At 39.5% G+C, this 69,199-nt stretch overlaps 1 protein-coding gene across 1 annotated transcript; it reads right to left on the bottom strand.

Moving 5' to 3' along the window:
* Positions 1–8,952: 8,952 nt before the first annotated feature.
* On the bottom strand, positions 8,953–51,982 carry Casd1 (CAS1 domain containing 1). The gene is made up of 18 exons (XM_059257345.1): positions 51,754–51,982; positions 45,065–45,161; positions 44,407–44,527; positions 40,316–40,360; positions 38,799–38,861; positions 35,542–35,586; positions 34,992–35,115; positions 33,646–33,860; positions 29,838–30,260; positions 28,751–28,840; positions 23,141–23,260; positions 22,015–22,171; positions 20,641–20,720; positions 18,261–18,362; positions 16,478–16,618; positions 15,894–15,971; positions 11,304–11,396; positions 8,953–10,425 (listed from the first exon to the last, which is right to left on the bottom strand). The coding sequence occupies exons 1-18, from the start codon at positions 51,884–51,886 to the stop codon at positions 10,159–10,161; spliced, it is 2,394 nt and encodes a 797-aa protein (XP_059113328.1). The 5' UTR covers positions 51,887–51,982; the 3' UTR covers positions 8,953–10,158.
* Between the last annotated feature and the right edge of the window lie 17,217 nt (positions 51,983–69,199).

The raw sequence follows: 69,199 nt of genomic DNA, 5'->3' as shown, positions 1-69,199 counted from the left end.
CACTGAGCAGCCATTCAGCACCCCTCGCTCTCTACTCACTCCCATCTTTGTGTTGTTACTCTCTGCCCACTTTGTCATAGTGACACATGACACATTCACTGACTCAAGCCCCTCTAAGGGTAAGAATGTTGGTTCACCAAAAGAAGAGGGTATTCCTTCCGAGACCAGTATGTCCTGTGTTTCTGGAGGGGCAAGAAAACTAAGCCACAAGGAAGAGAATTTTCCTGAACTTTCAGGATGCACTGACATACAGGAGCAAGAAGAGAGCAGGCAGTGGTATGAAGATTGTCAGAGAAAAAAGCAAGTAAGCACACAAGAGGGCCCTGTGCTGCTGTGAGGGTAAGGATGTGCCACCATCTTGAGGCTGTGGCTTGGCATCTGGTCTTGAGGACCACAATCTCCATAAGGGAATAGTATTGAAGGTTTGGAAGGAAAACAGGCTGAAATACTACTAGACCTTATGGTAACTTCAAGAGAAAAAGAAAGAAAAGTAAGATTGATTGAGAAAGAGAGCACCACACAATGAAGAGCTAAGGAGAACTCCAGTGTTGTTGTTAAGAGAGTGAAGAAGGAAGCCATGAAGACTTGCTACAGAGGCGTGGTATGAGAGCTTGCTCCAAGCATGGCCATTAAGGCCAAGAGTGCATGTGACTGTGCTCCGTTGCTCATTCTGATTGCTGTTTTCTACAGAAACTCCCAAACCATAAGACTGCCTTGTTTCCAGAAAGGATGAGGGCAAGGCAAAACGACATCCTCTGAAATGGACAAGAAAGAACAAGTGGCCAAGACTGAAGGAGATATGAATATTAAACACCAAAGTTCTCTGTTCTTTGGGACAGACAGCTTTCCTTCTAGTTCTTATTAGTAAAACTTGAAAGCCAAGACACGATGTCCACAGATGTTAGCAAAGAAACTAGAGTAAGTGCTCCAATGTGGCTAGAGTGGAGCAGTTGAACGTTCACGAGAAGAGCTCACTGAGACATAACTGGGGTTCTGAGCGATACAATGGTGATTCCCATGGAGCTGTTTTGCAAGATGAACTATAATGCAGATCATTGGTTTCAAAGTCAAGAGAGATCCAGGTGCTTGGTTAATTTAATTCCAATGCACTGTACGGGTGAATTTTGTCAATTTGACTGGATTGAGAAATGCCTAGGGCATTAGTGAAGTGCCCCTTTGAGTATTATCTGTAAGGGATGTGCTGAGAGATTACCTGAGTGGAGAAGACCATCCATTGCTTTTTGTTTGTTTGTTTGTTTGTTTGTTTGTTTGTTTTGTTTTGTTTGTTTTGAGATAGGGTCAAATTATGCACTGAGTGGCCTTGAACTCACTTTGTAGAACAGTTGGGCCTCAGACTCACAGAGTTCTTCCTGTCTCTGCCTCCTTAGTGCTGGTATTAAAGTTATATACCACCACACTCTGCAAAACCCCTCATTTGAATGCGGAAGGCACTTTCCTTGGGCAGGGGGTGAGGGGTGGGTGAAGCCAGCTGTGTGTCTGTGAGCTTCCTGGTCCACTGAATTGTGAGCAAGCAGGCATCTCCATCCTGCTGACAGGGAACTCTTGCGGCTAGTCCTTCCCCATCATAATGAGCTGCACCTCAAAGGTGAGTCAGCTGAGTCTTTTCCCCTTTAAGCTGCTTCGTGTCGGATGTTTGATCACAGGGACAAGGAAAGGAAGCAACACAGACAGATACATTTTAAAGGATGGGAAGAAGTAACAAAATGCATATTCTTAATATCCCATTACAAAGCATGTGCTACATCTCAACCCATAAACAATTTGTATTACTAGGTGGGATTCACTGGTCTTTAGCAGAAGCTCACCTACCCCAGGGTACCAGAGAAAAGCATCTAATAAGATATTGGGCAGGAGCGACATCTTTTGGGGAAACTTTAAGTTTAATACTCTTGGGGTAGGCCAAGATTCTCCCTAGGAAGAAAAATAATATTGAATCTGTGTTCTCACACAGACAGATGGGCCATTTAGTTTCCAAATTTCTGCTAAATATAATCTAGTCTTAATTAATTTTAGTTTGGAAAAGGTTGAAGGAAGCATGAGAAAACACAGCACTATTAAGAAAAATGGCCCCTTCTCGCCAGTTCCCAGAAGGATCCATAGAAAGACTGTATTTAGTATGCTGGTTTCCTGATGTTCTTCCAAGTTAAATTATTTGTGCAATATACATTAAGGCATGTGAATGAAGTGGCCTTCTGTGCAGAATTAGCAACCAACTGGAATCTAGAGACAGTTTGGTATTTCTACACCAACAGAGCCCTCTATATGCTCTGGGCATTAAATTTCTGTCAAATAGTCATGTTCTGCAAATTTACAGGTTGTATTTTTTTCTATTTATGTCTTTTGGCATATTTAAGTTTTAAGTTTTCATGTAATGGAATTTAGAATTAAGTTTAAAATTTTCATGTACTGGAACGTAGTAATTCTGATTTCAATTTTTTATTTCCCTTCATGGGTCATTTTTCATTTAGAGACAAGATACTCATACTCACACTTGTGTGTGTGTGTGTGTGTGTGTGTGTGTGTGTGTGTGTGTGTATGTTCAATCCATCAGTCAGTTTATATTTGAGCTTGTATAGGAATAGCAATTTAGCACTTTTATCCTCAAAGTTAAACAATTGTTCCAGGACTATACATAGACTCTATCTGTCTTTCCTCAATAATAGGAAATGATACCCGAGAAGGTTAATCTTCATTACCAACTGGACTGGCTTTGGAATCACCTTGAAAATACATCTCTGCGTGTATCTATGAGAGTGTTCTCAGAAAGGCTTGATGGAGGTGGGGCAACCCATGCTAATGTAGGTGGCACCATCCCATGGGCTGGGGTCTTCAACAGAATGAAAACGAGAAAGTGAACTGAGCCCCAGCATTCATCTGTTTCCTGACAGCAGATTCGCTGTAACCAGCTGCACATGCTCCTGCCACCATGCCTTGTCTGCTACGGACTACTAAACTCTCCAACCATGAGTCAGGATAAATACTTTCTTTCTTTAGAAAGCAGCCATTGTCAAGTATTTCATCTTCGCAGTGAGAAGACCACCTAACGTAAACTCATTACTGTATTTGAATGTCCTTTTAATACAGTCACCTTTACATTGATCTTCATATTTTTTCATTTCTTCACACTGACATAATTGCAATTTAATAATATGATTAAATATCCAATTATGTAAGTCTTATCCTTTCTCATTATTCTATTTAAAGACATTTATTGACCATTTTGGTCCAGGTACATACAACCTCTTTATGATTTCAATTTTAAATGGTGCCCTCTGAAGGAGTCCTCCTGCCCCAGGTCTCATACATAGATGGGCTATTTGCAACTGCTGGACCATGATTTCAACTCAACATTTCTCCATGGCTGTTTCTCTGCAAATGAGTAGGACTTAAGATGAGAGGAGAGGGAAGGAGGCAAAAAGAAGTGGTGGGTGCTTAGTTCTAGTTCACTGCACCAAGAACATCCCTCGTGACTTTCTCCTGAATTATTCCCTTGAACAACAGAGAAGGATCAAATCGTATTACCAGTAAACCACCAAACTAAAATGGACTTAAGTTTTATGTCTTTGCATGTCATCATTCATTTCAATTTCACTTCACAAGTCCACACACTCTATAATCATACCGACTAGTTAGTAACTGTTAATATTCACCTATATGAAACATTTAAGATTCTATTAACCCAGCTCATTAATAAGCGATTGCCTTCTAAGGAGCCAGATACTAGAAGGATTTTGAACCACTTGATCACATGAGAACGCCCACTGAAAACGAGTAGATAAGATGAACCAGCTCACATTGTTGATGTCTGCACTTGGATGAACTACCAAAGAAAATGGCACAAATTATATCCTTCACAAAGCTTTCCTTGTAAGGTTTCATTCCATCTTACTATGTTGAGGGATATAACAGTGTTTTCTGTTAACTTTATGTTTTCAAAAGCTCATTTTTGGCATGTAATTTTTGTTATAATTAATGTGTAAAATGTTTTGATGTTGTCTTTCACTTGTTATATATGTAGTATGGATTTCACAATGTTAACTATATGTTTTAAAATTTTTTTTATCTAAAATTGAGACTTATTTTCAGGCATTTTTTTTATACAGTTCATTGGTCTATTTACCTTGCATTTGCATAGGCATTTCCAGGTTTTGGCCCTGTCTTTAGTTTGTTTGTTTATTTATTTATTTTTTGATTTTTCAAGGCAGGGTTTGTCTGTGTAACCCTGACTGTCCTGGAACTCACTCTGTAGACCAGGCTGGCCTCAAACTCAGAGATCCACCTGCCTCTGCCTCCCAAGTGCTGGGAATAAAGGCGTGCGCCACCACCGCACAGCCATAGTGGTCTTTAAAATAGTATTCCTTGACAGTCATTTTTCTGATTGAACATTGGAGAATATTTTTGGTTTTCATAAAAATTCAATTTTAATTTTTTTTTTACTTCTGATGGATATTTAAGTTCATAGAAATGATTTCCTCCTGTACGAAGCAACAATAAAAGGCCATGACAAAATAGGGAATGGTAGTAAGCACAGGGGAAGGAAGCTGTCCACTGCGGGGAAGCCCGTGCTCAGCTCTTGCTGCAGTTTGCCATTGGGAAGACAAAGGATCCCAAGTTAATGCAAACTCCTTACCAGTTCAAAATGTTAGAGCACTGTAATTAACACCATAGAAGCCAACTAAAGCATCACTTCAGCCCACCGTCTCTGTCCCTAAGAGAAACATTTTCTGAACTGCCTCATGATTTAGTCTGCTTGCTTCCCTCAAAAGTAGGGTGAGTACTTGGTGTGATTTTGCAGTATTGACTGAGCCATGACCTCAGCAACCCACGTGCTAAGAGAAGCAACGGTACAGCAGCTGGACACAGCAGGGAATGGAAAGGAAATGGGCTGTCTTCAGAAACATACGCTCTAAGGGAGTCAGCGAGACAATTCAAATCCAGGAGCCACACTGCAAAGCTCAGGTGGAGGTGCCTGCCCATAACCCTCCAACAGGCGAGGTGGAGACAGGCTAGTGTAGCCTCATCGGTGAACTCCAGACCAGTGAGAAGTTTTGAGTTTCTCTCAAAACAAAGGACAAAAGGCTCTTGAGGAATAGACCAGAGGACACTTGTGCATACACATGCACAGACCCACCCCATCCCACAACAAGAAACCTAAAACAGAACAGAACAAACAAAACTAAACAAGCTATCGACAGACAGTAGTCCAGGAGAGACCTGACTCTATTTTGCAACAGTGGTCATCCTGAAGGTGATGACAAGTAGCTGAACTATGGATGTATTTTTAGAGGAGGCTGACAAGTTTTCACGACTGTAAGACATGGTGTGTATGAGTAAGGGCATCAGAGAAGAATACCCATTTTTGTTGTTCGGGAGGGAGGCGGTTACCATTTGCCAAGGTGGGGAATGCCTGGGAGGTGTGATTGATGTGGCCAATAATAGGGAAGCTTTGCATGTTGTTTTTAATGGTTAGATGTCTTTTAAAACAGTTGAACAGAGAAAGCAAATGTACATGTGAGTTCTAGTTCAGGTAGAATATAAACTTCATAGTCCTCAGCATACAGATGGTATGTCGAGTCATGTGATTGGGTAAGGGGCACTGAGGAGTGGGAATAGAGGTCAGAACTGGGTTTTGGGAAATGCAGTTTAGATGTTGAAGGTGTGAAGATGACCCATAAAACAAGACTGGAGGAATGGCTCCTCAGACAGGAAGGAAACAAACCCAGAAATGGCAGAGGCATTATGAAGGCAGGTACGTGGGGGTCAAGGAGGATGAGGACAGCAACGATGGAGGGATTTAGCAGGGTGGAGGTTCTTGCTTATCTGGACAAGAGTAGGTTGGGCTGTAAGAGAAATGAGAACCCAGCTTTGGGTGTACAAGACAAAAAGAAGAATCTTGTTTTAAGATGGGAGAATAACCCCCAAATTTTTTAGCTGACAGTCGTGGCTTTCTCTTATCTACTGCACCCCAAGTTTAAAAGAGCACCCCATGTTCACAGGAGATGAAACCTTGACTCTGGAGTTACAACTTTTACTGAAGTAATGGGGTCTCATAAGATAATGGGATTAGGTGGTTGATGTGTAAAGAAAAGAAAGTATTTGGTCTCACAAGAGATGTTTAAATTTGACTTTTTAAAAGAATTAGAGGTAGGCAATCGAGAAGAATGAGAACAAAGCAGCAGGGGGAGAAAGAACAGACATAGCCTTTCAGGTGCTGGACTTCATTTTTATTTTTTTTATTATTATTATTATTATTATTTTTTTTTTTTTGGTTTTTCGAGACAGGGTTTCTCTGTGTAGCTTTGCGCCTGTCCTGAACTCACTTGGTAGCCCAGGCTGGCCTCGAACTCACAGAGATCCGCCTGGCTCTGCCTCCCGAGTGCTGGGATTGAAGGCGTGCGCCACCACCGCCCGGCTAGACTTCATATTTTAGAGACCGTGATAATGTGGGGATTTGACCATCAGCTAAACAGAAAAGGCTCAATTTGTCCGCGGGAAGTTAAGATATTAATGCATCTGTAACAGTTCTAGAATTAAAAAAAAATTTGTGTATTTTGAGCAGTATTTTTTATGAGATAAAACTTTTAAACCATTTTCATTATTAGGAAATTCTCTAAAATACAAGTACCACTAGACCTTAGTAATTGAAATTGATGAATTTGAAAAATAATTAGCTTTAAAGATTTTGACTGAAATGATATACTTCTAACTAATCACAAAATTAATTCTATTTTTCTTTTAATTATCCTGTTTAGTGTCTGTGCACCTGCATGCCCCTCCCACCCACCCCCACACCTACTTTGGCACATACAGAGAGGTCAGAGGAAAACTTGTGGAAGTTCTATCCTACTGTGTGGGTCTCAGGGATCCTACTCAGGTTCTTAGGGATGGCAGCAAGCATCTTACCACTGACCCATCTTACCAATTCCAAGCTTCCTTTTAAAATGTTGATTTATCTCCTTTTTATTCTCCAAGATTTAGGTAGGTTACTTCTAATTAATCTGTTGGGGACTTTATAATAAATAGCCTCAATTCTTTTGAAAAATAGCTTTCTGCCTATACTGTTTCATAGATATTCCTATCACTCACAATCCTAGAATAAATTTTATTGAATATAAATATTTACCAGTGCTTTAAAAAAATAATGTCTAAAGTTTCCATCAATCCTTATAAAACTAAGCCAAATACAACCAAACTTAGTATTTATAACTTTTGGAATAATTATCAATATAAAATCTTCAGGTAACTAGCAACCCATCAAGAGCCTAAAAACAAACAATCAAAAAACAAAGGTGTTAAGTTGGGCAATAGGAAATGGTTATTTCTGTACGTCAAAAACATTAGGGCTTGGCAATTTAATATTGTGCAACACAAAAATGCCAATTTGGTTCTTCTAACATTTGCTTTATTGACAAAAATACTAACTTTCAGAAATGGGGTTCTCTCTGAGGAATCACAAACACTTGTGATAATATTAACTCTCATTTAGGGTCTATTACATGAAGTGCTGTCCTAGGTTCTGTGGAATCTATGTTTCTATGTATCTATGCATCTAGGTATCTACCTACCTACCTACCTACCTACCTACCTACCAACCATCACCATCCATCATCTACCTCTAAAATATCTGTAAAAACATGCCTATTATTAAAGTTAACTTTATCAAGTTTAAAAGCTTCCTAGCCTTGAGAAAATAAAGGATTTGTGGAGGAAAAAATGTATCCATTAAAGACATTGTAGTGTTATGCTATGATGGAATAGTGGCATATCAATATCATTTACTACCATCTCAAAAACAAACAACATGGCCTAACACAGGGAGATAAGTAATGGGCTTGGACACAGCCTGAAATTTCAATGAGTCTTTCTCAAGAGACACAAGGGGAAGGTTTGCCACAGAAGCAGGGAGGGCCATGGGAAAATTGAGTAGCAAAGTAGCTTGGAGGCAGAGGATGGCTTTCTGAATGTGATTCTGACCAGAGACAATCTGAGTTTGGGAATTGTGTTCTCTATTCATTAGCATCAGAAGCAGCTTTATGGAGACGTGGCCAGCAACAGTCAGCATCTACACCACAGCAGAAAGAACAATCCGTTTATCAGACACAGATGCCATCCTCGTGGTAACTTCTGCAATACCCTCTTCTCTAGAGGACATGCTAAACCAAGTTAAAGAGGACAGATTTCAAATATAAATATAAAAAAACCCACTATGTTTTAATTATATTCTTATGTATAATGCTATCTAAAAAAGTCTTGCAACTTCAATAAAGCATGACATGAAGAAAGTGCTTTTTACTTAAGTTTTAGGCTTCAGTGCAAATAGAAGAGAAAAACTTATGCATTCTCTTGGGCATCATTACTGAAAGACATAGTTGCCTCCAAATCACAGAGAGAACTGGTCATCTTTCTCTTTCAATTGCTTCATCAGCAAGAGTCTTCTTCAGGTGATAAAACGTACAAGCTAAATTAAAATGCACTCTGCTCATTGGCGAGCTACATGAGCAAGAATAATGTGAGCACAGTGCGTGGAAGTTTGTGATTTATAACTATACGATTCTCTGCTTACAAGGCTGCTGTCTAGGAGGCAGAGCAATGATTCATTACAACTGTCTATCTGGGAAACGTCAGAAGATTAAGGAAGGGCAGAAGAACAGAGAAACAGAGAAAAGCACATTTCTGTCAAATAAATATTGCTCAGTTAATGGAAATGTTTCAGCAGCATATAAAGTTTGAGAATTAAAAAACTTTTAAATAAAACTACAAATAAACCATAATTCTTGAATTTCCTGGTTGGAAGACTGATTACCATCACAGGCCCTAATAACTAAATTATTCATTCTCAGCTAGAACTTGGTGATTTACCCCTACATATTAAGTGTTTGATAAAGAGGACAAATAAAAAAATGAATTAAAACACACACACACACACAAGGCTTGATATTTTGCCAATACAAAAATAAGCATCCACTGAAGGTTTATTTACTGTTTAAATTACTCCTTATTGTTACACACTGTGAACAGAAAATACATCTTACCACACACGGAATAAAAGCAAATAAGTGCAATCTTTCATACCTTAAAAATCATAATCAGATCTGTACAACAGATAAATAAATGTATACCTTTAACAGTTAGCTTATACAAAAACCAACCAAACAAGTCATTTATTATCCAAGGTCACCAGTTTACTTAAAATTCTACTATCGTCATACATTTCAATCAAAGGACTTGAAACTTCACTATGCTGTACAGGTTCAGATCGATAAATATTAAAAAAAAAAAAAAAGGAGGGAATAATAGGCAATACCAAAATGGCTATAAAGGACTTTCCAAACATTGGAAATAATATACAATACGTAATTAGTGGCCAGCAAATATTAGTGGACCCACAGGGTAGTTTTATTATCCTGTTATAACTTAGGGAAACAAGGAGACTGTTTGGATTGGAAGGAAACTTTGGCCTTTTTAAGAATAATGGTGACACCCACAATGACAAAACCTTGTCACAGAGCTTTAGAACAACTCTGTGAGGGGCAAAATGTACAAAGATTTAGGCATACACACCTGAATCCACAGCGAGGAAGGAAGTCCCACTGGGGAACACACAGCGGATATGAACACATGTGAGTTAATGACATACTGTTTCCACCCCACATCATTGCACATATGACAGACAAGAACACTGCAAGTCACTTCAGCACTAAGTTCTCAGTGAAGTGGGAAGCTCTGTGAGTACAGATGCAGATGGGGCAATCTCTACAAATTGAGGGAATATCAAAACACTCAGTGGCATCACTAAGCTAATCAAATTACTTACATATGTTTACCGGAAAATCAATCATTTCCCTGCCTTCATATGTTAACTATAATCACTTATGTAAGGAGACACAGATCCAGTAGGAAAGTCTTTCTTACATGCATTCCTATATGATGCATCCTGGTTCACTGTTTTTATGCATTTCACATTGGATATATACAGTGCTGATATACACAGTCACACGAGTTTAACGGACACCATAAAACTGTCCCCTTGACAAATGTTTATATTTACACAGTCATTAATATCTCCAGACAGACGATTTTCCCCTCCAGGCAGATGCAAAGTAAGCCCAGAGAGTCTGTTTTTAAGATTTTAGGAGCCTAGAGTCTTGATTGATCTTGAATGGAGGATAAGATGAGTAGCCCACAAAAGAATGCAACTGTACAGGCCAGCCTTCTGAAGAGAGACGGGTTATCTTTAGGAATAAGGATCTGTGCCAGGTCAGTGGTGATTTGAGAGATTTCATGCGCCACACAAACGAAGATAAAAGTGCTGACGATGATGTTGAGGGTAGGGTTTCCAGGAATGAGGACCAAAACACCCCTCGTGTCTGCTGCCAGCCAGATGTGGTACTGACAGATGAACAGCTAGGAAAAAACAAACAACAAAACATTTAAGGTGCAGTGTGCACAGAGCATTAATGACCAAGTCACAAATTCTTCCTAATTTAAATATGTGATAATGCTTTACTCTGGGAGGCTTTTCCAACCCACCTGGTTCTCATGCTGGTCCCGAAGCCCACTGTGTTGTCCCTACAGATCCCCTCTTCTAACCAAGACAACAGAAAATGACAAAAGCTTGACCAGGGAACTTGGGGAAATATACCTGCCCTATTTAAGAAGGTAACTCCATAGATCTCATACTCTAAAACTTATCCATTACAACTGCAATATGAATTATATGAAAGCATTTTATTTCAAATAACAAAGAATCTCAGAATCTGCAGAGTGTGCTTCAAACCCCATGGCTAAATTGATTTTGTAGATAATTGTATCTTTCATAGCTCCAACTGTAATGAATTTGACTATCTTCCCACAGTGTCCAGGCATAGAAAAGTTACATTTACTACAATAAACGTAAGAGGTCTGAATTCCAGCAGTATGTAATTATAGAGAAGAACAAAAAGTCAAAATCTCCCTGGTGTGACTTCATTTCTATCTGGTTACTACTGTTCTTCTTACTCAAGCATCTTAGTTGAACTGAAAAGCTTAAAGTAATGTGAAGCTGCTCCGACAGTTACTGACATCCAGCTATTGGTAAATAAGGTTTATAAGCGTCCCAAATGCTTTATGATTGTTCAAAGTTATAATTCTACATAGAACATAACTCTGATCTAAAAGGAGTATGTCAGATGTGCACATTCACACACACACATACACACACACACACACACACACACACACATACATGTACATGCACACGTACTTGGCTGTTTGTGGTAAAGCAAAATATTAAGAGTACCGACCTCTAGTGAAATTTTTCCAAACCAAGCAAAAAATGAACTGTAAACCGAACGGGCATATCCAGGGATGTTCCTTATCAGGATGAAGGCTACAATCTATAAGAGAAACCCAAAAAAGTAAATATATTTAACATATTTATTTAAAAGAATTTGAAGTCTAAGTGGTAACTTCATTGCTTATATTCTTGAATTTGATATACATTCTTTGAATTGATAAATATTGTCAGGGTATTTTGGCTAGAGTGCATCCAAGCTGGATTTCTCAACACATGAGCTGTATGTATACTGAAGAGTAATGTGGATTTGAGGTAATGTAAGACAGATGTTTTACTTTATGTATAACAGAGAACATATTAACTCTTTGCTCCCCGAAGGACTCTGTGTAAAGTTGATGTACTTTGGCTCCATTCATAAAGTATCTGCCCGGTCCATGGCCACTCTTTCTCTTTACATATTTCAAATTCCTTGTTGTGGTTTGGATATGAAGAGTCCCTAAAATGGACTGACCCACTGATCAGTCCATGGCTGGATGGGATAATACTTGGTCGGGCCTGGATGGAGGAAGGAAGTCAATGAGGACATGACTTTAAAGAGTATACCCTGTCCCTGGATCTTCCTCTCTAGTTCTGCTTCTTGGCCACCCTGGTGAGCAGCTTTGACCGACCACATTCATGTCAAGGTGCCCCGCCATACCACTGCCCAGAAGCATCAGCGCCCACACACTCCACTGAAACCATTGAGCCATGAATCAAAGCACGTCTTGCCTCCTTGAAGTTGCTTTTCTTGAGTATTTTGTCACAGTGACAGAAATCCAATGAACACAATCCTTCCTGCACAGGCAGGCATGTGTGTATGGGAGCAGCAGGGCCAGGAATATCATCAGGTTGCCTCTGCGAAGCCTGCTAGGTGACATCTCATACAGCATTCATATGCAGTAGTTTTCTCTCTGGATTGTTACTCTACAACAGTCTCTAGTCTGGGCTTCTAGCTGTCAGCCCTCTCCTGTGTCCTTTTGTACAAGGGAGATAGCCTTGCACTTTTAAAACTTCCAACTCATAGTCTCATACCCAATAACCAGTTTATTAAGTCCTGTCCTTAGAATTCATCTTCCTTTCAAAGGAGCAGGGCATTATACATTTTCAAAAAGAGAGAGAATGCACTTTCATCATTATCTTTGGGACATCCACTTAAATCTCTGAACAGAACTCAGATTGAGTGCTCTTTAATCACTCAGATTTAGTGTTCACCCTAAGCCTCTGTCAAAGGATGCAGGGGTAAGGAAGCAAAAGAAGGTGTGTGACAATCTGGCCAGAAGAAACGCTCCGGGAGGATTTAGCTGAGGGCATGTGGGGCAATGGCATCCGAGAGCTGTCGGCCTGGCCTGTCTGTGCCAGCTCTGGGGCTTGAGCAAAGGAACTCAGCTGCACCTGCTTCATCATCAACACGGATGGGGAGGAGCTCGACTTTAAAGAGTGGATCTGAACATTGATAGGAAAACATGTAGGTGTTTACTGAGGCACACACTGGAGAGCTTTAAAGAAACAGACATAGGTAACAGCATAAGCACTACACATTTAGAGGTGAAGATCAAAAAGGGGAGAGCCGTGGCTATTTAATGTGTTATTATAATGAACAATGTAACATAGCTGTAACATAAAATGCTAGAAATATGGATGCATACGCATGCAATCTCTTAGGCTGAGCAACCAGATATCCAGGAAGAGCACCAAACAAACCACTTCCTCTATTTCTGTCTAGGATCTACCATTCCCCAATTGTACTACATCTCTTTGTCATATTGAAGCCTTGTACTTTATCATGTATTTAATAAATAAGGGAAATAGAAAAGTCAAAGAAATAATAACCAAATAATAACCACAGTTGAAGTCTGGAAAGTCATTATTAACTTCAAGTGAATATAATGATGTTTAAAATTGGGTTAGCATTAAAACTTCCTGGGTACTATTATAATAATTTTCTATACATTCTTTATTGTTAATTACCTGTTCTATAGCTAGTCACAGCTGGAAATTCCTATCAGATCTGACAGGCAAAACTACAAAGACTGGCACAGGCGGGGGTATACTCAATGGTAATGCGCTTGTCTAGTGCCTGCCAGACCTTGGGTTTGATGCCTAGGCTCCCCCCACACCCGCTCCCCGTGTGTGTGTATGTGTGTGTGTGTGTGTGTGTGTGTGTGTCTGTGTGTCTGTGTGTCTGTGTGTCTATCTATCTACCATTTATATCTATCTATCTGTCTATCTATCTATCTATCTATCTAAAATATGAGAAGGAAGAGAGAGAGAAAGACAGAGAGACACGGATAGAGAGAGAGACAGAGAAGGAGAGAGAACAGTGGAAGAGAGAGAGAGAAATGAGGAAAGAAAAACTTCTCAGGAATTAGGCTGGGAAATATTTTCAAATGAAGCACCAGGAATTGTTTATATGGTTAAAATCTTACAGAAATTCCCTCAGATATGTGTGCACTCTAATTATATCTATTTATCTGTCTGTCTGTCACTCTTTCAATTTCTCATGAGACACACACACACACACACACACACACACACACACACACACATCCTCTGTTCACATCTAAGAACAAGCATGCAGTATGGTCAGAAGGATACTGCTATAGCATATGAATTTCTTAGATGCTGATGACATTTATGAGGTGGAACAAATATCCTTAAAAAGAAGCAAACAGTCAATAAAACTAATGTTTGCTTTAATTTATATTCCTCATCCACTCTTTACTCTTCAAGAGAGAAACTACGGTTCTTACAACAAAAGTAACTTTGGATAAGCGAGCATGTGGAGGTGGATAAGTAGAAAAGAGTTGGTATTATTCTCGTGCCGCCACTCTCTTCGATTGCTCTCCCTAAATTGTTCTGCCTGGTATATTATGAGTGCTAATGTTCCCTCTCATCCTGTGAGTCACAGCAATGACATTTTATAAGCTGTACAAAGAGCTATTGGTAAGTAGTGCTGTTGTCTACAGAAGCAATAGAAATGCCATTCAAAGACAGCCTTGGAAACTTGATTACCAATCATGTCTAGAGAATCTCTCACCTGTTTGGTGCTAGTACACAGACGCTGAGACTAAATCCCACAGTCCCTCCACTGAAGAACACTCAGGATCTAGGAGAGGACACTCCAAACACTCTCCATGCCCTTCTGTGCTAGACTACTCATCCTTTAGATTTCAAGATACAATTTCCTTCCTCGCTTTTACAGCAACAAAGGTTAGGAAGAACGCCCCCACTTTCAAAGCAGTCTGTACCTACTGTCCCCACACTGATGATCACGCCCTATGATCTTTTGCTTTGTAGTTCCAATCTGAGTCTTCACTAGACTCTGCTCCCTTTCCAGGCACTATCCCTCACTTCTCTACATCTTGGCTTTCTGAGTTCCTTCAATGTGCCATGTTCCCTTTCATCATAGGGCCTGCCCAGTTGTTCCTTCCCTCTTTTCTCAGGGAAATGATCCATGATCCCTGACCCCATTCCTCTCTGTCTTCCAGGTAGGTCATATACCACCCTTTATTATATTCTCATAAAGTATGAGATACTTCTATTCATAGTTATGTGGTAATTATAATAATTTGTAACACAGTATTGTCCCCTCTGTAAGAGTAGAAAATTTGCTGGATCTGGTCATCACTGGACTGTCTAAGGTGCAGAATCAATAGATTATTAAATGAATACAAAACATTGCTAAATAAATGAATCAATGTATACTGACCCACATCTCCATTAAACCATAAATTTCTTGAGGACAGGTGTCATCTTGTTTAATACTGAGCCTTTTATTATTAAGATGGTACTTAGCACAGTAGGTAATTAATAATATTAAATAAATTAAAGTAAATATTAAAAAAGAAAATATGAGCAGAGAATTTAAATGTTTTATGTATGGGGTGTGTGTGTGTGTGTGTGTGTGTGTGTGTGTGTGTGTGTGTGTGTGTATAGGATAGATGTTGAAATTGGGTGTGTTGCTCAATTGCTCTTCATTTTCTTTTTATGAGAGATGTCTCTCACTGAGCATGGAGCTTACCAATTTGACTAGACAGGCTGGCCAGAAAGCCCCAGGGACCCTCTAGTCTCTGCTGCCCCAGAGTTGGGACTTTAGGCACATCTGCTACCCATGGCCTTTTACATGATGTGGGAATCATCTTCATGTTTTATACAGCAAACATTTTACCTGAGCCATCGGCCTAGTCCTGGAATTAACATTTTCCAAGTTACAAATGCTTGGCTGTATAATTTTCAAACATGAAATATAATAAGCCTTTGAGAGAGACTTTAATATCTCTATTACTATGAAGAAAGACAGGCTTAGAGATTAGGTAACTTCCCAGCGTTTTCTGGGGTTTGAACTTTCTGTCATCTCTTTACTTCTGAAGACTGTATTCTTATAAAAACTTTGAAGTGAAAAGTTCTCGAAATCAAGGTAATTCTTGGGAGCTGAGTGTGATGGTGAACGCCATGATGTTATGGCCTGGGAGCCTGAGGCAAGAGGATCATAAGTTTGAGGCCAGCACAGGCTACACAGCATGACTCTGTCTAGAGAAAAATCGAGATAGAGAATTACCTGTACCACAGAAACAGATGGGTGGAGCTCATTACACTCGGCTTTGTTTTTACAACTGCTGGCCCAGATGGAATAGGTCTAAAATGAGAATGTACAGGTCAGATTACAGCACAGCCAACCCTTCACCAGACATGAAACAAGGTTTGGTTATCTTCGTCACAACATGGCAGCTCGCTATGCCAGAAGGAGCATCCTTAGACACTTTCTGTAGCCTTATTCACTTGTTCAGAGGATCAGCTGTCTAAGCATGAGAAAGGAAAAGGGAGGACAGAGGTTTGGACACAGCTGGGAATCTGGTCATCACCAGGATGTGCTGGCTCTTCACATTAGAGAGTACATGGTATAACTGCTCCCAAATTGATTGTAACATCTGAAATTCTTATTTCACTACACACTCAGCTAGTGTTCCTACTTAACTTACATGTGCATTCTATTTAGAACTTATATCCAAATTAGAAAAAAAAATACAGAAAAAGTTTTAAAGTATTTATTTAAGTCAGTTAATTATATTTCTTTGTTTTAAGGTTAATTTTCTCTATCAGTTAAAAACTTAGATAATTAGAAACTTACTTCTTGAAACTTACCAAGAAAGACACTACTGAAATAAACAATAGGAAGTTGGAAATTTTGTTTGAAAACAAAGGTTCACCCTTTCCTTCAGAAAGTATTTGACGTCTCTGCAAAGCCAGATAAATGAAAGCAAACAGCATCCCATGGAAGACTACCTGAAAACGAGAGGAAAGTTGTTTTGAAGAGGCACTTCTCCAACACTAGAACAATGCCTGCTTATTTAAAACCGTGTATAAAAGTAGGTGGGCTAGAAGCTTAAGACATTAGAGTTGCCATGAAGAGCTGAAACCTTAATGCAAACTTTGATAGTCAAAGAAAGCCAGCACTGCTAGTGAGTGTGAGCCAAGAGAGTAAGCCCTACAGCAGCAGAGGATCCTCCTCAAGGACTTTGGGCAGGGAAGAAAGACAACTGATGTTTTTCAGTGTTGGGATTGAACCCAGGGTCTTACACATGAGAAACACAAACTGCTCCACTGAGCTACATCCCCAACCTCAACAACTGAAACATACCAAGCTCTTCTAAACATTCTCTAAAACATTAAAACACATTTCATACAGCTCCCTTCAATCACACCCAGCAACAGTACTGCCAAGTCGTAAGCTTAAAAGGAAACTATGCACAAAAAACCAACATGGCAGAGCAGAAAACATACAGCTTTCTCTTAAAAAAAAAAAAAAAAAAGACATAAATAAGAATAACATGATTTGTCACTGAAATGGACTGGGTTTTTCTATTCCTCAGTTGTTCAGCCCCGCCTCCCCTCCAAAAATAATAAAACTCTCTTGAATGTTGAAAATGAATTCTTATGTGGAGTCTGGCGTTTTAAGTGGTACGTGGGAAGCGGTTGGGACATAAGGGTACAACCTTTATGAGTGGGGTCAGTGCCTTGTAAGAGACCCCAGGGAACAGTCCTAGTGAGAACATGGTTGCCCATGGCCCTCACCCAGCACTAAATCTGCCATCACCATGAACTGGGATTTCCCAGTCTCTGGAACTGTAAGAAATATGCTTTGTTGTTCAGGAGCCAACCAGGCTCTCATGTTCTGCTTCAGTTGCTCCAACAGACTAAGATAAGCACATCCTAACAGATGATGTAAAGAGACTTTAGCAGGGACACTGTATCTGTATATGGCTTAGAGACGCAATAAATTACACAGGAAAATACACAGACGTTAGAACCCAGGAACGGCACAGAATGGTTATCAAGAAAGCATACTGAAAGATGGTGAAAACAGAAAGAAAAAAGCAAAGGGTAAAGTAATTATCATTGGCTGAGTGCTCTGCTAGACAGTTTGCATTTTCTTTGGCAAAGGTATTTCAGGTTAAGTGCACGGAATAAGCCACTACGTTGTTGCTGCTGCTGCTTTGCATGTCTATCAACAAATCTATATTGCACAGCTTAATATCCCATTGTAATAGTAATCTTAGATTTGAGAGTGGATTGAAAACATTTGGCAGCTCAGGGGTATGTCTTTCTCTAATACACACTTCCCAACATCAACATCTCATGAAACTCAGGACACATCATGAAGCTCATGAATACTGTTCTGAATGGTAGATACATGCGAATCATCTATCAATTACAATTGTCAGTCAGAGGCCACTTTATAGACAACATTGAAAATATTTTCCTGCTGATAGACATGCATGTAATGAAAAAGAGTATGTGGGTAGTCCGCTTTAACTTACTCTCAACATGTTTCTTTATTCTAAAACTAAGCAGAAACAGACAAAAGTACAAATAATTTTCTAACAGTATAATTTGAGACAGCAAGGTTCACAAAGCAAATACATACGTAACGGTCTAACCGCCATCTGAACCACCATTCATATACATTCCCTTTCAGTTCAAAACATTTGGAAAGTGGCCAAAGGGAAAAGATCTTCTCAAACGCACCCTACGGAAAGGAATCCAGACAGTTAAGACAATGCACATCAACTCTTGCTTTGTAATTTTATTCTAATGTATATATTTGTTGAGCTAGAATTATACAAAGGTCATGCACATTTTTAACTTCTCTTCAATTTCTTTTTAAAATATGGCTTCATTTGAAATCCACCAAAGAATAAATTTATTTTAGCTATGGCCAATAAATATTTAATACTCTCCAAATTTATTTGTCCTTCACATGAAAGCTACTAAAACTACAAAATTTTGAAAAAACAAAAAACTAGCAATTAGAAAATCATTTTATTGAGGAGTTATAATCTAATAGATGAAAAATGCTCATATTTACTAGTCAGACACAAAAAAACAAAATGCTTTAGCCAATATGGTATCAATAACCAAAATAAAGGTTAAGGTGAAAATATAATTTATTTTCCTCTAAATGTCCTTAATTATCTATAATTATTAGAATTGAAAGAGCCCTCTGGATTAATTACTCCAATCAGCCATCCCTAAGTGCTATTACTAGCCTTTGAAACACAGTTTCAAGTTTTACTCTGTCCAGTTATTGAATGGCACCCTCTTATTAATCTGACAGCCAGGAAAATGTGGGAATGAAGGGGCAAAAGTCTTGGGTACATTCCTGCACACTAATGAAGCCCTTCAAAGAGAACAAATCCTCAATATCGACTAAAGAACGCCAGCACACTCCACTAAGGAATGTCCCATTACTGGACCTTCTGCAAGAGCATAACAAATGATTACTGAAAAAATAATTACCAAAACCCAAAGGAAAACACCAAGATAATGTTTCAGATACTGCTGAATCTTTATGTCAGAAGAATTTCATTACTTTAACAAAATACAACCATATCCATTTAACCACAACTTCAACTGCACATAAAACAGAGCTGAGCTGAATCGAAATCTATTCTGCAGACAATGTAGATTCATTCTTACAAAAAATTGCAAAATAAAGTCTTCTGGATTATACATATACACACACAAATGTATAGATATGAGCAGATGTATGACATAAAAGGTATGGATTTACTAAATATAAACATATGACCTTAGAGACCACATATATGAAGAATATCTATATATAAATGTATTTGTAACTTAAAATTTTACTTCTAGTTGAAATTTATTTATTATGTCACCAATAAAGAGGTTTCATTGAGTACTGACATTTTGAGAAGACAGTGGGCTGAACTGGGCTGTATGCTTTTTTCTTTTTTTTTTCTTGTCCTGGAGTAAACAGTGACCCAGAGCTGCTGAAGTTTTCTTATTCTCACTATTTAATAATGGATCAAATTCACTTTCTTTCCATTTGAATGTACTCACAGAATGTTGGGTATTTGTTGGTATCTAATTTCTTTATACATTTGTCCATTGTTTTATTATTTTATTTATCTCACATGAAAAAGGAAACTTGATGCCAGGCAGAAACAAAAATGTTTTTACTTGTATTTACTTCTAAGTATGAAAATAAGTACAAAAGGCCTAACAACCCCTCTTCCAATGGCCCTGCAGAATTATCTTGCACCCCAATCCACATATAACAAAACATACCTAGTGGGCATTTACACTTGACACAGCATTATGAAAAAAGTAGCACCATGAGCCAACTGCAGTTTATGTCAAAACTATAGATATTCAAATTAAACTATTTTATTCTGAGTTTCATGCTGCCCAAGTAAAATGTCTGCCTGATGGATTTAACCAGCAGATAACAGACTGCCATTCTGCTAAATCTACAGAAAATCTCAACCATCAAAATAAAGGATATAAGGTCTGAAGTATAAAAATGACCAAAATCTTTTAAATTAAACACACAAGACATCACCAACCCTCTGCACCCAGGTTCATTTTATTAACTGTCTCGAATTTACTTTGCTCATTTACAGAAAAATCAAGTTAGAGTGTGGTGCAATGAATAATGCACAAACCAAGCTGCAAATTCTGTCAGGAGAATTTTGATCATCGCTTAGAGTATGTCTCAGAAGAGACATTCAATAAACGTTTGATTGATCAAAGTCAAGTAAAATGGATCTGGAACAATTGCCAGAGGAAGAGCTTAAAATTGCTCTTACAACAAAAACAGTAGTAACCAAGTGGGTAGGGTCTCAAAAGAACTCCGCCACAGAGCAGTCGACTACAGAGTGATACTTTTATACAGTCATTAAAAAATGAAGCCTAAAACAAGGCTCTAACTCTTCTCCCACACCTTAGCAGACTTGAACTTTAAAATCTTATAAACTATAAACTGAGAAGACTATACAAACCTGAGAATATGCCAAGAAACAAATGCACAGCAGCAAAAAAGCTAGTTTCAACAGTAAGCCGAGATGCCACAAACAATTTCCTATAAGAGAAAATATGCAATGTACGAAACAACATAAATTTCTGTTAACAAACACTTTGAGGACACTCTGTTCAATGTTTCTGTATCCTGAATGTTTCTCAAAATAACTCTTGCATATAGTGTATATAAATGTCTTTGGGGCACAAACCAAAGGTGGGGCGAAAGGAAATCAGTGGAGGACTGCTGTGAGGAACCGGCTACAGTGTGTTGCAGACAGCACACACACCCGCTGCCCATCTATCGCAGACAGACGCTTTAAGGTACCTCTTGAATGCATTCACACTCATTCACTATTGAATGTTCCAAATATATGATCAATGCAATGCTCAAACTCAGGTTAAATACTAGCTTAGGTAACACTGCTTAAACATAAAGTTCCAGGAAATGTAAGCTCCCTAATGGACTAGTAATTAATCATAAGGAACATTTTAACATATGCATACTTCAAGGTACAAGCTCAAGTTTATGCATTTTAATAAATGACCTAAGTTTTGTAGAGAAATTGTACTCTAAATCTATAGCTTGTCCAAAGACACTAATGAATTTTAAAAGGGCTGCATTGAAATTTTCCTGGAAACTTATTTAACATTTTAATGGCAGTCAATGAGAAAACATGTTGACAAGCAATATTTAAGTTGGAAGCCAGATACAGATTTAATATTTAAAATATTCTTTATTAAAAGAAAGATTTCCTTTTAATTATATAATCATGGGGAAACCACACTAAGAAAACAACTGTAGCCTTACTTGAACATGATCAGTAAGAGACTGAGAAATTTGGAAATGACAACCTTACAGGTAAGCAATTGGGTTCCTTATATGTAAAATAGGTTGATGGTAATTCCTAAACAGTTGTGTAGAAGAGAAATTACAAACTATGACATATGAAGGCTTTTGCAAGTAACTGTTTGCTCAAACTCTCTACATATGTAAGAAATCACACAAAACAGAGTTGCCAGTATTGAAGTACGACGTGGGAAGGGCCTGCAGCCCCATGTGGCTTCTCCTCCTCTTTAGCACTTCCTCCACTCTGCTGTCTGAAAACTGCCTCCCTAGTTGAGAGGGAAATACATACTATAAATGTAAACTAGCATTCTGCAGTGTTATATTCTTCCACGAGCTACTTGGCTGTGTTATTTTAGAAACAGTTTTAAAACAAAAATTCTAAAACCACACAGAAGTTTCAATGATCTACATCCTTTAATAAAAAAAAAAAAAAAAGCCTTTAACAACTAGCAGGAAGTCTAGTACATTGAAAGAATATATTTATTAACATTAGTAAGAGTTTATTTACCATTTGCCTTTTTTTGGATTATTTGTGGCCACAGTGCTAACGTGACATATATGACCATGAACCACACCGTGACCAGGGGGACAAAGTAATAGAATTGATAAGGTCGATCCATTACGATACATAACACCACAACCAGGAAATTGAGACGAAAAAGGACCTATGAAAATGGAGAAGAAAATGGTTTTCATTCCCAATATACATGAAAAGCAAAGACAGGCTTCCCTGAATACAGTAATACATGTAAGACTCAAATAACGACTATACAAGTTTATTTTACCAACCCCTCAAGTTCCATTTGTCCTGCCATCACTGAAGAGTTTAATATAAACTATTTATGTATGATTACACTAATGACATTCCAGGAAAGAACCAGCCTGAGCTATCCTGTAATTACAGTTGTCATCTTTTTAAATAGAGGGAGGAAATCATACACCAGCCTCTTAGGGATACAGGAGACTCAATTGCCTCAAGAAAAGGTGTCCATTCCATCTCTCGTTTGATGTCGATTTACCCATTTTGGAAGAAGTAGATAGGTGTCAGAGATACAAAGTAGTATGATTCAAGTTTTAAAAAGTCTTTCTGACTTTCATTAGAGTCATTTAAGATATTAGTTAAATTTATGAACAAAATATAGCCTATGAGCTGACTTCCCTCAGTCCTGTACCGCTGACTCTATGACCCTGGGCAGAGCACTTAACTCTCTGAGTCTCTGTTCCCATCTATGATCATGAGGACATCTCAGGGCTGCAATAGGGCGTAAGTAATGTTTAGAAACTGCTAAGCACGAGGCAGGACGTCAGCAAGTATTAATCCTCTTCTCAGGTAGGGGGAGAAAAGCACAGTCATTTCAGTTACCTGTGCACTTTTCTACCAAACTGAAGAAGACCAACACTGTGACCCTTTGAGAACTGGAGCTATTACATATGCATCTAGGTTATAATTTCCTTCCATTACTATTAAATTATCTCAAATTACTAAACAGTAAACACAAAAACACAACTTTAAAGTGATATTTCATAAATCCTTATGATTCAGGATCTCATAATGACCATATTTATATTTTCTTAACAGATACACAGAAAAGCACATTGAGTTGAAAGAAAAAGAGAACTGACTGCATTCTTACCTGACAAACTCTGTGGATTCCAAAGTCTCCTTTAATCCAAAAGTACGAGAAATGCCCATAGCCTGTCTGAAAGAGATATGCAGCGACCAGCACCCGAACGTGCATGTATACAGGCAGAAACTGTCAACAGAAACAGACAGGGATGGTGTGTGATGGCATAACTATGCTTGGAATCACACTGGATTTCATATTTTCCTAACAGATGGAAAACAAAACAACCCCCTACTTTTGAAAATGTCCAAAGGACTACTTATCATGTTTAGTTTACTTAGCAAAAAGAATCACATAGACATATGGAAGCATAACTTTGAGGTATCTCTCTCCACTTTTCTTTGGGAAAGTGTCTCATTCAGAACTCTCTGTCACCCTCCTCAGCTTCTTCATCATGCCCAAGTTCCAGAGGTCCTCACTGCGCTCTTTCTGGAGAATGATGTCTTCACTAAAACACTGCGCATTTTAATTGATGTATGGCATCATCGATTAAACACCAGGAAATGTTCCCTCATTTCCAAGCACTGAGGAACCTAACTTTACATTGTCATCCCACCTTTGAGAGTGTAACTACTCTCTGTCCTATATACCTAGTACATTCCTTTAAAACACTTGTAACACTAAACTTCACTGGCTCCCGTTTTACAGCCATCTGGTAATTCTGCAACTGTCTAGCCTACCATTACTTAGAGCCATTGTAGGACAATGTGAATTTGCCCAGTGATTCAGTGTAGGATAAAATAACTTAAGTCTATACTGTAAGTAGACTTTGAGGCCTAGAGTGTATGCATTTTGGAATGCATCTCTTTCCTTTATAAAGGATATTTTACTTGAGGGGGAAAAGCAAGCAAACCCTAGATTGAACCTTTGAGATATCATACACTCTTCTGCATAGCTTCTACTCTACCCAAACTGACTGAGACTCTCTGAAGGGATCTCTGAATGCTCCTTTGTCTCCTATCTTCTCTTCACCTGTCAGTGCATCCCTACGATCTCCTTCTCAATGTGTCTATATTTACTAGAATCCTATCTGCAAGTCAGGAGGTGGTGGCGTCTGTAATCTTAGCATTTGTGAGGCTGAGACAGGAAGAGCACAAATTCTAGGCTAGCCTGGGCTACATACAGAGTTCAAGGCCATTGTGGCTTCCATACTAAGTGACTACTTAAAACACCAAGGGCTATTTAAAGTGACTATTTCAAATACTAGGGCTAGCTTGGTGTTAGAGTGCTACCCTAGCATGCCCAGGGCCTCGGGATCCACCACAGGCACTGGAAAACTCAAATCCTCTTCTCAAAGTCTCAGTCTTCACTTTTCCTCCTGAGTCACTACAGTGGAAATAATCTGCTTATCAGACAGTTTTTATTAACTGTATTTCATCATTAGTTCTTTCTTCTAAATGGCTTCTGTCAATATTAGATGAGAAATTCTAAATGAAAGTATAACACAGAATCGCAGAATCAGAGAAGAAAAGTAGAAATGTAGTGTTGAAAAAGCTTTCAGAAGTTAACAAAGAGAAACACATCTACATTTACTCCGTTGTTGAATGTGCTCTACAGTAGCTCACACATGAACCTAAGCTGTTTGGCTGCTGTAGTTCTTTGGTTGGTTGGTTGGTTGGTTTGAGGGTTTTTTTGTTTTTTTTTTTTAAACAAGGTTTCTCTGTGTAGCTCTGGCTATCCTTGAACTAGCTCTATACAACAGGCTAGTCTCAAACTCAGATCTGCCTGCCTCTACCTCTCAAGTGCTGGGATTAAAGGTGTGCGCCACCATGCTGGCCTTGAATCTGTCTAAGGTTTTATTTTGTTCTTCTTGAGACGGAGTTGCACTATGTGGTCTAGGCTGACCTCAAACTTGTCATTGATCTGTTTTGTCTCAGCTTCCTGTTTGTGGTGAAGAAAATCACACCCAAGCTTAAGTGTGTGCGTGTGCGCGTGCACACACACACATACACAATTGAAAAGAATTTGTGTGTGTGTGTGTGTGTGTGTGTGTGTGTGTATGTGTGTGTGTGTGTGAACATTTGAGTGTACATGCCCATGGAGGTCACAGCAATAAGTCAGATTGCCTGAAGCTAGAGTTATAGGCAGTTGCGAGCTTCCTGATATGGATGTTAGCAGTGAACGTAGGCCCTCTAGAAAAGCAGTACACACTTGTAACCACTGAGCAATCTCTCCAGACCATAAACGCTTCTTCACATACTAACTATCAAGGTAATCCATTCCACTGTGAGATGGTCACTGACTCACAAGAGAGGCCCCTGTCATGAAAGTTGCAACGCAGCTACATCAAAGGCTCAGCCCCTGCTCTCTATAGCAGCCTGTCCAATAGAAGTAAAGAGGAAGCCCTCTTCTGGCTTTCCAAAGCGGCGTCCAAAACCTCTATAGGCTAAAAGGAACAGATGAATCCAATTTTAACAAATATGTTTTAGTTTCTTAACTAAAATATTTTAAAACTATCATTCAACATGTTACTGTAAAGGCAACAGTCTTCATTATTTCTAATTTGAAAAATGTGAACTTAGTGCAAATTTATTATAATTAGTCATACTTAATTTGCTTTTCTCTGAACAGCCCATTTCTGCTCTGCCTAGCTAGTATCAGTGGCTACTTGGCTAACAAATGGAGCCTGGCTGCAGAGTCACATAATCGAGGTGAATATCTCTTCCTCTGACAGCTTTGGAAGTATTGGGAAAAGGATGTCGAACCTATGTTAACTATTTTTAAGTACCTTAACCACTCTCTGGAAAGCAACCTTTCAAGTCTGTTCAAGACTAAGGCTGGGACTACAAAGTTGGGCTTGTTTATTTATATTAAGCAATACAATTCTATTATAGAAAATTTCCAAGTTTCTACCAGGGCTGGCCTGTCATAAATCTTACATTTCTCCTAACTTTTTACTGTGCAATATTTCAAACCAATAGAAAAGCTGCAAGGCCAATACAATGTACAGGAATAAACTAGCTAAGAACTTGTAGACAAGAGTACTCTTAATATCTTACCATGTGTCTTCTCAGAAGGAAGGCAGCTCCTTACATGGCCACATTATCATTATAATGGTCAAGAAATTTAATATGAACATAATAGTTTCTACTATATAACCCATAGCTTCTTATGGAAATGTCTGTCTGCTGGGCATTGTGCTTCATGTCTGTACTTTCAGAAGTGGAGGCCAGGGAATAACGAATTTGGGGCCAGCCTATTTGTACACAGAGTTCAGGAGCAAGCTAGGCTGTTCAGTGAGGGCCTGTTGCAAAGAACCAAGGGCTGGAGAAGTAACTTAGTGGCGGAGTCCTGACTTAGAATGTACAAAGCTGTGAATCTGATCCCTGACCTGCAAACAATGAAACACACACGCATTTCACTGTCATACTACATAATATCTTTTTAAAAATCCATAGGTCCCTTTTGTCTTTCCTATATCAAAATTACAATAAAATTTTAGAGTTGAAATTGTATTTGAAAGTTCAGTTTCATCAAAGAGGTAGGCTGACTTTCTAACCCTAGAAGTTTCCCTCACCATCTTTCATGAAAGTCTCAAAAAAAGGAGGAAAACATAATGAGGCACAAAATCATTGTCTAGGGCGGACGCCAAACTTGTATTTCTCAGCATTTTAAGCATATTTGATATAAACCTTATTTTTAAAGAATGTTTAGGCCAACAATATGTTTATACCATCTGCCTAGACAATTTAATAATTCTCTGGGATTTTAAAATACTTTCCTTTTTAGCATGAAAACTATAAAACAACAATTCCTGGACATATTTAAAACATTACAATTGAACAACTGAAAATACCATAGCTGTTAGAGTTTTAAATAAGGTTAATTTCAACTACTCATGAATGGAACCCACAAATATCTTGTAACTTACATGAACAATGCTTCTCCAGTGAAGACACAGGTAATTTTTAACACTGAAATGTGTGTAACAGAACAAGGACACACAATTAATCATTACAAATGATCTGCTAATGAAAAGTATGTCCTTCCAGAAGAGGGTTGTTGTTTTTTTAATTGTAAATGAGAATGTATTGGGAGGCAGTCTAAGAAGATGTATTAAATGTTGGGTTGCTAAATGATTATACTAGAATGCCAAATTGCCTTCATCTTTTTACGATCTAATTCCTTTCTGGAATCACTGAATTGAGGAACTTAATCTGCCATTAATTTTTCCTACCTAATTTCTTAGATAGAAATATCACCATTTAATATGTCAGCAATTAATTACGTCTCTAAATGGCACATTCTTAGAACAAGTCCCTCCTCCCCCTATTAACTAAGTCCTTATTCATGTGCCAGAGTTATTTCCAGGCTCCAATATTCACCTCTTTTTATTTCCTAGAGACTTTATGGATTTAGGCCAGGAGTCCTAAGCCATCTCCCCCTGACTGGATTTCTTCACTAGCTGTACCTCAAACTTACAGCTGCAGGGACCACAGGAATCTGACTGCTGCGCCAGCAGACACATAACCATAGAATGCCAAAAGGAGCACACTTCATTCTTTTGCTCCGTGCCGTCAAACAAAACATCCATAAAACTCCGAAGTTCAACAACTTTCAAAGAAACGAGATAAGGAAGACTACGGTTTTCATTTTCTTGAAAAAAATTTCAGTAATAATATTTACATTACTAATTGCTGCTATGGAACGTTCAAAATACTTCTCTCTGAGCATGCTCTTCTTATCTGAATTCATCACCAGTTCAAATACTGAATATGTATAGTGAGTTTTGTGTAAGCAAAGAAGCAATAAAACAGCTTGGTACTTCACAAATTATGAATGAGTTTCTAACTTTAAATTTTAAACATTTTTCATTGAGTTTGACTCTTCACTATGAAAGCCTATATGACATGTTCCTGTCAGGCTCATCCACGAAGGCCGGTTTTCACTGAACTATGGTTGGAATGTTAAAACATAGAAGGGTTATAGTTTTTCTTAACTCTCCCATATCTGAGGCAGTCTAGGTAGTAAAATTCCTGGGAAGGAAAAAAAAAAGGGCAAAAGAGTTCTAAGTTTTAAGGTTTTTTAAAATATAAAACTAGTAGGGGTTGGAGAGATGGCTCAGTGACTAAGATGGCTCACTTGTTGCTCTTGCAGAGGACCTGAGTTCGGTTCCCAGCACCCACATCAGGCAGCTCACAACTGTCTGTAACTCCAGCTCCTGGGAATCCAATTTCTCTGGTTCCCTCAGGTGCTTGCACTCATGTGCTCATACCCAAATGCAAACACACAACTAGATATGATTTAAAATAAATGGTAAAAAATATTTTAAAAATGCAAAACTAGTTAATCTGTCCTAGTGAAGGACAGAATATAAATTCGATTTCTTTTGATAGTAACAGGCCTATTCTAAATCCTTTGCCCTTTACAAAGCTTCAATTAGCTGTTCAACAAGATGATGTAAGATATCTACTATTTCTATAGTACTAAGGACAAATAAATACAAAATCAAGTATTGCTTCATCTTTTTCAAAGAAAATTGATTTTTCTTTTACAATGACAGATTTTCCAAAGACTTGGGAGAAACATGAGAAGACTGAAGAGCTGGGTAGGAAAGGAGAAGGGCTCTTAAGCAACATTTCTTCCTATATGTTCAGAACATAGATTCGAAGTACTTACTGTACTTGCTCCTGAGATGTGATAAATCAAAATCACGAGCTGCATCCAGCCTTTCCATTCATCTGTTTGTTCTCTATTTAATACTTTAGGCTGCATAAAGGAACCAGAATCTTCTTTAAAAATCCATCGGGAAGTAATTATTTGGACAGAACATATTAAGAATGTAACATTTTTCTTACAGTATTTAAAGCTAATGTTTCTGTCAAAAAATCATGGGTGGAGTAAACTGTCTCTATTTCTCGCTAAGAGATACAGTAAAACTATTCCAAATGTAACATAAATTTGAAAGACAACTATAATGAGATCTTGAGGTGTTCAGGTGGTCCTTCTGGTTCTGTTTAAAATGGCACTGAAACTATGACAGATGTATTTTTAGATCTAAAAATGGCATCCTACAATCTTCTTTACAAAATTTTTAAATTTCAGAGTTAAAAAAAGATCTTACAGTTCTCTTACACTTCATTGACAGAAAATGTTCTATTATTAGAATTTATTTTCCTTAGCATACTTTCACAGGAGATGAAGAACTGGTTAATTATCCTCATAGAGGAGCTATCTTTTTGTGCAGAAGAATTTGGTAATTCAAATAATACACCCTTGTCGAGAACTTAAGCAAATAATCTGAACAATGGGCACACTTCTAAATTAGGAAACTCAGAATATCATGAGTCGAAGCCACATCATTACATAAGTTCTAATTTGTGTGGACATGTCTAATTAATACATAAATATAAAATCTTTCCCTCATATAGAGGTATTTCTTAATATAATTATATTTTTACATTATAATGGACAATAAGTAGTATCTAGTACTCGAAGGAACCAATCTACTTTCTCTAGCTTCAAGCGGGCAAAAATAACATAAGTCATGACATCTTTTCACACATACTTGCATCTGTTAATCTTTTAAATGTTGTAACTGTATTTAAAAGGAGTGGTTAGGAGTCTACAAGTGAAGTATAACTAGAGTCCTTCAGCTTCATCTACAAACACGTTTATAAATCCGGGCATTAGTGACAACAGTTCTCTAGTGGAGACTTTGTAACGAGACAAGAGGATAACACGGGCTAATGTAAATGATTCTTACCTCTTTTGTATTTTCATTGTAAAAGACTCCCAAAACCAGAATGTAGATAATGGGAATAAAGAATGATGAGTGTGTATAAAATTTGTTCTCCTTCATGAACAGGTTTGCGCGGTCACACATATAGAAATACGCCATGATCAGGCCAAGTTTGCAGAAAGACTGTAAAAGGATTTCTAATGAAGACACAGGAGTACTGATAATATTCTTCTTTTCCTCACCACTTTCCAAATCAGTACACGGTTTATTCTTCCGGTGAGCATTACGATGAATGACATAGAAAGTTAAATACCCAATAATGGACAAGGTGAAGAAACAAGCAGCTAGCTTCTGTATGAGAGTGAGAGGGGGCCGAGGCTGACAACAGGAACCATCCACAGGCTTCACAACTTTATTACAATACACGTTCATGAGAATCATTGCGCTCTGTGAACAGATGGAGTCATCTGGTTATTATCTTGTCAGTGATGCATTTCACAGTCCATTTTCTCCTGAGAATATTGAGGTTTTGACTCCGAAACCAAACTCTCTTGTACTTTCTTCACTCACTCCCTAGACACACTCAAGTGATGGTGTTCCTGCACTCACTCCCTAGACACAGTCAAGTGATGGTGTTCCTGCACTCACTCCCTACACACACTCAAGTGATGGTGTTTCTGCACTCACTCCTTACACACACTCAAGTGATGGTGTTCCTGCACTCACTCCCTAGACACACTCAAGTGATGGTGTTCCTGCACTCACTCCCTACACACACAGTCAAGTGATGATGTTCCTGCACTTACTCCCTACACACACTCAAGTGATGGTGTTCCTGCACTCATTCCCTACACACACTCAAGTGATGGTGTTCCTGCACTCACTCCCTAGACACACTCAAGTGATGGTGTTCCTGCACTCACTCCCTAGACACACTCAAGTGATGGTGTTCCTGCACTCACTCCCTAGACACACTCAAGTGATGGTGTTCCTGCACTCACTCCCTAGACACACTCAAGTGATGGTGTTCCTGGACTCTATAAGACCTAGCCTGGGTGTCTCAAACTTCTCTGGTTATGGTCACAATAAGAAGTTTGCTTCAGAACGTAACCACGATACACTGCAAGCAATACCTCCTTACTACTTAGAATGCACTGATACGGTTCTGGGTTCTGTTCTTTTAGAAAACAACAGCAACACAAATGAATAAAAAAATAGCAAAAAGCTCACCGACTCTATGGTTGCTAATAGATCAGCTAAAAAAAAAATACTGACAGATATCAAATACTAAAGAATATTAATTAGCAGACTTCCAAAATCAGAATGGTTGACATGGAGTCCCAGTCTTTACATGACAGAAGAATGTAATATAGCACTACTGAAAAAATTAACAATTCTTAGCTAACAATATTGACAATATGCCTTTTATTTAATTCACAGCTGAGAGATAATTTATGAGTATAATTTTAAGATATTTATTGCTAGATAAGATGTGGAATGTTCAACATAGTTTGATTATAAGAAACTTACTGAGGCAAGCTGTCAAGATTCTTTCTAGTTAAAGGTTTGGTCAAACTCTAGATTATGAAAACTACAACCTGGGTATCTGAGGGACTCCGATGATATCACTTGAGGGTAAGCTTTCAAAGTCCTCAAATGTTTAGAAAATCCTCCTATCACTTAGCCTTTGGATTGAGGAAGTTCTCTAGGCGGCATTCTCAGGAACCCTGGTTCACAGAGTCTCACAAGGCCCTTACCTATTTCCCAGAGTCTTCAAGCCCACCATGTATATAAAGAAATGGGGTTATGCAAACACAGACAGTCTCGGGCAGGAGAGGAAGGCAGCCACAGCATTTGACATGAACCCTTTGGATAACTGATAAAAAGTGGCCTTTCAACCTAATCCTAATGGGAAAAAAAGGACTTGATAGTCACACTACTTCTAGTTCATGGACTAAAACAAGTAACATGAGTTCCTTTTTCCCCTAGAATTTAAGTTCTTCCTTACAAATACATTTAAGTTTATAGAATTCCTTGCTGGATCTTGCTAAAACAAAATAATCATGCAATGCCAAAACTTTTAAATTCTAAGAGTATGGCAAGATACATATGTGATTAATTCTTCTGTACACACACACACACACACACACACACACACACACACACACAGAGTCCACTGCTTTTTTTTTTGGAAACTAAAAAGCCCCAAGGGCAGGTCCCCATTGTTGAAGACAACACACACTTAGGGCACAAGACTCAGATGATTCAGCTGAACCTGACCTTCAAGTCTCTTTCCTACAGTCTAGCCTCTATGGTACCAGAAAATACTATGCACACCGCCAAGAGAGAAGCAACCAAACAGTTCTACCCACCTACAACACCTATGAACCATGACAATGACCAGCATGCCAAGATGTCTGTAAAGGTGCTGTAAATGGTATTCACATGTGGCGCTAACCAACAACTGTCTAATTGGACTTAAGCCCTCTCAACAGAAGGGACATCATGACTGGTACTGAAACCTAGCCAGCGTCTCAAAGCTAGTGAGGTCACAGACCTTAAAAAAGAATCTACTACTACCACTTTGCTATACCAGCACGATTCCTTACTGTATTCTAAATCTTATCCTTCTACCCACAGATCGATTTATCTATCTATCTATCTATCTATCTATCTATCTATCTACCACCCCTCATCCAAGAATCCTTTCTTCACAGCAGATGGAGACCATCACAGAGAAGCACAACTGGACACAGTGCAGAGATGAATGGACAATGGGGAGCCTAGTCCCAATGGACACGGCCACACCACAGCTCCTGCATCTATGGCTCTGGGAACATCGTGGAAGAAGGGGTAGAAAGATGGCAAGAGCCAGAATACCAGGAAATCTGCTGGGTAACAGTCTCTTCTAGAAAAGGCTGCATCAACAAGAACGGGACAAATCAATGAACATATTAACGTGGAAGGGGGAACATTTCATGGGGTCCCATTCCTAGACAAAGAACTACACACAGTTAATGATTGTTTTTAGAAGGAGAATGAAGTCTGCCCCAGGGATAAGCCCTCTTATTGGTTGCCAACCCTGAAACCATACATACATACATATATACAAACAACAAAACAGATTTAGCACATTGTATTTATATATTTGTGCACATACATGCATATATTTATATATATGCAAATATATATGTGGCAATAATAATAAAAGAGAAAGAAGTTATCAACTTTTAAGTTTTGGGGGGGTATGAGAGGGGCTGGAGGTGGGTTCCTGTGAGGGGCTGCAGAGAAGAAGGGAAGAAATAGAGTCATGTAATTCTATTTCAATTAAACACATATTTTTTTAAATCCCTCTAAATATTTTGTTCTAGTGTGTAAAGTGTTTACTTATGAAGTTCTCTTTCTTGCGTAACAGAAAGTTTTCGCATCAGTCAACCTAATCTGTACCTTGAATAATGCAGTATAAGAACCAAAAGGTTATAAAAATGATTTTTTAATCTGGAAATGTGTGCTCTTCACTGCAGTGGAGTCCTGCATAAGGATGGAGCCCATAAAGAAGTTCTCTGGGCACGATAAGAACTTAGAGCTTCTTAACCGTGACTGGCACTCTAGATGAAGTTTTCTTTTCCCTACCACAGCTGCTGCTTCTACAAGTTTTGGAGTGTAAGAAACTTCTTACTTATTCTAGCTTCATCTAGGTGACAGAAAACAAAATTATTTCTACATGTACATTTAGATAGCATGAGTAATTAGGATTGCAATCTTGTTCTATGACTCATGGCTGTTGGCAATGGAACTCAGTCTCCTCCCACTAACATCTAAGAACTCTTACAGTTTCTCTGCTTGATTCGGGAAGGTGTAAGCCATCCAAAGACTCCATGATGGTTTCTTGAGCAATTAGTTTGGAAACACTGAACAACTTGACATGAGACTTGGAGTTTCTGGTGCTGCTGTTCAGAATGCTGACCGCAGCCTCATTGTAGGCTTCGATCTTCTCATTCGTAATCATTTTCCTGTTTTCACTCAAGAGATCCTCATAGACTGGGTCTGCACATTGGAAACACATTCGAAACAACACATCGCAAAGCTGCTTAATGGGAAAAGCATGACCACACATGTTAGTTAATCCACATTTTATAGTTTGTTATTAAACTCGAGGTGATACCAGGTACTTAATAAATTACTTCTACATAAAACTGGCCAAAGTTGACAATGATTTCCTATCTTACATTCAAGTTTTGAGCCAATATCTTATTCAATTTAAAGAACTTTTATCACTTTCCCATGTATACTGTTTAGGGCAAACATTTTCATGTCACAGCATGCCCCAAGAGTTTAAAATTCTTGATGCAGATTATAAGAAATTAGAACTGAATGATGGAAGAACGTCTAGTAAGGAGAAATAACCAATCTGCTTCCCTGTGGTCCCCATGCAATTCTGGGAAGTCTGTTCAGACAATCTGGAAGTAATACTCAAGACCCAGGTCTGTCCATTTTCATCAACTATTATTTGTTAATTCTTTCGCATTTTCATAAAAAAGGTTAATAATGAGTCTGTGAGCCGAACAAAAATGGTGCAACAGATTCTTACTACTCTTTCTTATTTTTTCCAACTTGGAAATAATCATAAGAGTTTTTGACAAACGTATTGAATTGCTAAAATATCCAAGGTATTTCATATTGTGTGGAACATTAAATAATGGGCATTCAATAAATTCCTGAAATGAGCTGACTTAATGTGACTTTCATACCCAGTATAAACTAGATTGTGTCAATTTAAACACAGTGTGTAGTTTCCAATATATTTACTTCTAATGATTATAATATTATAGGAAGAATGGTTAATATTTTCCCTGCATTTCCTTAGCAGTGAATATATTCTGCAAAAAGTAAAACAGTTGGAGGTAAACCTCATTTGCCTTCAGGGTTTATCTCTTCACTGCATTTTGCAGTCACTCTGCTGCTTGGAGGATATTTTTTTTATGCTTTCTATATTTATTAGTTTATTCCTTAAATTAAAAAAAAAAAGCAAGATCCTCTAGTTTATTCTAATCTTGCAAACATTATTTCAAAATTTATTCTCATAAAGAAGTAATTTTGTTTCTTGAAACAGGATATAATAAAACCTATCTCTTAAAATATATATAAAATGACATTTTTTCATTATTCATTCCTTACCTTGTAAGACCCAATAAACATCACTAGTCTTTGCCAATTTTTCTAAGAGTGGTGCTATGGAGGTGATGTTCATTTTATATTGAGACAGAGCTTCATCGCTACCATTGTGAATCTTGATGGACCACTAAGAAGCAGTGAAAGTTAAGCATTATCTCAGCACTTAGCACAGAAAAGTAAAGCATATAATGCACCTATTGTAACAGGGTAATTTTAACACAATTCTCATTTTAGTTAATACTAGAATAAATTTAGTCAAATTATTTAATGAAATACATGCTCATAATTATAAAAAGCCACTATAAAATAGACTTTGAATATATAACATTCAATATAATTCTAGAGAGAAAATAATACTGAGATTTAACATTAAATTTACTCAGTTCATTCAGACCTTTTTATTAAAATTCATCAGTCTGGTTAATTATAATCGAAATGGAAATTAAAATATAAATATAATCAAGAATTCTATTTAATATAAATTAGCTTTTTCTTAGCATGTCCATAAGAGTAAAACAAAGATCACTCTGTTAGAATGTAGACAAGAACTTACTGTGGCTGCGCCTGCTACAATCACATGGGGCTTCGCAACCGAGTCCTACAGGAAGAAAAGCTTTATAGCCATGCTACATCCAGTTCATGGACTGACAAACAATACCACTCACATTCCTCCTCATCCATTCTTGTCCTTACGAATGGACTTTCAGTTTATAGAACCTTTTACTGGACTATTTTACTATATGATAGAGCTTACATGGCTACATGGTTACACTGCATGGAAAGATACTTAATGCAGTTAATTCTTTATAGTGTTCTTAGAAACACACATGCGCGCATAGACACACATACACACACACACACACACACACACACACACACACACACACACACACTACTGAAATTGAACATGACCTACTATTATTCTGAATTCTGAGTAAATTGCTTAGAGTAAAGCTCCAGTGCATTATGTCAGTCAATTAGGAGGTATTCATAGAAGCCTACAGGGTACAAAGTATAAGAGTTAAACAAAATACAGGCTCAGTGCCCTAAGCAAACGCAATCTGTTGGGAAGGCTAAATCTAACATGTATTTAACAAAATATACTGATAATTATTAAAGACCACATGTGGGAAAAGAGGAAAATTCTCTAGAAATGTTCAAGGTACACCATTTGTAACACAGTTAAGTCATATATTAATACAGCCGAATTTATAACATTTACATAGTACTGAGTTTTTAGTATCTTCTCTTAAAATGTTTAATTTTAAAACATATTCTTAGTGCCTGTGTGATAGGCAGGGATGATATTGAACTTGTACAGTAAGGACCCATTCAAAGAAAAAAATAGTAGGGTGTTTCTCAGCTTGGCAGGAACAGTCAAAATGCTATTTTTCTCAATTTTGAGTTCAATGCATCTTCTACCACACTGAAGACCTGACATTACAATAATGTGAAAAGAAATGAAAATAAGCACTCCATTTTATTTAAAAAAAAAAACAAACCCCTCATATAACACTTAATTGACAATTGTTAGTTCTCATCTTAAAGGTAACACATCTTGAGAGTAGTCCATTTCTAAGACGCTTCAATTTACAGCACTATACTTCTTAAAATAATTCTTTTCTTTTTCCTCATCCCTAGGCAGGTCCCTTTCTCATTCTTCAGAGCAGGGATCCCAAGTCTTATATTTCTTCAGCACATCCCCTTAACCCTCAGCATCCAGTTTGACCCTCCAGCCTCATTCAGAAATGAGGACTACGACAGGACATGCACTCTGCCCTCCCACATCCACGCCTCCAACTTCCTCTCCATCTTCACCTAGCCTATCATGCTCTAAGGAGCAAGAAATAGCCCCATATTCTTCTCTAGGCTGACTTCCCTTCTCACTTCTGTAGCTCTGATCCACGAGTCATCTCCTTCAAAGCTCATAATATCATTCCTGTCCTGTTTCATCTTTCTTCCTTTGACTTGAAAGTACCAAGTCATCTTTCTTCTCCAAAACCGTTCTTCCAGCCCCAGCTCACTTCCCCACCACCTCTAAAGGCACACACTTGCTTAGGAGAATATTCTTTCCTCCGCATGCTAGTTTCTCCTCTTATCTAAACTCACATTACTGGGTTTTCAGTTTGGACATCGCCCATCCATTTCAACTCTTCAACTGCCCACAAATGCCGTCTGAATTGCTGAGCCCTGCAGCTTCATTCATCGTATCTAGCTAGAGTCGCACCACAGCTGACCCACCTTTGAAGGCTCCTCTCCTTGCACTGAGACAGTTCAGGCCCTTCTCCCTTGCCTTCCTTCCTTCCTTCCCCTTCCGCTGCAACTTCTAGATCACTCAATTCCCACAGACTTTACTCTCTAATCTCCAAAGTCTTTACTTATTCAATTTCTTCTATGCAAATACCTTCTAATGGCACCTTAATCCACACCAAACCTTCCCAAATTTACCCAAGTAGCTTCAGCTTGACTCTTCACTCAGCTAAGGAATCCAACATAAACCGCTAGTTTCTTCACAGTTTAGCCCACTCTCCTATTCTTTCTCTTCTATACCTCAGCATTCTCCTCCTATTTGCCAGTTTCAATAGACATTTACTACCCTCAAAATACAGAATACGTCCAACCCAACGTCCTTACTTTTAGGAAATCCACTCTAAAGTGTTTAGAAGCAGTTTATTTCTAAATGACAGGTAAACAAAGCTAATGCAGTTTAGACTACCACTCTTCTAGTATCCACCTATCCAGGTGTTATCAAGTCTCCCCCAAGTGAAAAGAACTAAAACCAAACACAAATAAACAAGTACCCTGTCCTAAGCTCCAGACACCAGCTGCTGCTGGTCCTCTGAACTGGTTGGTCCCCTAAACTGATACAGGTCCCCTGTACCTGTTCTCAGCTGTGGTCCATACATTTGAACACATAGATCAAACAAACGAATTATAAATGGTGGCTAGGTCCCTAAAAATGCTTATCTGTTCCATGATGTGGTTCAGTTTTAAACATTTATTATAAAAATGAGGGAGATAAACTGGTGCAAAAAATGTCATTACTGAATAGATGCAAATGTGTCTTGGTAAAGAATACAGGCTTCATCCAAAGCCTGATGTAAAGCTTTGTAGAGAATACTGTAGAGATGTAAGGTGCCTTACAAAGGGATTCTTTGACATCAAGAACATAGATGCTGTCCCAGTTTATCTCGATGGATTATATGCTAGAATATACCAGTCCTCTCTATTAGGCCATAAATGCAATGATACAGGAAAGAAAGTCCCCTTCAGTACCTGCTCATGAATAAGAAACCCCAGAAAAGTATCAAGAGAAGGTGTGTTACACTGTAAGAGTGTTTGTGTTTATTCACCTTCAAGAAAGGGGCTCACTATACAGCTCAGCCTTATACCAACCAATCAGTCTTAATTTCAATTGATGTCTCTCTCCTCTCCTCCCCCCACCACACACACACACACACACACACACACACACACACACACACACAAAATGAACTGAGGGCCCAATGCATACTAGGCAAGTTCCTGGCTTATATACCCAGCCTCTGGTCTCAAGTTCTTGAATGTTCTTTCTTAGGTATGTCACCCCCTGAGTTTGAATTACCTAAGTGACAGCAGCAACAGAGGATCTCATAGGAGGAAAGTCTAAGTATTATATACCTAGTGATAATGGGGCAGAGATACTTAGTACCATTTATTCCTGTCGGCCAAGTACAAGAATCAATCCCACACAGCTCAGGAAAAACAATGGTTTCTCATTGGCTTGTTAAATTTGGTTACACACACAAAAGTCTGTTTTCAGATACAGACCTCAGTCCACACCTTGATACACTGTTTCATAGAACCATTAACTTCCGGATGCCAAAGAAAATCCTGGGAGAAATGTTAGAAAAAAAGAAAAAGTAAAAAACAAAACAAAACAAACTTTTATTTCCACCATTCAAAACAAGTATTAACATTTTCCGACAGAGTGCTTAAGTAAAATCCCAGGTTGCCTAAGACACCTTCCTTTGTCATTTCAATTTGGCCAAAAATCTCACGATAGCTCTTGTATCCACTTGTCTCCTCTACTCCCCACATTTGAGCAGAAACATCCTTACTCAAACCCAGTAACTGTCCTCACAATAAGATGTGGGATCCCTGGAACTTGCCGAGAAGCCAGAGACTGGCCTCTGCCTCTTCATCTTTGCTCTCCAGGACCCGTTAGGTTCAGTCAGCCCCCCGAAGGTGCCCGTGGGATCCGAGTATGGAGTTTTTACACATAATGCTCTTTTTCCCTGGGCTTAGCTCATCCTCCGGATCCTTGAGACCTTACAAAAGCACCATTTATTCAGAAGGAGAACTACTTCCATTCCTTTCTCCATGTTCCTTCTGCCCTGCTTGGTCCTCCCAGGTACCCTAGTCCACTTTCATTGGTGTAGGACTAGAATGCTCTATAACCTCTTTAGGCTCAGAACATTTTTTTCCCCTGAATCCCCAGTTAATTTTCACTGGATTGAGAATTCAGAAAACGTTTATATATCCTTTTTAAAAGTACGTGATATTAATAATTTATTAATAATTATTAATATTAAATTACGTAGCAAAACACAATAAAGCTAAAGTGCTGCCTTCTTTCAAGCACTTCTATTTCTTAGAGGCATGGTCTTAATTCTCAGCCCAGGCTATCTTGAAATTCATCTTCTGCAAGTTTGGGATCCCAACATGTGCCACTAGCCTGGCTTCCAGAATTTCCTCATACTTATATTTTGAAACAGATACACTTTATTTTCAAAGCTCAGTGTGGCGAAAGACATTTTCCAAATGGCTTCAGTAATTTTGGGTACACATTGTCTCCTACAACATTACTGATGCATGAAGTTGAGCCTCTGGCCATCTCTCTGGAGCTGGGTAGGTCTGACTCTCAACTCTCATGGAGTGTGCTGGACACAAAGGTCTGTGATCCCCTCCCCCCTTTATTGAAAAGGTATTTTTTTTCTTACATAATATATCCTGATTACTTTCCCCTCCCTTCACTCCCCCAGTCCCTCTCCACCTCCCTACATATATTCGGTAATGGACATTCATCCTGAACTCACACTGGTTTCAAATTACTATACAAGACTGTTTGCTGGATAAAAATTTGAGAGATCAGAATTTCCTATTTTATGACAGAAAAAAAATTTCCATAGACATTTATTCTACTAATTTGCTATCCATATGTACTCTAAAGAATACACTGCGATCTATTTACTACAGATAAAATATACAGAGTATTAGTTGATCTCCAAATAAATTTACCTTTGAATATAGCTTCACCATTTGGCTCATTAGTAAAATGAACTTACCACTTTAACTGATGAAGTCTTGTCTTCAAAAGGAATGTTTTCATGCTGCCATTGGAAGGAGACAGCAGAAACATTAGTGCATAAACTCATCATCTTGCTATCTCCCCAGTGAGCATTTTGTTTTTTAGGTATAGAGCTTTTCCCTACATTGAGGTGATAAAGATATTCTTCTATTATTTTTTTCCAAAAAGTTTCAACATGTTGACCATTCTAAATTCACCATGAAATTATTTTATTTGGTGGTATGAGATAGGGATCTAATTTCAGTTTTCTCCCATGAATATTAGCGAGTGCTTCAGCAAAGTTAATTAAACAGACCTTCCTTTATCCAGGACTCCAGTAATGCATGTGTGTGTGCGTGTGTGCGTGTGTGCGTGTGTGCGTGTGTGTGTGTGTGTGTGTGTGTGTGTGTGTGTGTGTGCGCGCGTGCTACTTACTAGTCTCTTTATATGCATGTGTCATTTTAGAGCTCTCTATTCAAATCATTTGGTTTCTTTGTTTATCTCTACTCCATCATAGCATTATCCTTATCACTACAGTTAAGATAAATCTTTATAATAAAGAACAGATCCTTATTCTGAAGATTTGCTGAAGTTACTGGTGGCATGTTGCCCTTCCTTATAAAATGTAAAATCAATCCAGCAGTTCCACAACAAATTCAGTTAGGATTTTACTGGAATTATATTGAACCTATCAGTCAATCTGGTTATAATTTGCATCTTTACAATGCTGAGTCATTTTACCAAGACATATCTACCACTGAGCCATACCTTTTTTTTTGTTTTTGTTTTTCTTTGTATAACAGTCTTGGCTGTTCTGGAACTCATTCTGTAGACCAGGCTGGATTTGAACCCATAGAGATTCGCCTCCCTCTGCCTCCCAAGTGCTGGGATTAAAGGCATGCACCATGATGCCCAGCGAGTTATACCATTTTAAACTGTCTTTCAGCAAAATTGTATACAGTTTTTATGCATACAGATATACCACATTTACTGATTGGCCTTTTTTCTGTTTGATAGTTCATATGGTATAACTTTCAAAGTTTCAGCTCTATGCTACTGCTATGTAGACTGTAACTGAATTTTCACACCTTTATTTGAGTTGTACAAGTAATGTTTGTATATCCACCTTATCAGCTGCCCTCCTTTTTCCAAGCACATAATTATACCATATGTACTCCTGCGTTTCCCTCTCTCCACACCTTACATTTTTACATTTTCTTTCAACTAGTGATTCTAATAAAATGTTGAAGAGAAGCAGCAGTAGTGAGCATCATTGATTTTCTCCTGATTTTAATGAAGATGTGTCTAAGATTTCACCATTGAGAAATTTACTGTAGGCTTCTAAAACTTTTATCAAGTTAAGTCCCAACACAAGTTGCCTAAAAGGGACAGAATGGCACCAATTTTCTGACACAACTGAGACATGCTTATTAGTGGAGTACTATGTGATGAAAAAACAAAGACATTCCCAGTGTGATCCATCAGGCTCTCCACAGTGACCCTCTAAGTTGAAGCTGTAAGACTGCAAAGTCAAGATGGTCCACATGTCAGCCATGTTTGCTTGCTTCATTTGCTCTTGCCTCCTTCATTGAGAGCAATGGGAAAGTTTTCCATTATAACGTGTCAACTTCTTGCTATATTAATCTTTGCTAAATTTAAAGGCTAACTTAATGAACATCACAATTTTTAAATCTTCTCAATGATTTCACCATTTGCCATTAGAAAGCAACTTTCTGTGTTGATAATGCTCTTACGTTAGTATTTAGTCTTGTTTTAATAGTTTACTTTTCTTCAGCAGGCATTTGCTGACTATTCTTATTCTTTTTATAATTAAAACCTTCTTGTTCTTTATTTTAGGTATACTTTCCTAAGTAGGAAAGTGTTCTTTTCAAAAGATATCTGGAAATCTGTGCTTAGCTTAAATTTTTGGGTTACTTGTATTTATCTTTATTTTAGATGGTTCTACCATCTTGCTTGGTTTCTACCTTCTACACATGTGAATTTTTTATGTATGCACAATAATGTTTATAAAAACATTTTTTTTTTTTTTTAGCCAGGCAGTGGTGGTACACGCCTTTAATCTTAGCACTTGGGAGGCAAAGGCAGGCAATCTCTGTAAGTTGGAGGCCAGCTTGGTCTACAAAGCGAGTTCCAGGACAGCCTGGGCTATTACACAGAGAAATGCTGCTCGAGAAACAACAACAAAAACAACCCCCCACCCATATTTTTTACATATATACATAAATGATACATGTATGTATATGCTGTATATGGGTATATATGTACACATATGTGTATAAAATATATATTTGGCACCAGACTTGGGGAGGTGCTCTTTCCTTAATTATTTCTCTGCTGTGTTTGGAATTTATACCTCTTAATTCTATTCAACAACAAAAACAGGATAGGCAATATCTGCCTTCATAGTGCGTGGGAATAGAGAATATATAAAATATAATCTGGCAAATGTTTGATCAGCAGTTGGAATGAGTTGTTTTCTTGGCATCTGTATCTTTAAAACTGGGACACACTGTCTTTTCTTGTTTCTTTTAAAAATGTATTTAAGTTAAAATGTATCTTGTTTGATAATTTACAGGATGACTGGGTATCTTTAGAAAAATGCTGCAAACTTCAGTATTCCACTAAGAATGAAAACATTTCAAACTGTATATCGTTTTATATATGTCTCTCTCTCTCTCTCTCTCTCTCTCTCTCTATATATATATATATATATATATATGTATATTATAGTAACATACATTGTAGAGTAAGCCACTGTAGTTTTCTCAACTAACAACTGACAAACTCATTATACTAATTTCCAGAAGGGATTCTAAACCTATAAATATTAAACTGTCTCTTTGAAATCAAAATTTTGAAACACCAAACAATACATTGTTAACATCACTGTTTCTATTATTATTATAAGGAACAGTTCCTAAGGATATAGGACCCACTATTGTCACCATTATGTGAACAGCTACTTAGCTGGGAAGCACCTCGTTTCTCAGCTCCATACCACAAGGAAAGTTCATGACAGACAGATTCCCATCGTCAACATGGGCTACTCTACAGTTCTGCACTCTGAGTCTCCATTTTCCACCCTCTGCCATTCCCTATCTGTAATTGCATGCTGTTTGAAGAAGACAGGCCAGGAAGACATAAATAGAAGGATATAACGAGATAGGTCAATTCCCCAAATTAACTAATTAACATATGGAGAGGTATTAATCCTTGTTAGTTTTCACAGAAAGGTCTATTTTTAAAATGAGAAAGTCCTCATCAAAGAAGCAGAGATTTATACATTGCTGTCTCTGTTCAGAGCTCAACGCCAGCGTCAGGAGGATTGCAGAAGGCAAGAGGCCAGCACACAAGACGAACTACAGTATATACTGAAACAACGGAGCAAGACATAAATAACATTAAATGTTCATATTCTTTCACTCAATATTTGCATTGTAGAAATTCTACACTAAGATTTTTTAAAAGTAGAGTTTTTACTCAACAAAGTAAGTGGAAATGCCCTTTTTTAGTTCAAAAAAATTAAGAAAACTAGAAAAACTAAAAAAAAAAAATGGGGGTAGTATATGGAATTACATATAGCCACTCGGTAATATGTGGCCACTAAGAAGATACTTATGTCGATTACACAGAAATATGGTGGACTATGATAAACAGGGGGGAAAGCAAGACATAAAATTATACACACTGAAAGATTACAATATATTTACATTACGAACAAAAACGGAAAAGAAATCTGTCAGGGTACTAACAAGGGCTGGGATACTTTTTCCTTGTCTTCTTTCTGAGGGTTTTCAGCAAGTTTTCCACCAGAACTGATTCTTGAGAAAGGAATGTTTAAGCTAATACGGTCTTGACAATACCTAATCCACCATGCCTTTTCCCAGGCTCTCTGTTACAGCAAATGCTCCGTACTTCACCTCAATTTTCCCCAAATCAAATGAAAAGGTTCATCTCCCTACTATCAGTTAACACACCCCTCCTGTAGATACCCACTTGATTAGTGTCTGAACCAGCATGGGGGAAGGAAGGGACAGGCGGGGGTGGGGGAGGGTGGGGGGGTGTTACCTTATTTCCTTCTTCTTTAAACTGGGGGTTAAGGATTTTTACAAAAGAATAAAATAATTGACGGATCCTGGAATCTCCGATAAATGCAATATATTTATCTACAAGGCAATTCTTTGCTTCACTGAAAACGAGAAAGAAACATTAATTAAAATAAATAAAATCAACATAATCGAAATTGAAAGAACATGGCTTAATGTAACATAAGAAACAAATAAAACAGAAAACCAACTGTTAGACAGCCAATCACACAGCTTAAACTAGGTAGCCAGGTGTGTTTAACTTACTAGCCTATGTCCTCATTACCAACTCAATAATGGCACCCCATGAGTCCCAGAAGTGCCCTAACGCTACAGGCCCTTATCCCATTATTCAGCGCTGGAGGGGTCAGGGATCTAGGCCACAGAACGCATCTGTTTCTTACACATTCCATCCTCATTACCTCTTACCTGGGAGAAAGGTATTTGGCCAGAGCCCTTCCTCTAAAGCTGGGGGGCAGCAGCCTGCATTTGGAATCAGCTCCAGGCCAGGCCAGCTCAGCTAACAGGAAGTCTCCACCCCCAATGCCATTCTGCACAGAAACCTGCTTCTGCATCTGCTTCACCTCTGCCTCTCACTACTTATTAGGAATCGTGCTAGGAAGGAAATGAAGACATTTTACCTCGTTTTGTATTTATGCATCATACAACTGTGAGGTTGCCAAACTTTTTCTCCAAGAAATCTGCCACTTGAGAGAAGGTATTCACACGAATCATTGCCTATAACAATAAAACACCGTGGGGTTGTAAACATTATTTTATTTTATTTTATTTTATTTTATTTTATTTATATTTTGCTTATCCTGGTCCTCTTCAGTGTCCTTGAAATCAGGAAGTAGAGTTAGCTCTCTAGACTTTCTTATGTCTTCCAGATGCACACAGACATTTCCCAAGCACGGTCCACATCAACACACTAGCATGCTAAAGGAAAAGAGCCACCTGTCCTTTCTACTTTACCCTGAAAGGGACTTATTATTATTATTACTTTCATTCAAAATAAATTCTTCTCTCATACAATACATCCCAACCACAGTTTCCCCTCCCTCCACTTCTCCTAGCCCCCCCCCCACCTCCCCTCTTCCCCAGATCCACTCCCCCTCCATTTCCTCTTCAGAAAGAAGCAGGCCTCCAAGAGACGACAGCCAAACAGGACAAAACAGGACAAAACAAGACAAGGCAAAGCCCTCATATGGAGGCCGGACAGGCAACCCAACAGGAGGGAAAGTCTCTAGAGCAGGCAAAAGGATCAGAGACACATCCGCTCCCACTGTCAGGAGTCCCACAAAGACACCAAACTCACAGCCACAACATATATGCAAAGGACCTGGTGCAGACCCATGCAGGCCCCATGGTTGCCACGTCAGTCTCTGTGAGCCCATGGGAGTCCTGCTTAGCTGATTCGGTGGGACATGCTCTCCTGATGTCCTCCACCCCTTCTGACGCCTACAGTCTTTCTTCCCCTCCTCTACCGGGTTCCCTGATTTCTGAGAAGAAGGACCAGATGGAGACCTCCAATTTAGACTTTCCCTGCATGAGATCTGGCTGTGGGTCTCTGTCACTCCCACCTGCTGCAGGAGGAAACTTCTCTGATGACTGTGAGGGACTGCGAACCCCTAAATGCTGCGGTCACCGTTTTGGTGGTTCCTTCTACTTCCACTTTCTTTTCTCAGACATCATCTAAATGGGAAACAAGCCTTTATGGCATTTTGTCAATCTTGTTTCTGACTGAGAAAAATAAAAGCTAAGGGCTAAAAGAAAGACTTTGGAAATGATTCACTTTACAACTACATGTATGCATTAGCATATCTAGAAACCTGGTTTTAAACCTAGTTTTAGAGTTGCTGGCTAGGAAATCCCTCTGGCTTTGTGTAAATTGGGGAGCCATTCTACATCCTTTGGCCATTTTATTTTACCTTAGCCAAATATACAGGACCAAATGGATGAAAGGGGAGATGTTTGCATTAACTAAGGATTATAGCAAAATAGAAGTTTAAGTTAATCTGTAGCTCCTTATTAACAGTTAACAGCCAGCTAAACTTGGTTTATAATTACTTTAGATTAGGCTAGGGGGTCTAATAAGAGGAATACTGCAGAACTGACCAGCATCCAGTACTGAGGCATTCAGGGTAAGTCTCGAGGAACTCAAAGTTGGTTGCTGTTTCTGTTGACTTGGGTGCTGGATCCAACCCAGGGCTCCCTGCATGGCACAGGAGCAGTCCACCACTGCACTACAATCTCACCCTCACGCCTTGTTTTCTCAGTCTAGCTATTCATTTGTCTGGACTGGCATAATGCACACTCGAAGGATAAACGGGTCAACACAAAGGTGCTGTTGCTCAGTGTCCCAAACAAAATGGAGGAAAATGGACAACACTGTACAGTCTTGCTGCTGAAAAACTGTACAAGGAATGCAGAATACCGAAGATTAAAGTTTCATAGTTATAAATGCACCTTAAGCAAGTTGTTTTTTTATTTCAAAGATTCTAATAAGTGATCTCTAAATATAAACAGTTCTTAATTCTTTCCAATTTTTAAAATCTAATTCTAGTTCCAAAAAACAAAATTACATCACACAAATAACCAAGATGAGTAAAGGAAGGATTACAGAAAACACAATTAAGTTATTTTCCTAAAAGCAGCACTTCTGCAAGAATTCTTCTAGGATGGTCCTACAGCAAAACTCCTATTATAAATTAGAGTATGTTTAAAAGGAGAATGAAAATGTGATATTTATTGCATTTCTACCTTTTTATACATATAAAACCAACTTGTGAGTAACAACTATTTTTTTTTTTTTAAAGAAATATGAGTTGCAAAAGTGAGGTATCAAACCTGTGGGGTATTCCTATCCTTTTGTTTTTTAATAAAAGCCTAAACAAAAACATTCTTTTTGATCAACTCTCGGTGACTACATGTGTGGAAATGGAAGCACCATGCCCAGAGCTTAAAGCGGTCACTTCTTCACCAGAAATGCTTGCCATGCTGAGTTATTTTCATTCTTGGTACTACTGCCCACATTGGGCGCCTCAGGCCATCCACTGAAAAACAACAGGTCTAATGTGCTGAGCCCATTTTAGAAAACCCCTATAGCAAAGGGGACTTGGGGAGGTCAGGAACCAAGCTCTACGAACACGGCACTTTACAGACAAACGGTCTCCCAAAGAACAAACTTCTTTAATGTGCCAGGGAAAGCTACTTGGTGATGACTTTGCTCAATAGTAAGAGTGGCCTTTTCACATTCAGCAAAATAAAAATAATGGGAAGAAGTACTCTTATAGTCTAATTACAAATAAATTAACATGATTTGCAAAATTCTCTAAAACTCCATATTCTAAAGCACATTCTCTTTTCTTAGGAAGGAAATGCTTCCAGATCAAATCACTAAATGTACACCTAGTTGCTAAAATAAGATAATGTACCACATTGTTTATTATGTACACAATACGTAAACCCTTTTCATCAAAAACAAAACAAATGAATCTCTGGTTGCTATTTTCAATTACCTAATATAAATCTTATAGTTACTTTAACATAACCATCTTGGACTGCAAAGTACTCAGAGAAATCAAAGTAGGAATACAAGACAATTCCAAAGGAGCTGGCTCCAATACTCGAATTATCTAGATGAATGTTTGTCTTCTTCCTTATTCTGTTATACTTGGTATAATCTTTCCGGTTAGTGGGTATATATGCTCCAATTTTTATGTATGACTCTTTCAGCAATAGAAATGAAATTAAGAACAAACCAAACAAACAAGTAAACCAGGAAACCGGAAACACCAGTAACAACCAAAGGAAACCTCCAATACCCTTCATAAATTACACGTTGCTTTTCCTTTGAACAAAGCACCACTAGACACTTGCGGCCTTTAGACAGAGTCGCCCTTCAGTTGTGCTGCCTACTACCAACCATGAGAGCACCAGATCACACAGCGTACATACACTATGTTCCATGGAAGAATATGTCTAGGATTCAGCAAATTTATTTTGTGCTGAAGACATCATTTAAATTTTTCTTTAGAAAGCTGAGTATAGTAATCCTAACATTTGGTAGCAGAGGCAGGGAGATATTTAACATTGACATTTCATATGCTTAGTGATGGAAAGGAAATCGATTTCAAAAACTTAAGACATTTGAAGTACGTTAACTTTACCTCTTTAAAGCCTTTCCTAAGGGTTTGGATACTAGCCTCTGGTCAGAAATCATGTTTTGACTCTAGAACCACACTATTAACGGAAATGTTTAAGAATGTATACTAAAAGTCATTGTAACATATTAAATGACATATTAATAATTCAAAAAAAATCTCTTCTTCCTAAAATTGAGATTAGAGCACCACATTCACTTAGAATCACAACCAAACCAAATGCAGATAGAAAAACAGGAGGAAATAAATTTTGCATATCTACTCACCCAATAGGTATTTATGGAGTTCCTACTGTGTGTTAAGTGCTGGCTATTTAAAAATAGTTAAGATACACTTGGAAGGCCACAGTGTGTGTGTGGAAGAGGACAACATCAATTCTTACAAGTACAACATGGTAAGTATGTACAAGTTGCTTTGGCAGAAACTGAATTCCTTGCTCCTACTTCGATGAAGGTAACATTCGAGTCAAGCATTGAAACAAAACTCTGAGGATTTTCATTCAAGGGAAGAGAAGATGTTGTAGCAGAGAAAGGCAGCAAAAGTGCTTTTACACTGTAAGCTTAAAGCTTAGGAAGAAAGAGGGGACCCCAGGCACAAAAGCAAGCCTTCTGAAGTTCTGGAAAATTACCACTTGGTCAGAAAAAAGAAAAACAACGGGAAAACTCTTCACTGGTATAAATTAGTACTTGTAAATTACCTAGCATTAGTATTTTAAATTAACTTCATCTCCCATGTACCTTCCACCAAGCTCTAAGAAAGGCAGACTATAACATAATGAATGGCACCAGGCACACTAACTGGTCCCAAATCACAGCTCAGCTACTGACTAGTGTATTCTTAGGCAATTTTCTTAACCTCCCTGGCTTCATCTTTAAAATGTAAATAATTCTCTAATTCACTGAATTTAAGACACATCATTATTTTTTCATAGCAGGAAAAAATGTTACCAATTAAACTTTGACATGCAATCAAAGTTTTAAAGACTCTTCTTGATTACAGAAATGTTCAAGAGGGGGAGATGAATACTACACCTCATAGAGGCTGCAAAGACAAAACGAAGTCTTTAAAACCTGAAACACTGCCTACATACAGGAAGTGCTCGATTTAATGCACAGACTTTCCAAAAGGTGTAATTCTTTTACGTTGAGTAATTTTCAAACCAAGAGGTGTTAAGTTTGTGTGTGAGTGTGTGTGTGTGTGTGTGTGTTAAAACTCATTCTACCTTGCTTGATGCATGTTCATACACACACACCCAAGATCCTAATGTGTATTATACTTTCGCCATTTATCCAAGATAGAAAGTCCTTTTCTTGTTCTAAAGATTTATATGTGATCCAAGTCCATGTTTATCTGTGAAAGGCACTGCACCTGACGTGGTTTGTCACTGCCAATGTCATAAGGATGGCTAAAATCTTCCTGGTAAGATGTTTATTTTTCCCAAACAGACTCTGGTTCAAGTTCTTGATATTCAATCTGGGCAAGCACACATGCCAGGTGTACTGCTTCACACTTAAGGCTCTGAAGTACCTTTGGAAACGATGACTCGCTTCTGGAGGAGGCTTTACAATCCGAGATTGCTACACTGACTCATAAGGGCCCATCTGACATTCTATTTTCCCTGCCGATGACAGATCTTGATAAGATGCAATATACAATCTAAATTTAAAAATTAGTATTCCAAGTCATCAAAAGACAACAAGTGCAAAAAAGTTGTAAGCAAGACAGATGTTTACACTTAGGACAACAGCATTACAGTTATAAACTTTAGTTCTACTGACATCACAAACACAAAATTGAGCTGGATTATGGTCATCTCATACCAAACTACCATACAATGACTTATCGTATTTAAAAGAAACATGTTCTCCAAATGATCAAAAGTCAGTGCATCAACACTGCGAATTGTATTTTATATATGAAAATGTAGGCTTTCTTGATGGCGGCCGTAGATGAACCAAGGCCTTGCCAGGTCATCTGCTGTGACTCTGTAGAAGGCTGGAAAAGAGTGGCCACACAGATATATATATAAGGCATCTATCTTTTTAGTTCAACTTAATATATTTATAAGATAGCATACAGTTATGGTACTAAAGTTCAGGATCTGGAGAATGTGGTCAGAAACAAAGCGTCGAGTTTGACCAAAATGGTTTCTACTTTGAGAGATTGCCTGAAATGGGAAGACAGCTCAGATCCTAGTACCCTGGTGACTGCAGATTTTGCCAAATTGGTCTGTACAGTATAAATGGGTCCAGTGCTAATGTGCACCTACCACACTTGACTATCTCAGTCACCAAGAGCTGTCCAGATAATGGCTTTGGTGTACCAAGGGTCAGAAATAAAAGATCCTATCATTATAATTTCCCTCTTCCTGTCTGGGTCTGTCCCGGTGTCATTTTTCACACAGAGAGGGTAAAAATCAATGAAAAAGACAAGCAAAATATCTCTTGATAACTGAAGGATAATGCCTACTGGGACGAGGTCACAGTTCCTTTCCAGGTTGCCACCAGTGTCTAGACCCATATAGAGGGCCTGCTTTCAAAAAGGCTCAATACTTGCATCGCCTGCCCACGTCTGTCAACTCCTAACTTCTTCAAACAAACAACAAACAAAAAAAACCCAAAATCCTTGCCTCAGTGCCTTTACTTGTTAAAAAAAAAAAAAAAAAAAAAAAAGTGTGCAACCCAAACTCTTTGAAAAGTGTCCGAAGGGCTGGTGGCACCTCCTCCCTGGGAGGCAGGTGGGCCACGGGGCTTCTTTAGCCAGAATGGCCCTTTTGGCAAGGACAACCAGGTGGCCCAAGTGGCAGGGCAGGGTGCGACCCCGGCGGCGTCCTGGAGGCGGTGCCGCGCGCGGGCTGGCCCGGGGGGCCTCTGGCCAGACCTCCTGCCGGGGCGCGGCTCCAGGGCCCCGGGCCGAGCAGCAGCAGCAGCTGGAGGAGGAGGAGGAGGAGGAGGCCCCGAGGGCGGGCAGCTGGGGGCCGAGGGCCGCGCGGCCCGGCCCGGCCCGCCGGGGTCGGTCGGGGCACGTGGGGCGCCGCGGGGCCGCGGGAGGCCGCGGGCGCGTGGGCGTGCTGCGGCGGCGGGGGGCGGCCTCCCGCGCTCGGGGCCCGCGGCGCCGCCTCCACCCGCCCCCCCCCGGGCCGGGCCGGGGGAGGGCCCGCTCACCTCGGTAGCGGCGGGACGCGAGGTGGCACGCGGCGAGCAGCAGCACGGCCACCAGCGCCAGCACCTTGGCGCTCCTCACGCTGAAGTAGTGGTTGATCTCCCGCTTGCCCAGGTTGTAGGCCAGAGCCGCCATCTTGGTTCCTCCATGACAACAGTGCGCGGCGGAGCGGGGAAGGGGCGCCGCGCAGGGGCAGCACTGGGGCGGCCGGCGCAGGAGCCGGCCGTGGATCCACGGCCGCCAGCTCCCTCGCCCGTCGCCCGCACCGCCCGCACCGCCCGCCGGGGTGCCCGAGCCTGCGGCCTCGGCGCCGCCGGCCTTGCCCGGGCCCTCGTCGGCCTCCCCCCAGCCCCGCCGCCGCTGCTCCGCCGTGCCGGTGCCCCAGGCGCCCTGGCCGCCTGTCTCCTCCCCTTCCTCCTCCCCGGTAGTCTCCTGCCTTAATAGCGGCTGCGCCTGTGAGGGGGGTCCGGATGCCCGGGGCTCCGGGGTCACCGGGCCCAGACGGGCCTCCGGGGTCACCGGGTCACGGGCGGCGGCGGCGGCGGGCGGCGGCGGCGGCGGCACAGACATGGGGGTGTGGGGAGAGGGCCTGCAGCCCGGGCCCAGATGTCGGCTCCGGGGCTGTGGCCTGGCCACCACCTGAGCCCAGGTTGGGCCAGTAGAACCACTGTGCCGGAATAAAGTACACTCCCTACTTCCCTATCACACCCTTCTCTGAACTTTCTACTCCCTGGGCCCGCCCAGAGTCGTGGGGGCGCAAAGGGAGGCCACCCACGACCAACCTGGCCGGTTCCTCTGAACCCAAGAGGCTGGCCAGGTACACTCGACCCAAGAAGAGTAAGGGGCCTCTGCTCTTGGCTACTCAACTGCCGTGGCTAGGTTCTCTTGACACGCTTCATGCCCTGTCTGCCCAGTGGCAGTGGGTACAGACACTCCACAGAGGCTTCAGTTAGGGTAGGTGTCGGGATAAGAGCCCCATTCTCCTTTGTGTTTACACAAAGCCACGGTGGCAGATTGGGTGCCAACGACCATCCTGCTTCCTAAAACTTGGTTAATGTTTCGAGATTGTCAATAAAACCAATGATCCGTGTCCTTTGAAAGGCATGGTGTTAGCCCGACTGAATGTATATCATATATTTTGGTATATTTGGCCTCAAGATGCCTTGCAGACCAGAATGACTATTGACATTGTGCTTAGCGTGAGTCAGTGAAGTTGGAGGCCATTCTCAAATGTCCTTTACAACTTTTAGCCCTTCTCAAGCCCGTGCTTTATAGGCCCCTCTCAACATTCTAGAATATTAGAGGGACTTACAGATCCTGTCGAGTCATTCCTATTCTCCATTGAAGGACTTTTTAAATTATATTTCCAGCCACGGGCGTCATATCTATCATGAAAGATTCTTGTCGCTTAAATGAAATCACATACATCACTGTCATAGGTATAATGCTAATAAGCGATAAAGTTAAATAAGTGTACAAATATTTAGGCACTGTTCCCGGCAAATGGTTGCTTAATTTTGGCTGTCGTTCTTCTGATCTGAGGTTGATCACATGCTGGCAGAATTGAATCAGATATGGTAACAACCAGATAACTGGGCTAACAATATGTGGCTTGCCAATCACAACCTAGACAATTCTATGATGTCATCAGCAGCAAATCAGAAAATCCGATCCACCTTCAATAACCAGTGTTAGCCCCCCAGGGTTGGTATAATGCCTGCCAAAAATAAAGAAACCTGGCGTTGTACTTAACTGCGATTTCCAGAAGGCTTTCTGAAATATTGGAAATAGCTGGGAATGAAGCGTTCATCTAATTATTCTTTAGCAATAAAAAAATCAGGAGTCAGATATCGGGGTTAAGAACCTGAACGATCAGAGAAGTCAAGGAGCAGCCACTAGTGACCTCTTCTGTTCCTCCATCCCCAAAAGGCTGAGATCCTCTGCCTGCCCACCTTACTACTTCCTGTCTCCTATCTGTCCTGTCCTCCAAAACCTCTATGGTTAATTTTGGTCAGCTAGTGTAGCTTCCAACACTGTTGACCACTCTGTCTCATTTGGTATCTGTCCATCAAATTTTCTTTCTTCCCTAGACCTGTTTTTTGTTTGTTTCATCCCTTCTTAAGAGTACTAGTCAGGGGCCAGTTGTCAGGCTGCTTCTGGTGATTCCTGTGGTCTGAGCACCACCTCACTACCAGCTGAGTCCCCATCACTCTGAAGGAGTCAGTTACCCTCTACACACACACACACACACACACACACACACACACACACACAGGTGTCAGCCATGTAGTGTGTTTGTACCCTCTCTGTAGAGCTGTTCACTGGTTCTCTCCAGTAGGCTAGCTCTTGGTTAGCTAACTGTTGACATTTCCAACTCAACTCATCACAGACCTTCTTCTACTATCTACTTTTAACCTAAACACTTCATCTTTTCACTGTCAACTGAATTATTCAAGCAAGTGTTTGCACTGACCTTAGTGTCCTCTAAACAATTCTCAAGTCTGCTGCCCCCATCTCCTTGCTGGGCCTTTAGTTAAATAAGTCTTTTCTTGGTGAATGCTAAAACTACAGAATTAAGTCCTGCTCATTTGCCCAACACTAAGGTATCTAGCACATTCATTAGTCCATAGCTGGTTACTTCCTTTCTACTAACATTTAAGGAAGGGGATAAAAGAGGAGGAGAGAAGGGCAAGGAAACATCTGACGTCTCTTTCAACTGTTTGCTACTTTAAAACAAGTTAACAAATTATTCCTTTTTGTCCTTTTCATTTTTGCTCAAAGAAAATTCCCTCACTCCCCCTTCCCAAAGATGTCACTTTTCTCTGTGCCAATGTCCCTCTTCACAGTTTTCGAAATGCTCCTTATTTTCAGGTATTCCTGACTACACCACAGAGTCTTTTCTCTTAACCATCAGACTTCTGAGGGGAACACATTCTGGTCATTGTCTTTGGGAGGACTTACTGCTTTTGTGGGTGGGGAGCGTGGACTCAGTCTCACTATATAGTGCCAGCTGCATCGAGCTTGGGCTCCCACTGCCTCAGCCTCCTGGAGGCTAGGGTTACAGGGCACGCACCACCACACCTGAGAAATGACAAGAGCGACACCATGTCTCTACTGTTTTATTTAAACCACTCTGAAAATGTCAACCAAGGGGCTGGAGAGGTGGCTCAGCAGTTAAGAGTGCTTGCTACTCTTCCAGAAAACTACACGCTGGTTTGCAGTAGCCATGCAGGTCACAACCTCCTGTCACTCCGGCTCCAGGGAATCCAACACCCTCCTCTGGCTTCTGTGGGCACACACAGACACATACAAATAAATAAATCTTTTAAAAAGGAATATGTGTATATGTAATAATATATTACGTATAATGATCACTAAAAATCTCTTAAAAATCAGCAAAAATGAAATTATCAGAACTACTTGAAATAAGAATTTACATCCACTCATTGCTAAGGATGGGTCCTACTATAAGTGTGAAGTGCTTTCATGTGAGAGCCCCTACTGATACAAGGTCATCAAAGTTAAGATGTTTAGAAACTGAGCAACCAAAACATGAATGAAAAGATTCTCTACCCTTTTAGCATGCACAAATGCCTCAAATCACACAATCATGCATGTACATTGGTTGTACAGTATATAATTTTTATAGATAAATATGTACAAGTTGGAAGGATACATACTCAGCTCTTTCATTGATATGAATACACTATCAAAGAAGATGGAGTCCTCATGTTCTGCTCCCTCTGCCTTCCCCAAAGCTTGTTCTCTCCCCAGAAACCCCAGTTTAGGCTCGTACCATTGCAACAGACTTCCATTGGCCCCTGTCTGACTTTTCACTTTTAAGTCTCTCCGCTCTTTCCCTACCTTCCCCTCTCTCCTCCTCCTCCTCCTCAGCTCCCCTCTTTCTTCTCCTCTCTCTTTCTGTAATTGCTCCTAGAATCATTTGACATAGTCTATCTTGTCACTTCCCCGCTTTAAAACAGGTGGTTCACCAGGGAACAAAACGAATTTCCAACCTTCTGACATTTTTAAGTTAGTCTGTGATCAGACCCAAATCGCCCCAGTTATGCTAAACTGGGAACTAATACCGTTACCTGTCTGTGCTTTTCTCTTTCTGTCCTCCTGTTCAGGTCTGAGTGTGAAATGCCCTACACAGGCTGTGTGCTTGAACACTCGGTCCCAAACTGGCCAGACTGCTTTAGGAGGCTGTAAAGTCTCTTGGATCAGAGCCTAGCTGGCTACCCTAGGGTGGTAGGTGCAGGACTTGAGGATTCTAGGTTGTCTTCATTTCAGACTCTTTACTTCATGATCCCCAGAGATGTGATCAAGCAGCCTCAGAGGCCCGCTGCCTCTTCTTTCTCTGTCCCATTGGACTGCATCCCTGAATCATGAATAAATACTCCCTCTCCTTAGATTGTGTCTGCCAAGACTTTGGTCACAGCATTTAGAAAAACAACTAATTCTATTCCCCTGGCTTGAACTGTTTTTTTTCTTCTCACCAATATATTTATTCTACTTATTTAAAAGCTTTCTCTTTTGAAGGTTTTGCTTCTTCCATTCATTTGTGCCCATAGCTCCTAACGGAATGGACTCTTTTCCTCTTCAGATCTCTCATGGCACCTTCTTCCTGTTTGTGCTTAAGTATCCATTGTGCAGAAAGCCCAAGCCAGTAAGAACAACTGCCCCCCTTGCCTGTCATACCAAAGGCATAGAGACACCAGCAGTTCTGACTGGATGGAAGAAACACTCCAGTGCACATGAGATCAACTCAATTACTGTGTTCCTCTTCTCCTCCATCACTCCCTTCCTGTGGGGATGTACTGTGTCCCCCAACATACTGTGTTTCCCAATAAAATTTACCTGGGGATCAGAGGAAAAAGCCAGCCACTATATTAACATAGAAGTCAGGCAATGGTAGCACACACCTTTAATCACTTGGGAGGTAGGGATCTGTCTGGATCTCTGTGAGTTCGGGTGCCAATTGTAGACAAATTGCTAGACGGTCTTAATAATAATAATAATAATAATAATAATAATAATAATAATAATAGTAATAATAATAAACCTCAGAGCCAGAAATTGGGGTTAAGTCTGAGAGAGATCAGAGGAATAGGAACAGCCACAGCTAACTGCATGTCACCAACTCCGCAGCTTCCAAAGTGAGCTACTTCCTTTATATCCATGCCTATATGCCTTTCTGTTCTGTTCTCTCATTGGCTCTCTCTGCCCAGCTACATCACTTCCTCCTCCTCCCCAGCTCTGTCAGTTCCTGCCTGTCTGTACAGACCTCCAGACCTCTATGTTTAGTGCTGGGATTAAAGATGTATATCACCATGCCTGGCTCTATTCCCAGTGTGGCCTTGGACTCACAGAGATCCAGACAGATCTCTGCCTCCCAAGTGATAGGATTAAAAGCATGTGCTACCATTGCCTGACTTCTATGTTAATATGGTCGCTGGCTTTTTCCTCTGATTCTCAGGTAAATTTTACTGGGAGACACAGTATAGTGGGGGACACAATACATACCACACCTTCCCTCTCAATTTTATGTGTTAGAACACAAGGAATTAGTCCTTTTTATATTACGTTAAGGGAAATCATGTGAAAGACTTACAAATGGATGGAAATACTATTGTTATTTTCAATGTAAGATTGAAACATTGTCCAGATGACCAAGTTCTACTGGGCCGTTTATTGTCTGTGTGTTATTTTACATTGTTATAAATTCTGTGCTACTTGTAGCAATGCAGATGACTCATTCCTACAAGCACAAATTGGGATTGATGAGTGCACGTGCCTTTTCCTGTGTACATGTGGAGGCCACAGGCCAGAGCGTTGTCCCTCAGGAGCTGTGCATCTTGTTTCTTGAGACAGTGTCTCTCACTGACCTGGAATTCAGCAAGTAGGGCTAAGCTGGCAGTCCAGGAACCCCAGAGATCAGCCTGTCTCCACCTCTCCTGTGCTGGGATTGCAGGTGGGCTTCACATTGGTTGGTATTTAAAAAAATGTTAATGTGTGTTCTGGTTATTCACCCTATGTTCACGTATTTCCTATTTGTCATTAGATTGTCACACTTGAGAGTTGCTATAGGCCTCTGCTTCTTTCTACCTTAATCAGGTTTTCCTTTTTTTTTTTTTTTTTTTTTGGCCTCTTTCTTAGTTTCCTTCTGCTACCAGTATGAGAGCAGCAAACATCTGTGTGTCTCTGCAACTGCATATCTGTCTGGTGGCATGTTGGTCCTAATGGTTTGGACAAGATGGGACTAAAGCAGATGAAAAGAAAGTGGACGGGGAAGACACAGCTTCAGGGAAATTGACAAAATTTGCCTATGGGTTGCAAAGGGAGAGTCAAGGGCAACTTCTGTGTCTGGCTTGAAAGGTTAGAGTCTTCAGGAAGCACAGATACAGAAAGCACTGATGTGAGAAGGAGCTTAGGAGAACTTGGTATAATATTGCTTTTAAGAACTGTTGTTTAGGGGGCTGGAGAGATGGCTCAATGGTTAAGAGCACTGCTGCTCTTCCAGAGGACCCAGGTTCAATTCCCAGCACCCACATGGCAGCTCACAGATGTCTGTAACTCCTGTCCCAGGGGATCCAATGCCCTCATACAGACATACATGCAGGCAAAACACCAATGTACATAAAATAAAAACAAATAAATAATTTTTTTTAAAAAAGAATTAAAATAATTTTGTACATTTAGGCATATCAAAACTGAAGAACACCCAGTACTTGGTAAAGATCTATGCATGAAATTCCACCTCAAACTATTACCCTTTCCCCATCTGGGAAAGAAATCCACAGAGCATTGACTCTGTTTCCAGCTTCCAGGCTATTGTGTAGGTGAAATCAGCATCTCCCACCAGTGAGTTTTTGTTTTGCTTTCAAACTGGAAAGAAAGGCCTGATGGACATCTGACAGTTACTTTCCCCCAGTCTCCCTCATAGACCAAGAAGACTTCTCCTTTTTGTGCAATAGTTGCGTCTACTGGCTAGGAATTTACAGTTCACTGCTTCTTTTTTAAAACATTACATTTTTATTTACTTATTTTTAAAATTTATTTTACGTACCAACCACAGTTTCCCCTCCCTTCTCTCCTCATGTTTCCTCCCCCTACCTCCTACCTCCTTTCTACCTACTCCCATCCCCACCCCCACCTACTCCTCAGAAAGGGTATGGCCTCCCATGGTAGTCAACAAAGCAGGGTTTATCAAGTTGAGGCAGGACCAAGCTCCTCACCCCTGCATCAAGGCTGGACAAGGCATCCCACCAGAGGGAATAGGTTCCAAAAAGCCAGCTCATGGGACAGATCCTGGTCCCACTGCTAGGGACCCACAAACAGACCAAGCTACACAACTGTCACCCACATGTAGAAAGCTTAGGTTGGTCCCATGCAGGCTTCCTAGCTGTCAGTCAGTCTAGAGTCCCTGAGCTCTCAGGAGCTTGGGTCATCTGTCTCTGTGGGTTTCCTGTCATGATCTTGACCCTCTTTGCTTACACAATCCCTCCTTCCTCTTGGGAGCTCAGCCACTGCTTCTTAAGAGGTATGGTATTCCTTAGAGAAGGTGAACAGGACTGCCTCCCATTGTTTCTAAGGTAGAGGAAGTATAGTTATTGGATTAGATCAGAGTGTAGCTACTGGAATCTGGAAAAGAAAATTTTAGATGACTTGCCTGACCTCACAGCATCTTGGCCAAAATGGTGGTAACATTTTCATTGAGCGGGTTAAGGAAAAGCAATGGTGGTTATTAACTTAGAGTTGTTGAAGCTGAAATGTCCAAACCGCCCTAGGTCTCAGGTAAGTCTAATGCTATTAGCTGCTCTCTGGCTTTCCACTGTACAGTGGAATACCTGCAAATGCCTGTAAACAAATTAGGATGTCTCTTCCTGTGGGGCTGTACAGCTCACAGGGACATGTGAAAATGTATTAGGTAATGTCTGTAAAGCACTTGAAATGTAGCCACTTTTTCCTCAGGGATACTTTGTCTCACATACTTCCAATTCCAACTAGCACTCTGATAAAGAGAAATCGTCAACTAAACACTTAGTGGGTTGCGCAGGATGACTCAGGGAGCTTTTTACGCTGCACCCAGAACTCATGATTACATTTCTCATCATGAAGATCTGCCTTTCTAACTTGTGACATTTAGATACCACTTTCAGCTTACAGGAGTGGCAGCTGTAACTTTGTGGTCCTTAGGGAAAAACTTTACTATGGGGGTAGAAGAATGTAGTAAAAAGAGCGTGGGTTTTTGAAAGAACATTTAGTACCTGACACCTGGCTCTCACATTTATGAGCTCAACAGTCTGGTAAATCACGTTACCTGTTGGTCTCCTGCTCTCTTACTTATAAAAATGAAGACAATAGCTCCCGTCACTCAACATTGTTTGTATGTCTAGGTGAGTAATGTATAGCTCTTGACAGTTTAATGATGCCCAATGAAACCTCCTTCTTCCTTCAAAATTCATTGCAATTATTCAACTCACAAGCAATTGTTCTTAAATCTTCCCTCTGTCTATGCAGGTCAACATGTATCACAGAGACTGACTGATATTAACAAAAAGTAGCCAAGTCAAACACACATACATTCACTTAAATTGTAAAATAAACCTTGGCTGAACCTTAAAAAACACCCCAAAAAACAAAACACAATATGATGTTAAAGCTGTCACTTTTTGATAATTCACTTAAAAACAATCTCATTTTTTAGTTTGAAGTACTTTTGTTTAACGATGCAAATTTGATCGTAAATAACCTCTTGAGATTATGTCTTTTGTGTGTGTGTGTGTGCTGGTGCTGTGGGATAATGCCCTTGTAAACTGGTTTAATAAAATGCCGATTGGCCAGTAACCAGGCAGGAAGTATAGGTGGGATAAACAGACAAGGAGAATTCTGGAAAGAGGAAGGCTGAGGCAGGAGTCACCAGCCAGACACAGAAGAAGCATGATGGCAAGGCAGAACTGAGAAAAGGTACCAAGCCACGTGGCTAAACATAAGTAAGAATTATGGGTTAATTTAAGTGTAAGAGATAGTAATAAGTCTGAGCTAGTGGCCAAGCAGTTATAAATAATATTAAGCCTCTGAGTGATTATTTTAAAAGTGGCTGAGAGACACAGGTGGGAGAGATTTTTCCGGACCACCAGGGACCAGGTGGGACTGGAGAAACTTTCCGACTACATGCTGGAGTTTGAATCCAGGGCCCTGCACATACTAGACAAGGCTTCTAGAACTGAACTGTACCCCACTTCATAGGGACTATTCATGATCACACACACAGATAGGCACATGGGCAGGGACACATACAGAGTCTCAATATATTTGGGCTGGTTGTTTACATAGTTCAGCAAGAGGTACTAACTAATGAGATGTGCCTCCTTGAGGAGTCAGTATTGATCAACTATGGAGGCGAAACAATTAAATTCTTGCAGGTAATTTCATTAAAGACTATTGGATTGGTGTTAAATGTCTCCATTATTTTTCCATCTATCCAAAGACCAGGACAGCAAGCAAGCCTTTGCCTACCAAGATTTTGCCTACATTACTTTTAGATTCTGGAAAATTCTCTTTCACTTGAAGTATCCAAACAATCCATGGTTCACAGCTGGCCACCAAATAATGTTGCTTCCCACTGTGAGGTTTTACCTGTAAAATTCACAGGTGACATTGGTAGGTATTGTCCTATAATGGATAAGCTCTCCAAATCTGATTAAATGTCATTTATTCTCAAATATGACTCCAGGTACAATCTTTTGAAGTTCTTTATTAGGGTGCAATATATAATTTTAAAGTTGTGTGTGTGTGTGTGTGTGTGTGTGTGTGTGTGTGTGTGTGCATGCATGCACACATGCCACAGTGCACATGTGAAAGTCACAGAACAACTTGTGGGAGTCAGTTTTTGCCTTCCACCATATGTCCAAGGCATTGGAAGCAGATTCTCCGCTTTGCAGTTAATGCCTTTCTTGTTGAGCCATCTTGCCAGTGTCTATATCAATATGTATCTATGTATCATTTGTATTTATCTATCTCTATATAGATATACCCACTACCAAAACTGAACACAGTAATATTCTCTTTGAGTGTTGAGCAGACGAGTTTGGTTGTAACAGGCTTTTTCTTTTGGACCACTAGCCAGCTCCCAAATTATAACATGGAGACATTATTAGTTGTGGATGCTTGGCCTTAGCTTAACTCTTATTTTAATTTCTTTCTTTTTATCTATGTTTCACCTCTGTTATGGAATAATCTTTTTGTATACTGTGAAGATGTATCATTGCCAGGAGCCTTCTGATTGGATTAATAAAGAGCTAATGTCCAATAGCTAGGCAGGAAGAGGTCAGGTGGGACTTGTGGACAGGAAAAAAGAGAGCGAGGGAGGGTGGTCACCAGCCAGATGCAGAGGGAGCAGGAGATGAATATGCAATGTTGAGAAGAGGTACTGCCACATAGTAGAGAGTAGATAAGAAATATAGGTTAATTTAAGATGTAAGAGTTCATTAGTAACAAGCTTAAGCTATCAGCTGAGCATTTATAATTAATAATAAGTCTCTGTGTAGTTATTTGAAAGCTGCTGGCAGGACAGAGCTGACTGGTGGTCCCTAGGAGAAACTCCACCAACATGTCTCAGGGCTTTTTACCTTTCTTTCTTTCTGTATGTCTTACTTACCTGCTGTCTCCATGTCTGCTAATGGCTACCTGGCTTCTGGACCCAGGCATGTCCCTCTCTTTCTCCCTCTTCTCTCCTTCTCTTGAGCCTAGATTTTTCCCCTTACCTATTCTATCTGCCAGCAAGCCCCAACTATCCCTCTCCTGCTTAGCTATTAGCTGTTCAGCTTTTTATTAGATCAATCAGGTGCCTTAGGCAGGCAAGGTAAAACAAATGCAACACATCTTTACATAATTAAACAAATGAAGCACAAACAAAAGTAACACATTTTACATGTACATTAAAACTTATATCATGAACAAAGGCAGCAGAAAAAATGTAACACACCTTTACACATTAAAGTAATATTCCACAGCATAAACAAATGTAACACATCTTTACATAGTTAAATATTCTACAACATTTTGTTGTGCCAATCTGGGAGTAAGACTATATTATGGATAGTGAGGTCCCTCAAAGATTTCTAGATGGCCTTTTAATACCAGTCTGTACGGGTAGGCTCTGACATACGTAGATAAAGAGTACTGTGTCTATGAAACATATCCTGTAACTTGACTACTGTTGGTCAGTGCATACCACCATGTTGAGATAATTTTGTAAAATGTCTAGAACAATTCTGGGTCTCATTTCTTTCTTTAGGTAAAAGAATGAACTTTCCAGATTTTTCCAGTGACCTTATAAAAGAAATTTTAAAATCTTTGAAATTTGTTTTTCTTACATGAGAACATTATTGAAGAAAAACAAAATAAAAGAGTCACCAGAGTGCTTCAGATCACCTACAAACCAGTATGCTTAAGAAACAAGTGGATAGGGGCTAGAGAGACATCTTAGAGGTTAAGAGCACTGGCCGTTCTTCCAGAGGACCTGGGTTCAATTCCTAGCACCCACATGGCATCTCACAGCTGTCTGTAACTCCAGTTCTAGGGAATCTGATACCTTCATGCACATAAAATAAGGATAAATAAATTATTAAAAAGAAGCAAATGTACATATTTATCAGAGCAACCATACAATATTCTAAACAACAAAAATGCACAGAAGAAAGAAGTCATACATCCTTCAGAAATGAGGAAGATTGAGGTTTTGTTACCTGATAATCAAAAGCTCGACAAACAGGAGATAGAGGACTGGAAGGTATATGGAACGTCTGCCATGTAGGAAGATGACATTAAATGTAAAAGAATAAACTTTACTACCCATGGCAAACAGTTTGGGAATTTAATATGTAGAAAACCACTTTCTAGTTTCAGATTAATATGATGATGATGGTGATGGTGGTAATAATAATAAAGATCCATGTATTTTCTGCCTTTGCTGTTAAATTAGCTTACAAATAAGCTCATCAGAAATTTTGTCAAAATGTGAATATATTTCCTTGTTTCTTTTACAATTCATTATCTGCAGTAGAAGAAAGTATCTTTTTCTGCACATCTATAACTTTGTAAGTCTATTAGGTCTTGTATTACACAATATTTTTTTAAAATATATCTTAGAAACCCCACAAATTTTGCTTCAAGATAACTCCCTACATTTGAGACAGGGGCTTCTTATGTATTCCAGGCCTCAGACTTGGAATCCTCCTGTTTCAGCATCCTGAGTTCTGGGGTTACTTTGAGTACCATCATGCCTGGCTGTCTTCATTCCCTGGAATATAACAATAAAATTCATGCCTTTTTATTGATAGTTGCACTTCTTTCTAAGATTTATTTTAGTGTGTGTGTGTGTGTGTGTGTTTGTGTGTGTGTGTGTTTGTGTATCTATGTGGAAGTATATGCACAGGATTATACATGCCCATGGAAGACAGAAAAGAGTGTTGGGCTCTCTGGAACTGGAATTAAGATAGTTCAAGCAACCAGGCATGGGTCTAGAAACCAAACCCAGGTCCTCTGCAAGATCAGTCTGCTCTTTTAAACCCCTACTTGTACTTTGCTACCATGGCTTTAGTATAACTGTTGCTTACTCATGCAGATGACAGCTTTAAGCCAAATTAGTTTCTATTTCTGACAGAAAACTTTGAGTTCAAGAAGTGTCTGTTCTATGCACTCTGCCAATTTAGTGAAACTCATGAATAAACACATAATTCTTAGAGTAACAAACATCCATTTTTCAACTTTTTAAATGTTTGCAAAGGAAATACAATAATTAATATGTAGCTGAAGTTTTCCTGGTTATGGCTGGCTCCCGCAGCCCTCAGACCCAAATGAACACACAGAGGCTTATATTAATTAAAACTGTATGGCCTAATGGCTCAGGCTTCTTGCTAGCTAGATCTTACATCTTAAATTAATCCATAATTCTTATTTATGTTTAGCTACGTGTCTTGGTACCTTTTCCCAATTCTGCCTTCACATCTTGCTTCCTCTATATCTGGCTGGAGTCTCCCGATTCAGCCTTCCTGTTCCCAGAATTCTCTCTGCTGTCCCACCTATATTATACTTCCTGCCTGGTTACTGGCCAGGCATTTTGTTTATCAACCAAATCAGAGCAACACATTCACAGTATACAGAAAGACATCCCCAGCATTAATATGGCCAATTACCAACATGAAACAATTGAATATATTTTGAAATTTGCTATTGACCAAATTTTAGATTCTCTTTTGCTTAAAAACAATGTTTAGGTTCTTCCCGGAATCATTTCATAGTTCAGAGGTCAGTTTCTGGAACATGTGTTCTTCTATGCATCATTAAACATCTTCAGAACTACCCACCTCCTATGTCCTACAGAAAAAATGGCTATAAATATCTCTAAATAATGTTGGGCAGGTAGGTAGCCACCTCTTCATGATATTTTCCCCATGCTGTGATTTTCCCCTTTTGTCCATTAGTAAATTTATATGCTTTTCTCCTAAAGACAAATAATCAACAACATAGTAGTCTGATATTTTATAGTTAAATATAGATCTTGCTTAAATTGCTAAACTTCACCATAGAAAGTCATGTGTCAGTATATAATATCATTTGTGTTCAGGTAGCTTAATGGTTGGGGCTAAAATTTACATTCTTTATATAAGTTTTTTCTTTGTTTTTCTATACTATGTCAATTTGATTTAATTATTTAAGTTTTGACTAGAAATATAAAAGTATACACCAATAAGTAACTTGACTTGTAGCATGAATCTTAACAGGTCTTATAAAATCAAAGCTGAGGCCAGTTATTGGGGTGAACGCTGGAAGATCAGAGAAGCAGAACAAGCCACAGCTATCTCACCTTGCCAATTCCTAGCTGATCCTGTTTCCTCAGACTAGAAGCTTCTGAGTCCTCATCCAAATGGATCTCAGCTGAACTGCTGCTGCTAAAAGCCTAAAAGCTTAACCGGGCAAAAGCTTCTAGTTTCTGGTCCTCACGCCTTACATATCTTTCTGCTTTCTACCACCACTCCCTGGGATAAAAGGCTCGTTTTCTGGGATTAAAGGCGTGAGTCACCATGCTTGGCTGTTTCCAATGTGGCCTTGAACTCACAGAGATCCAGAGGGATTTCTGCCTCTGGAATGCTAGGATTAAAGGTGTGTGCTACCACTGCCTATCCTCTATGTTTAATATTGTGGCTGTTCTCTTCTCTGACTCCAGATAAGTTTATTAGCATGCACAATATTTTGGGGAACACAATACCACCACAGACTATTTCTACCAGAAAATTTTTAAATAGTAATTTCGAGATATAGTTTGTTCATCTGGCCAATGGGACTTCCATAAGAACAACAGACTGCTTACCTAGCCAAAAAGTTAGCTTTTATTTTAAAATTATCAAAACTAACCGAAGGGAGTAACTATTAAATAAAGCTTGGTTCAACTTTAACACTGACAACAAAAACAGACTCAAGTCAACAGCATACATGAACTCACAGCATGTGATAGCATGTACAAGGTCTGTGCAAGCCTAATGCAGAGCAAATTCCACCATGGAGAGGGGAGTTGGCTACGAAGTTGCACCCTCAGCCAAAGAGCTATTGGCTACCCTTAGCATCTGGGGAGGAAGGGGCAGCTTTCTCTAGAAGTTTAGCTCCTCATAAGTCCGTCACACTCAGTGGAAGGCTACACATCCAGAATATTTGGGCAGCACGATGTGCCCTTGATGAAAAAAAGGGGGAAAAAGTGGGGAGGACCTGATGTTGGATGAGAAAGAAAGGGACTGAATCTGGGAATAGTTGTGGGAGGGAGGGTGACTATGATCAAAAAAACATTGTATGAAATTCTTAAAGAACTTAAAAGAAAAAGTTATGTGGAGAAACTGGCTTTCCCTGTGTCTCTCAGTCCTCAACGACGGTGTCCTAGCCTGTCCTCTAGCTCAGTTAGTGTCCTGTCTTGACCACTCATCCAGCCTCGGTGCCCAGGCCTTACACATCCTCCTCTTCCTTTCTCCTTTACAGGGTCTCTCAAGATGGAGTTCTCTTTAGCATATCTAAAACATCTAGCTTGGCTCACCAACAGGGACTGGGAGTTAAGAGATGTTTGCTGTGTTGAAAAGTGTGTGATAGTTTATGCAGCAATATGACAGGAAGTGAATCAACCACACCATCCAAGGCAGAGGAGAGAGTTACAGAGCTGTTGTCAATCCGAGAGTTATCACACAAGCCCCATCTATGAGAGTTGTCGTTACCGTGTGGACTTGTGTTTTTCTACATACCCACTTCTCATCGTCTCCCAAGGACTCTTTAAGTCTAGTTTTATAAGCCCACTCTATCTACTTCCTACGAATCCTGTGAACCCCACTTACAGACACACTTTCCTTTGTGAACCACTGAGAGCACAGTTCTTTACAAGGGATTGTTTATTTCCATACTTCAGAGATAGAAAAATATCAAATTTATATGATGAAAAAGTGAAGATTTTCCACAACTGAAGGTAGGCTCACCTACTGAGAATCGGCTGTCCTGGCCGACAGACTCATCTAAGTTAACAGCTAAGGCATCCTTGTAAAAACCCCTATGGCAGATGGCAGAGAGATGTGTTACTCTAAGGGGACACAAAAAAAAATGTTTTATTGGAGGAGTTGTGCTCACAAGCAGAAGGATAGATAAATTGGGTAAAGGCTGACAAACTATATTTTTCATCATCTCTCATCCGACTGAAACTGACCCATATTATTTCCTGGGAGGCACTACCCAATACTATACCATAAAACTAGATCCCCAAATATTGCATCATCGATTAGGAATTAGTTGCCCACACCAGAGCAAACATACATGAGGATCTCTATTGACTATGAAGCTAAGACAGTCCTAGGGCTCTGATATTCCTACCTCTTCTCACTGAATTCTGCTGTGGTACATTTGAGGAGTCTTAGCTTAGAGCCAGAGAAAATAAAATTTCCCACAGAATACTGAACAAACAAAAAAAAAGATTTTGACTGTTTAAATATCACTGTAACCCAAGAGTAGAATAGCCAAAAGGACATGACAATGTGTCCCTGTTTAATATGTTCAAGAATTCTGGGGGCTGGAGAGATGGCTCAGAGGTTAAGAGCACTGACTGCTCTTCCAGAGGTCCTGAGTTCAATTCCCAGCAACCACATGGTGGCTCACAACCATCTGTAATGAGATCTGGTGCCCTCTTCTAGCCTGCAGGGATAACACTGTATATATAATAAATAAATAAATCTTTAAAAAAAAAAAAAAAAAAAAGAATTCTGGAAAGGCAAAAGGACTGCTGGGTTTACAGCTCAGTTGTAGAGAGTGTGCTTGGTATACATAAAGCCCCAAGCTTTGTCCTCGCATCAAAACAAGGAAAGATGAAAACTTCTATAATCGTATGAAAAGGAAATACATGAGAGATTTTATTTAACAGACTTTATTTAAAAGGTGAAATGTTACATGTTCAATGGAGTTTTTTTTTAAATTATAAATCAGAAATGTTTAAATAAATGTGCAAAAAAAATAAACTGAATCCTCAAAAGGGCAGGTGGGAAGTTAAAAAAAAAAAGCCAGCTGGCTTTTATCACACAAGGTTTAGTCATCCATAGATTTTATTGTGTGGTTTACAGTTGTGTAAAGTATTTCAAGGACAGTGAAGGGAAGGAATTAGACACCTGAAGGGCTGTGGTGACAATACTTTGTAGAATTATGTACTTAGCCACATTTGTTTCCCTGTGTTGAGCTGGACTTGCTTTATGATAGGAAGTGGTAAAGCAGATCTGAGTGCTACTTTGGATAAGAAACTACAGAAACTGGTAATGTTGTGGATGTAGTAATCATAAAATAGGTTTTAAAGATCACTCGTGGCCCAAGTTGTCAAAGTCTTGGTGGATTGCTTCATAGACTTGCATGATGTTGGAGACAATATGGGAAGAGGTGTGAAACATGTCAAGAAGGATTATTGGAAAAGAAACTCCTTGATACTGGAACAGAGTCTCTTGGGTGGGTGTTGCCGTCCACTCCCTCAGTATGGGTTCTGTCTTCTGGTGGCCACCACAGCTAACAGTGTCATCTCAGCTGCTGTACTGCTGGATAAATAGCCTTGCTTTCCCTTCAGAACTGACTGAGAATATACCTCCTGTTCTCTGTGTGTAACTAATTCATCCTATGAATTGAATTAGAAGGAACTTAGGGAAGTCTTAAGTGGACCAAAGGACTCACTGTTCAGCATCTTTTTTCACTGGTATAAGTTTAACATGTTAATTCTGAATTTAGAAAATTGTTTGAAGAGATTGAGGGAACATTAAACTAGTTTTGAAAGTTTTGCAGAAAAGAAAATGATGTATCCAAGGATCCTCTTCATATTAAAGATTTAAATGACATCTGATGATCTCTTTATAGTTATGTTACTGCTTTGTCTACTTTAAGCTC

The sequence above is a fragment of the Peromyscus eremicus genome, chromosome 3, assembly GCF_949786415.1.
Source record: "Peromyscus eremicus chromosome 3, PerEre_H2_v1, whole genome shotgun sequence".
In the NCBI taxonomy this organism is placed as follows: domain Eukaryota; kingdom Metazoa; phylum Chordata; class Mammalia; order Rodentia; family Cricetidae; genus Peromyscus; species Peromyscus eremicus.
Note: the sequence above shows the minus strand (reverse complement) of the source record. Positions and strands in the feature narration are given on the sequence as shown.

What these genes read in the sequence shown, in the direction of transcription:
- Casd1 (XM_059257345.1), bottom strand. Translation starts at nt 51,886, where the DNA reads ATGGCGGCTCTGGCCTACAACCTGGGCAAGCGGGAGATCAACCACTAC. An exon ending in CGCGTCCCGCCGCTACCGAG is followed by an intron (nt 45,162 to 51,753) that starts GTGAGCGGGCCC and finishes TTATTGTTATAG; the next exon opens with GCAATGATTCGTGTGAATAC. An exon ending in AGACTTCATCAGTTAAAGTG is followed by an intron (nt 38,862 to 40,315) that starts GTAAGTTCATTT and finishes CATTTCTCCCAG; the next exon opens with GATTTTCTTTGGCATCCGGA.